Raw genomic sequence first — 72089 nt, forward strand, 5'->3', positions numbered from 1 at the left:
AAGCACCTGCTTGCCTGTGAGAGGTACCTGACCTGAGAAAGATGTTGGCAGCCCACTCAGCAAACCCCACATTTGAAAGAATGTAATCTCTACTGATGACGGTTAAGGAACCAGAAACACGTGTCTAGAGATCAGCACTATCTGCGCCAACTGTGGCGAAACACTAGAACACTCTCGAAGCAAGCAAGTAACTGAAACTGCATTTACCTTAATGCCAGGGGTGAACCTTGCTGGGAGGTGAAGCTGTGTGCTCCCACCCCTGTTCCTATTTAATAGTACTGCCGTGAGTCATTGAGCTGACGAGCTCGTGGATGAAGCACAAGCATGCCTGTGAGAGGTACCTGACTTGAGAAAGATGTTGGCAGCCTACTCAGCAAACCCCACATTTGAAAGACTGTAAACTCTACTGATAAGGGTTAAAGAACCAGAAACACATATCTAGTGATCAGCACTATCTGCGCCAACTGCGGCGAAACATTAGAACACTCTTGAAGCAAGCAAGTAACTGAAATTGCATTTACCACAATGCCAGGGGCGAACCTTGCTGGTAGATGAAGCGGTGTGCTCCCACCCCTGTTCCTGTTTAATAGTACTCCCGTGAGTCATTGAGCTGACAAGCTTGTGGATGAAGCACCCGCATGCCTTTGAGAGGTACCTGGACTGAGAAGGATGTTGACAGTCTACTTAGCAAACCCCACATTTGAAAGAATGTAATCTCTACTGATGACGGTTAAAGAACCATAAACACGTGTCTAGAGATCAGCACTATCTGCGCCAACTGTGGCAAAACACTCGAACACTCTTGAAGCAAGCAAGTAACCGAAACTGCATTTACCACAATGCCAGGGACAAACCTTGCTGGGAGGTGAAGCGGTTTGCTCCCACCCCTGTTCCTGTTTAATAGTACTCCCGTGAGTCATTGAGCTGACAAGCTAGTGGATGAAGCACCCGCATGCCCGTGAGAGGTACCTGTCCTGACAAAGATGTTGGCAGCCTACTCAGCAAAACCCCACATTTGAAAGACTGTAATCTCTACTGATGACGGTTAAAGAACCAGAAACACGTGTCTAGAGATCAGCACTATCTGCGCCAACTGTGGCGAAACACTAGAACACTCATGAAGCAAGCAAGTAACTGAAACTGCATTTACCACAATGCCAGGGGTGAACCTTGCTGGGAGGTGAAGCTGTGTGCTCCCACCCCTGTTCCTGTTTAATAGTACTGCCGTGAGTCATTGAGCTGACGAGCTCGTGGATGAAGCACAAGCATGCCTGTGAGAGGTACCTGACTTGAGAAAGATGTTGGCAGCCTACTCAGCAAACCCCACATTTGAAAGACTGTAAACTCTACTGATAAGAGTTATAGAACCAGAAACACATATCTAATGATCAGCACTATCTGCGCCAACTGTGGCGAAACATTAGAACACTCTTGAAGCAAGCAAGTAACTGAAACTGCATTTACCACAATGCCAGGGGCGAACCTTGCTGGGAGATGAAGCGGTGTGCTCCCACCCCTGTTCCTGTTTAATAGTACTCCCGTGAGTCATTGAGCTGACAAGCTCGTGGATGAAGCACCCGCATGCCTTTGAGAGGTACCTGGACTGAGAAGGATGTTGACAGTCTACTTAGCAAACCCCAAATTTGAAATACTGTAATCTCTACTGATGACGGTTAAAGAACCAGAAACACGTGTCTAGAGATCAGCACTATCTACACCAACTGTGGCGAAACACTCGAACACTCTTGAAACAAGCAAGTAACTGAAACTGCATTTACCACAATGCCAGGGGCGAACCTTGCTGGGAGGTGAAGCGGTGTGCTCCCACCCCTGTTCCTGTTTAATACTACTCCAGTGAATCATTGAGCTGACGAGCTCGTGGATGAAGCACCTGCATGCCCGTGAGAGGTACCTGACCTGACAAAGATGTTGGCAACCTACTCAGCAAATCCTACATTTGAAAGACTGTAATCTCTACTGATGACGGTTAAAGAACCAGAAACACGTGTCTGGAGATCAGCACTATCTGCGCCAACTGTAGCTAAACACTCGAACACTCTTGAAGCAAGCAAGTAACCGAAACTGCATTTACCACAATGCCAGGGGCGAACCTTGCTGGGAGGTGAAGCGGTGTGCTCCCACCCCTATTCCTGTTTAATAGTACTCCCGTGAGTCATTGAGCTGACAAGCTAGTGGATGAAGCACCCGCATGCCTGTGAGAGGTACCTGGCCTGAGAAAGATGTTGACAGCCTACTCAGCAAACCCCACATTTGAAAGACTGTAATCTCTACTGATGACGGTTAAAGAACCGGAAACACGTGTCTAGAGATCAGCACTATCTGCGTCAACTGTGGCGAAACACTCGAACACTCTTGAAGCAAGCAAGTAACTGAAACTGCATTTACCACAATACCAGGGGCGAACCTTGCTAGGAAATGAAGCGGTGTACTCCCACCCCTGTTCCTGTTTAATAGTACTCCCGTGAGTCATTCAGCTGACGAGCTCGTGGATGAAGCACCCACATGCCTGTGAGAGGTACCTGACCCGAGAAAGATGTTGGCAGCCTACTCAGCAAACCCCACATTTGAAAGACTGTAATCTCTACTGATGATGGTTAAAGAACCAGAAACACGTGTCTATAGATCAGCACTATCTGCGCCAACTGTGGCGAAACACTCGAACACTCTTGAAGCAAGCACGTAACTGAAACTGCATTTACCACAATACCAGGGTCGAACCTTGCTAGGAAATGAAGCGGTGTACTCCCACCCCTGTTCCTGTTTAATAGTACTGCCGTGAGTCATTGAGCTGACGAACTCGTGGATGAAGCACCTGCTTGCCTGTGAGAGGTACCTGACCTGAGAAAGATGTTGGCAGCCCACTCAGCAAACCCCACATTTGAAAGAATGTAATCTCTACTGATGACGGTTAAGGAACCAGAAACACGTGTCTAGAGATCAGCACTATCTGCGCCAACTGTGGCGAAACACTAGAACACTCTTGAAGCAAGCAAGTAACTGAAACTGCATTTACCTTAATGCCAGGGGTGAACCTTGCTGGGAGGTGAAGCTGTGTGCTCCCACCCCTGTTCCTATTTAATAGTACTGCCGTGAGTCATTGAGCTGACGAGCTCGTGGATGAAGCACAAGCATGCCTGTGAGAGGTACCTGACTTGAGAAAGATGTTGGCAGCCTACTCAGCAAACCCCACATTTGAAAGACTGTAAACTCTACTGATAAGGGTTAAAGAACCAGAAACACATATCTAGTGATCAGCACTATCTGCGCCAACTGCGGCGAAACATTAGAACACTCTTGAAGCAAGCAAGTAACTGAAATTGCATTTACCACAATGCCAGGGGCGAACCTTGCTGGGAGATGAAGCGGTGTGCTCCCACCCCTGTTCCTGTTTAATAGTACTCCCGTGAGTCATTGAGCTGACAAGCTTGTGGATGAAGCACCCGCATGCCTTTGAGAGGTACCTGGACTGAGAAGGATGTTGACAGTCTACTTAGCAAACCCCACATTTGAAAGAATGTAATCTCTACTGATGACGGTTAAAGAACCATAAACACGTGTCTAGAGATCAGCACTATCTGCGCCAACTGTGGCAAAACACTCGAACACTCTTGAAGCAAGCAAGTAACCGAAACTGCATTTACCACAATGCCAGGGACAAACCTTGCTGGGAGGTGAAGCGGTTTGCTCCCACCCCTGTTCCTGTTTAATAGTACTCCCGTGAGTCATTGAGCTGACAAGCTAGTGGATGAAGCACCCGCATGCCCGTGAGAGGTACCTGTCCTGACAAAGATGTTGGCAGCCTACTCAGCAAAACCCCACATTTGAAAGACTGTAATCTCTACTGATGACGGTTAAAGAACCAGAAACACGTGTCTAGAGATCAGCACTATCTGCGCCAACTGTGGCGAAACACTAGAAAACTCTTGAAGCAAGCAAATAACTGAAACTGCATTTACCACAATGCCAGGGGCGAACCTTGCTGGGAGGTGAAGCGGTGTGCTCCCACCCCTGTTCCTGTTTAATAGTACTGCCGTGAGTTATTGAGCTGACGAGCTCGTGGATGAAGCACAAGCATGCCTGTGAGAGGTACCTGACCTGAGAAAGATGTTGGCAGCCTACTCAGCAAACCCCACATTTGAAATGCTGTAAACTCTACTGATGAGGGTTAAAGAACCAGAAACACGTGTCTAGAGATCAGCAATATATGCGCCAACTGTGGCGAAACACTTGAACACTTTTGAAGCAAGCAAGTAAGCGAAACTACATTTACCAAAATGCCTGGGGCGAACCTTGCTGGGAGGTGAAGCGGTGTGCTCCCACTCCTGTTCCTGCTTAATAGTATAGCTGTGAGTCATTGAGCTGAAAAGCTCGTGGATGAAGCACCCACATGCCTGTTAGAGGTACCCGACCTGAGAAAGGTGTTGGCAGCCTACTCAGCAAACCCCAAATTTGAAAGACTGTAATCTCTACTGATGACAGTCAAAGAACCAGAAACACGTGTCTAGAGATCAGCACTATCTGCGCCAACTGTGGGGAAACATTTGAACACTCTTGAAGCAAGCAAGTAACTGAAACTGCATTTACCACAATGCCAGGGGCGATCCTTGCTGGGAGGTGAAGCGGTGTGCTCCCACCCCTGTTCCTGTTTAATAGTACTCCAGTGAAACATTGAGCTGACAAACTCGTGTATGAAGCACCCGCATGCCCGTGAGAGGTACCTGACCTGACAAAGATGTTGGCAGCCTACTCAGCAAACCTCACATATGAAAGACTGTAATCTCTACTGATGACGGTTAAAGAACCAGAAACACGTGTCTAGAGATCAGCACTATCAGCGTCAACTGTGGTGAAACACTCGAATACTCTTGAAGCAAGCATTTAACTGAAACTGCATTTACCACAATGCCAGGGGTGAACCTTGCTGGGAGGTGAAGCGGTATGCTCCCACTCCTGTTCCTGCTTAATAGTACTGCCGTGAGTCATTGAGCTGAAAAGCTCGTGGATGAAGCACCCACATGCCTGTTAGAGGTACCCGACCTGAGAAAGGTGTTGGCAGCCTACTCAGCAATCCCCAAATTTGAAAGACTGTAATCTCTACTGATGACGGTTAAAGAACCAGAAACACGTGTCTAGAGATCAGCACTATCTGCACCAACTGTGGCGAAACACTAGAACACTCTTGAAACAAGCAAGTAACTGAAACTGCATTTACCACAATGCCAGGGGCGAACCTTGCTGGGAGGTGAAGCGGTGTGCTCCCACTCCTGTTCCTGTTTAATAGTACGGCCGTGAGTTATTGAGCTGACGAGCTCGTGGATGAAGCACAAGCATGCCTGTGAGAGGTACCTGACCTGAGAAAGATGTTGGCAGCCTACTCAGCAAACCCCACATTTGAAAGACTGTAATCTCTACTGATGATGGTTAAAGAACCAGAAACACGTGTCTATAGATCAGCACTATCTGCGCCAACTGTGGCGAAACACTAGAACACTCTTGAAGCAAGCAAGTAACTGAAACTGCATTTACCACAATGCCAGGGGTGAACCTTGCTGGGAGGTGAAGCGGTGTGCTCCCACCACTGTTCCTGTTTAATAGTACTGCCGTGAGTCATTGAGCTGACGAGCTCGTGGATGAAGCACAAGCATGCCTGTGAGAGGTACCTGACCTGAGAAAGATTTTGGCAGCCTACTCAGCAAACCCCACATTTGAAAGACTGTAAACTCTACTGATGAGGGTTAAAGAACCAGAAACACATATCTAGTGATCAGCACTATCTGTGCCAACTGTGGCGAAACACTCGAAACTTTTGAAGGAAGGAAGTAACTGAAACTGCATTTACCACAATGCCAGGGGCGAACCTTGCTGGGAGGTGAAGCGGTGTGCTCCAAAACCTGTTCCTGTTTAATAGTACTCCTGTGAGTCATTGAGCTGACGAACTCGTGGATGAAGCACCTGCATGCCTGTGAGAGGTACCTGACCTGAGAAAGATGTTGGCAGCCCATTCAGCAAACCCCACTTTGAAAGAATGTAATCTCTACTAATGACGGTTAAAGAACCAGAAACACGTGTCTAGAGATCAGCACTATCTGCTCCAACTGTGGCGAAACACTAGAACACTCATGAAGCAAGCAAGTAACTGAAACTGCATTTACCACAATACCAGGGGTGAACCTTGCTGGGAGGTGAAGCTGTGTGCTCCCACCCCTGTTCCTGTTTAATAGTACTGCCGTGAGTCATTGAGCTGACGAGCTCGTGGATGAAGCACAAGCATGCCTGTGAGAGGTACCTGACTTGAGAAAGATGTTGGCAGCCTACTCAGCAAACCCCACATTTGAAAGACTGTAAACTCTACTGATAAGGGTTATAGAACCAGAAACACATATCTAATGATCAGCACTATCTGCGCCAACTGTGGCGAAACATTAGAACACTCTTGAAGCAAGCAAGTAACTGAAACTGCATTTACCACAATGCCAGGGGCGAACCTTGCTGGGAGATGAAGCGGTGTGCTCCCACCCCTGTTCCTGTTTATTGGTACTCCCGTGAGTCATTGAGCTGACAAGCTCGTGGATGAAGCACCCGCATGCCTTTGAGAGGTACCTGGACTGAGAAGGATGTTGACAGTCTACTTAGCAAACCCCAAATTTGAAATACTGTAATCTCTACTGATGACGGTTAAAGAACCAGAAACACGTGTCTAGAGATCAGCACTATCTACACCAACTGTGGCGAAACACTCGAACACTCTTGAAACAAGCAAGTAACTGAAACTGCATTTACCACAATGCCAGGGGCGAACCTTGCTGGGAGGTGAAGCGGTGTGCTCCCACCCCTGTTCCTGTTTAATACTACTCCAGTGAATCATTGAGCTGACGAGCTCGTGGATGAAGCACCTGCATGCCCGTGAGAGGTACCTGACCTGACAAAGATGTTGGCAACCTACTTAGCAAATCCTACATTTGAAAGACTGTAATCTCTATTGATGACGGTTAAAGAACCAGAAACACGTGTCTGGAGATCAGCACTATCTGCGCCAACTGTAGCTAAACACTCGAACACTCTTGAAGCAAGCAAGTAACCGAAACTGCATTTACCACAATGTCAGGGGCGAACCTTGCTGGGAGGTGAAGCGGTGTGCTCCCACCCCTATTTCTGTTTAATAGTACTCCCGTGAGTCATTGAGCTGACAAGCTAGTGGATGAAGCACCCGCATGCCTGTGAGAGGTACCTGGCCTGAGAAAGATGTTGACAGCCTACTCAGCAAACCCCACATTTGAAAGACTGTAATCTCTACTGATGACGGTTAAAGAACCGGAAACACGTGTCTAGAGATCAGCACTATCTGCGTCAACTGTGGCGAAACACTCGAACACTCTTGAAGCAAGCAAGTAACTGAAACTGCATTTACCACAATACCAGGGGCGAACCTTGCTAGGAAATGAAGCGGTGTACTCCCACCCCTGTTCCTGTTTAATAGTACTCCCGTGAGTCATTCAGCTGACGAGCTCGTGGATGAAGCGCCCACGTGCCTGTGAGAGGTACCTGACCCGAGAAAGATGTTGGCAGCCTACTCAGCAAACCCCACATTTGAAAGACTGTAATCTCTACTGATGATGGTTAAAGAACCAGAAACACGTGTCTATAGATCAGCACTATCTGCGCCAACTGTGGCGAAACACTAGAACACTCTTGAAGCAAGCAAGTAACTGAAACTGCATTTACCACAATGACAGGGGCGAACCTTGCTGGGAGGTGAAGCGGTGGGCTCCCACCACTGTTCCTGTTTAATAGTACTGCCGTGAGTCATTGAGCTGACGAACTCGTGGATGAAGCACCTGCTTGCCTGTGAGAGGTACCTGACCTGAGAAAGATGTTGGCAGCCCACTCAGCAAACCCCACATTTGAAAGAATGTAATCTCTACTGATGACGGTTAAGGAACCAGAAACACGTGTCTAGAGATCAGCACTATCTGCGCCAACTGTGGCGAAACACTAGAACACTCTTGAAGCAAGCAAGTAACTGAAACTGCATTTACCTTAATGCCAGGGGTGAACCTTGCTGGGAGGTGAAGCTGTGTGCTCCCACCCCTGTTCCTATTTAATAGTACTGCCGTGAGTCATTGTGCTGACGAGCTCGTGGATGAAGCACAAGCATGCCTGTGAGAGGTACCTGACTTGAGAAAGATGTTGGCAGCCTACTCAGCAAACCCCACATTTGAAAGACTGTAAACTCTACTGATAAGGGTTAAAGAACCAGAAACACATATCTAGTGATCAGCACTATCTGCGCCAACTGCGGCGAAACATTAGAACACTCTTGAAGCAAGCAAGTAACTGAAATTGCATTTACCACAATGCCAGGGGCGAACCTTGCTGGGAGATGAAGCGGTGTGCTCCCACCCCTGTTCCTGTTTAATAGTACTCCCGTGAGTCATTGAGCTGACAAGCTTGTGGATGAAGCACCCGCATGCCTTTGAGAGGTACCTGGACTGAGAAGGATGTTGACAGTCTACTTAGCAAACCCCACATTTGAAAGAATGTAATCTCTACTGATGACGGTTAAAGAACCATAAACACGTGTCTAGAGATCAGCACTATCTGCGCCAACTGTGGCAAAACACTCGAACACTCTTGAAGCAAGCAAGTAACCGAAACTGCATTTACCACAATGCCAGGGACGAACCTTGCTGGGAGGTGAAGCGGTGTGCTCCCACCCCTGTTCCTGTTTAATAGTACTCCCGTGAGTCATTGAGCTGACAAGCTAGTGGATGAAGCACCCGCATGCCCGTGAGAGGTACCTGACCTGACAAAGATGTTGGCAGCCTACTCAGCAAAACCCCACATTTGAAAGACTGTAATCTCTACTGATGACGGTTAAAGAACCAGAAACACGTGTCTAGAGATCAGCACTATCTGCGCCAACTGTGGCGAAACACTAGAAAACTCTTGAAGCAAGCAAGTAACTGAAACTGCATTTACCACAATGCCAGGGGCGAACCTTGCTGGGAGGTGAAGCGGTGTGCTCCCACCCCTGTTCCTGTTTAATAGTACTGCCGTGAGTTATTGAGCTGACGAGCTCGTGGATGAAGCACAAGCATGCCTGTGAGAGGTACCTGACCTGAGAAAGATGTTGGCAGCCTACTCAGCAAACCCCACATTTGAAATGCTGTAAACTCTACTGATGAGGGTTAAAGAACCAGAAACACGTGTCTAGAGATCAGCAATATCTGCGCCAACTGTGGCGAAACACTTGAACTCTTTTGAAGCAAGCAAGTAAGCGAAACTACATTTACCACAATGCCAGGGACGAACCTTGCTGGGAGGTGAAGCGGTGTGCTCCCACCCCTGTTCCTGCTTAATAGTTCTCTTGTGAGTCATTGAGCTGACGAGCTCGTGGATGAAGCACCCGCATGCCTGTGAGAGGTACCTGACCCGAGAAAGATGTTGACAGCCTACTCAGCAAACCCCACATTTGAAAGACTGTAATCTCTACTGATGACGGTTAAAGAACCAGAAACACGTGTCTAGAGATCAGCACTATCAGCGTCAACTGTGGCGAAACACTCGAACACTCTTGAAGCAAGCAATTAACTGAAACTGCATTTACCAAAATGCCAGGGGCGAACCTTGCTGGGAGGTGAAGCGGTGTGCTCCCACTCCTGTTCCTGCTTAATAGTATAGCTGTGAGTCATTGAGCTGAAAAGCTCGTGGATGAAGCACCCACATGCCTGTTAGAGGTACCCGACCTGAGAAAGGTGTTGGCAGCCTACTCAGCAAACCCCAAATTTGAAAGACTGTAATATCTACTGATGAAGGTTAAAGAACCAGAAACACGTGTCTAGAGATCAGCACTATCTGCTCCAACTGTGGCGAAACACTCGAACACTCTTGAATCAAGCAAGTAACTGAAACTGCATTTACCACAATGCCAGGGGCGATCCTTGCTGGGAGGTGAAGCGGTGTGCTCCCACCCCTGTTCCTGTTTAATAGTACTCCAGTGAAACATTGAGCTGACGAACTCGTGTATGAAGCACCCGCATGCCCGTGAGAGGTACCTGACCTGACAAAGATGTTGGCAGCCTACTCAGCAAACCCCACATATGAAAGACTGTAATCTCTACTGATGACGGTTAAAGAACCAGAAACACGTGTCTAGAGATCAGCACTATCAGCGTCAACTGTGGTGAAACACTCGAATACTCTTGAAGCAAGCATTTAACTTAAACTGCATTTACCACAATGCCAGGGGCGAACCTTGCTGGGAGGTGAAGCGGTATGCTCCCACTCCTGTTCCTGCTTAATAGTACTGCCGTGAGTCATTGAGCTGAAAAGCTCGTGGATGAAGCACCCACATGCCTGTTAGAGGTACCCGACCTGAGAAAGGTGTTGGCAGCCTACTCAGCAATCCCCAAATTTGAAAGACTGTAATCTCTACTGATGACGGTTAAAGAACCAGAAACACGTGTCTAGAGATCAGCACTATCTGCACCAACTGTGGCGAAACACTAGAACACTCTTGAAACAAGCAAGTAACTGAAACTGCATTTACCACAATGCCAGGGGCGAACCTTGCTGGGAGGTGAAGCGGTGTGCTCCCACTCCTGTTCCTGTTTAATAGTACTGCCGTGAGTTATTGAGCTGACGAGCTCGTGGATGAAGCACAAGCATGCCTGTGAGAGGTACCTGACCTGAGAAAGATGTTGGCAGCCTACTCAGCAAACCCCACATTTGAAAGACTGTAAACTCTACTGATGAGGGTTAAAGAACCAGAAACACATATCTAGTGATCAGCACTATCTGTGCCAACTGTGGTGAAACACTCGAAACTTTTGAAGGAAGGAAGTAACTGAAACTGCATTTACCACAATGCCAGGGGCGAACCTTGCTGGAAGGTGAAGCGGTGTGCTCCCAAACCTGTTCCTGTTTAATAGTACTCCTGTGAGTCATTGAGCGAAGCACCTGCATGCCTGTGAGAGGTACCTGACCTGAGAAAGATGTTGGCAGCCCATTCAGCAAACCCCACTTTGAAAGAATGTAATCTCTACTGATGACGGTTAAAGAACCAGAAACACATATCTAGTGATCAGCACTATCTGCGCCAACTGTGGCGAAACATTAGAACACTCTTGAAGCAAGCAAGTAACTGAAACTGCATTTACCACAATGCCAGGGGCGAACCTTGCTGGGAGATGAAGCGGTGTGCTCCCACCCCTGTTCCTGTTTTTTTTTTTTTTTTTTTTTTTTAAAGACCTTTATTCAGAGACACACAATACACGGCTGACAGCCTACAACCCAGTGGGCCGGCAGCGGAAGGAATCTTATATGTGTAACCAATAACACAGCCCTGTGCCGTCAACCCGGGGGTACGGCGGCGTTAATAAACAGTGCATCAAATTTGTAGGGAAGAAGGACGTATACCTTAGGTCTTATTTTCTCTTAGAACCACTTTGAACACAAGCATGTGCCCCAACAGGCGTAAACTTGTCTAACAATCAAAACTCCCCCCCCCCCCCCCACCCTTCCAAGTGACGGTCCACACTGCAAGCACCTTTGTCCACACTGCAAGCACCTTTGACCTTACTTCCCGGTGGTGCGACCTACGCATCACTGTCTTAACCTTCGGAGCGTACAGAACAGTGGTATATTACACATCCCCGGGGTCTGCCTGCTCGATAGAAGGAGGCACACAGATGCCCCCTCTGAAATCATTCCACTTGGTCCACACCTCGACCCACTTACGGGGGCACCCTCTTGCCACATAGACGGTTTTTTCCTGTAGCATGCACCAGTCCATGTCTCTGTTCCAGTCTGACAATGTGGGCGGAATGGGACTTCCCCAGAGTCTAGCTATGTTCCTCTTCGCCACCATTTGGCCGAGCGTCACCCAGAGCCTCCCTTTTGGTGGCAGGTCCGTTGGCTCCCATATATTCAGGAGGCATCTCTTAGCCTCCAGGCGAATCTCCACCTCCCACACCTCCTCCATACACTGCACCACCCTGCGCCAGTACCTCTGAACCTTCGGGCAGCCCCACAGCACATGGAAGAAGGTACCTGTGCCCCCACATCCCCTCCTACAGAGCGCTGTGTCAGCCCTCCCCATCGCATGAAGTCTCGTACAGGAGATGTATACTCTATGCAAAATCTTCAATTGGATAAGCCGCAGTCGGGATGATATAGCGGCCTCACGCGGGGAAGCCAAGGCAGAAAGCCACTCCTCATCATCTATCTCTAGGCCTTCTGCCACCCATTTGTCTCTGAGGGGGATAAGCATATCGGGGGGATTGTTAATGAGTTTTTTGTAAGTGATGGATATGGCGTGTTCCGGGAGGTGGCCGTCCAGCAGCCTGTCCTCAAGCGGGGAAGCTGACGGCAGTTTGGTCTCAGGAGGGATGTTCGACTGTAGGGAGTGACGCACCTGCAAATACCTAAAGTATTCAGTTTGCGCAAGTTCATATGCGTCTTGCATTTGCGCAAACGTACGGATCCCTGTAGGGCCCCAGATGTCCTTAATTTGAGAGATGCCGATGAGGTCCCAGTTTCGGAACCCCTTGGTGCGTCCCAGATTGCCCAATATTTCGGAAGCCCTTAGTGGCGTGGCCATTGTGAGGACACCCGACCAGCCGAGCTTCTTCTGCGCAGCGCGCCAAATCTGTACCGATTGGAGCGTGGGTCCGGTAAGGCCACGCAGACCCCTCCTCGAGTAAAGCGCTATTTCGTAGTTCCCTCCGGGAAGCAGCCATCTATCCATGCCGTAGGCTGGATCGTTCCCGTCCCCATACGTCCCTTGGTTTATTGCGGACAAATGGGACGCCCAATAATATTTACGGATGTCGGGAAGGGCTATACCGCCATCGTACCACCCCAAGGTGAGCTTAGCCAGCGAGATTCGGGGCGCCCCGGCCCAGAGGAGGTCACGGAGAGCGGCCTCGATGGCCGCGAAGTAGCTGCTCGGGACCAGGTCCGGGTAGTTTTGAAGCGCATACAGGAATCTAGGAAGCGCCAGCATCTTAAAAAGGGTTGCCCGGCCCAGCAAGGACAGTGGCAGGTGCTGCCAGGATTTAGCCTCTCTTTGGAGCCGCTGCAACGGCGGCTTGAGATTGTGCTCGTATAGTTTGGCCTTATCAGAGGTGATGTAGACACCCAGGTACTTAAACCCGTCCTCTGCCACCATGATAGGACATGTGTCCGGGAGCCTCGGAGGGTTCCCACGCAGGACGTATAGATGCGATTTGGCCCAATTAACCCGGAAGCCGGAGTTGCGACCGAAACTAGCCAGAATGTCGAGTGCCACTATTATCGACCCTCGCGGCCTGGAGAGGTAAAGGAGTATGTCATCGGCGTATAGGGATATTCTATCCTCCCACCCCTCCGTCCATGCTATGCCCTTTAATGCGGCATCCTGCCTTATCCAGGCCGCGAGTGGTTCGAGGGAGAGGGCGAAAAGAAGAGGCGAGAGGGGACAGCCCTGGCGTGTCCCCCGTTCCAGCGCGAAAACTTCGGACAGTTTGTTGTTCACCAGCACCCGCGCGAGGGGTTCAGCGTAGAGCAGCCGCACCCACGCTATGAATTGAGGCCCGAAGCCTAGTTTGCGCAGGACCGCGAACATGTACGGCCACTCCAGGGTGTCGAAAGCCATGGTGGCGTCCAAAGAGACCACCACCGCGTCCTCCTGCAGTCTGTGGCGCTGCCCCAATACCCCATGCAGTCGCCTGATATTAAGGGCCGTGTTGCGATGGGGCATGAACCCCGACTGGTCGGGATGGACCAGCGAAGGGAGCACCGACTTAAGCCTATTGGCCAGCGTCTTCGCCAATATCTTGGGCTCCGCGTTAAGGAGCGAAATCGGCCTGTAGGACGCACAGGAGTCTATGGGTTTGCCTTCTTTTGGTATTGCCACTATTGTGGCTATACGCTGATCCCGGGGCAGCTTTCCCACTGCCCTGCTGTGATCGAACATGCGTTTCAAGTGCTTACTAGTGACGTCCGGCTGGAGCTTATAAATCTCAATTGGGATCCCATTGGGGCCGAGCGCTTTACCCGGGCGGAGGTCCCCTATCGCTCGCTGCAGCTCGTTCTCGGTGAGCGGGCTATCCATGGCCTCGCGATCTGCCTCCGATAGGGTGGGCATGAGGATATCGGTAAGGAGGTCCACGGAGTCCTCCTCCGGCCGATCCGACTCACGCTGGTAGACCCGCTGGTAATGCGCGGCGAACTGGTGGACTATTTCCCGGGGCTCTGTAATCGCTCTCCCGGAGTCGGTGCATAGCTCAGGCACCACCCTGCCGGCCCGTTGTTTCCTTTCGAGCCAGGCAATAAGCTTCCCGGCTTTGTCGCCCTGGTCATAGATTCTGCCCAGCCGGTGCCTAGTCATGGTCTGAGCTTCTTGGGTCACCAACGCTTTGTATTCAGCCGCCTTTAATTGCATTGTGTGTCTGACCTCCCGGTCTCCGCTTACCGGCGCCTCCCGCTCCAGGACCTCCAACTCTGCCTCCAGTGTCGCGACCTGCTGGCGCTGTTCCCGCTGCCTGGCCGCTATGGCCGAGAGCGCCTCACCCCGCACCACAGGTTTAAATGCCTCCCAGAGGGTGACCGGGGAGTCGACCGACCCAGCGTTTTCCTCGAAGTAGCGTGAGATGGAGGTGGAGATGTGCTTCCTGGTGGCCTCATGTTTCAGATGCCAGGCATTTATTGGGGGTAAGAAGCCCACCCGACCGCTTCCAAATGTGATGTGGGCCCAGACCGGTGAATGATAAGAAATGCCTCTAGGGAGGAGCTCTGCCTCGAGTACCACCATATCCTGTTGCAGCAGGGTGAGGATGTAGTCCAGTCGCGAGAACGAGTGATGCGCCCCTGAGAAAAACGTAAATTTGCTATCAGTGGGATGGAGCAGGCGCCAGACCTCCGTGAGCCCGAAGGCCTCAAGAAAGTCCGCCAGCCACCCATGCCCCTGGGGCAGGTCTCTGGGGGGCTGCCTATCTCGGGAGCCTGAGGCCACTGCATTGAGGTCCCCGCCCAGTACCAGCTGACCCTCTGGAAGTGAAAGGAGGAGTGTGCCCAGGTCTGCGAAGGCCCGGGCCTGGAGGCCTGGCGGGACATACACTGAGAGTAGGTTAATCGTACGGCCTTCCCACCGCCCAGATATAGCCGTGAAGCGGCCCTGCGGGTCAGTCTTGATGAGGTCTATGTGGAGGGGCAATGATCGACGCAATAGTATCCCCACCCCCGCGAGCCGGAGGTGAAACCTGCGTGTGCTGCTAGAGTGTAACCACATCTGTTCAGGGCATGGCATACGTTCCCCATCAAGTGCGTTTCTTGCATGAACACCACATCTGGTTGGTGCCGTTTGATAAATTGGAGGACTATAGTGCGTTTGAGCCTGTCCCCCAAACCATTGACATTCCAACTAAGGACCTTTAAACTTTTCTCCCATCTCCTAGCCATAGCCATGCCTTGTCAGGGTGCTCCGTCCCACTACCCCGGCTGCGTGCTTGCTGACATAGTTCGTGTGACCGCAGATGATCCCCAATTCCCGCCCCTCCCTGGTTCCCTCCCCACAATCGCACCAAATAACAAATAGAACAACCCTGGAAAACAGTGCAATCCACCCCCTCCCCTTCAAATCCAGCCCCAACATCCCTACCCCCCGTACCTAAACAGACCCCCCCTCCCTGCCCCCTGCTTCGTGGGCTTTGAACTACCCACCACCCCAATTAGCAGAGCGCCTGTCGCCCAACCCTACCCCGGAGAACCCGGGGGAAACCCGACTAGGGAAGTTCGTGGGCCAGCCCCCTCCTAGCCGCCTGTCCATGGTGTCCCCGTGTGTGTCACCCCGCAGGCCTCAGCGCCCCACATAAACTGGAGCCAGCCCCGAAAGGGCCAGGCAGGCGTAATGTCTCGTGGCCCAACAACCCCACATGCAAATGAACCCCAAGATATACTTTACAGTCCGGCGTCCTCCTCCAGCCCTCGCGGTCTCATCGACCTGCACCGTCCCTGGGTGTGTCCCAACGGGGGCTGTTCGATCTGGAACGCCAGGACCGCTGACTCAGCTCACCTCCCTCCGCACGTTCTGCAGCTGACCCCGGGGAGGGGTGCCCGGTGCTCCGCCGTCGATCGTCGTCCCGCTGGGAAGCTTCCGCCGTCGCGTCCGCGTCCAGCCACTCCTGCACAGCAGCCGGGGAGGTGAAGAAGACGGATTTGCCACCAGAGATGATCTTCAATTTGGCGGGAAAGAACATCATGTACCGGATCCCACGATCCCGTAACGCCGCCTTGACCCCTTGAAAGGAACGCCTTTCTCGCTGGACCTGTAGCGTGAAGTCAGGAAAGAAGCGGACCGTGGCCCCCTCATACTGTAGATCACCGTGCTGTCTTGCCGCCTGGAGGATTGCATCCCGGTCTCGGAAATTCAGTATTTTGGCTATTATCGTCCGTGGTGGGGCCCCAGGTCTAGGCCGCGGGATCGGGGCCCTGTGCGCCCGCTCGATTGTGAAGAGCTTCGAGAGGCGTTTGGGTTTCAGGTGCCTAAGGATCAGGTCCTCTATGAAGAGCTCCATGCAGTCCCCTTCAAGGCCTTCCACCACCCCTACGACGCGGATGTTGCTTCTCCGGGCCCTCCCTTCCTGGTCGTCGAGCCGCTGGGCCATCAGCCGATGTTGATGCACAAGGTCGTTCACCCTGCCCTCGAGCCGCTTTTCCGAATCCTGCAGGGCCTTTATGTCCACCTCGTTAGCCTTGGACCGGTCCGCGGTTTTCCCCAGGTCGGCTCGGAGGAGGTTAACTTCTATCGTGATTTTGTCCATTTTGGTCTCCAAGTTGGCCCCCAGGGATTGGATTGCAGCCATTATGGACGTCAAGGATGGTTCTGCCGGTCCTGCGGCCTCCTTCGCGGCCCCCTCCAGCTGCGGCGGCGCCTTGGCTACGGTATATTGGTCCAGTTTGTTGGTCTGGGTCGTGGAGCCGCCTTTAGGCCGCATGGCGTAGCGGTTAGCTAGTGGGCCGGCTGCACCCCCGCCTGCCGCAGCCCTTGAATACCGTCTGATCCGTGCCAGCTCCAACCCGACTCGCGCGGCGCGTCCGCGGTCCCCAGGCCCCCTCCAGGGAACAGCACGGAGGCCCTCGCCGCCTACGAGCAGTCCAGTCACCGGGCGCGAGGCGCTTTGTCACACACCAAAAGGCAGCTAGTCCACAGCCACAGTTGCAGCCTCCGCCCGGCGAGCCATGCAGGGCCCCTCAGAGCCACGATCCACTCTGGCACTCACTGCGGTCCGTCGATGGCCAGGCACGATGCAGCCGCCTCTCTCCCGGCCCCGGGCGTCCTCTCAGCTGCAGCCCCCGCTGGGCGAGCGCACCCGCCCTCGGGGCGTCGGAATCCTGCCTCCAGTGTGCCAAGGGTCCAGCAGCGGGCCGCCGCCGCGGCAGGTTCACTCCCCTTCTCGCATGCACCCCTCCGGGCGCATCGCTGTATAGGCCCAAGCCGGGGCCTCGGGTGGCGCCAGGAGCGTAGACGGAGCTCCAGAGGAGAAACGCCGGACTGCCGCCGCCCGTCGCGGCCGTTTCCCAGCGCCGCGCGGCGTCCACAGGAGTCAGCTGAGCCACCAGGTGGGCACCGGGCCACGGGGAAGCCGGGGGGATCCCAAAGTCGATCTCCCAGCACGGATATCTAGCGGATGTTACAGGGGACACCAACGGCCCCGGCGGAGCTCCGGGATCAGGCGGCCATCACAGTCGGCGCCTGGCCACGCCCCCCCCCTGTTCCTGTTTAATAGTACTCCCGTGAGTCATTGAGCTGACAAGCTTGTGGATGAAGCACCCGCATGCCTTTGAGAGGTACCTGGACTGAGAAGGATGTTGACAGTCTACTTAGCAAACCCCAAATTTGAAAGACTGTAATCTCTACTGATGACGGTTAAAGAACCAGAAACACGTGTCTAGAGATCAGCACTATCTACACCAACTGTGGTGAAACACTCAAACACTCTTGAAACAAGCAAGTAACTGAAACTGCATTTACCACAATGCCAGGGGCGAACCTTGCTGGGAGGTGAAGCGGTGTGCTCCCACCCCTGTTCCTGTTTAATACTACTCCAGTGAATCATTGAGCTGACGAGCTCGTGGATGAAGCACATGCATGCCCGTGAGAGGTACCTGACCTGACAAAGATGTTGGCAACCTACTCAGCAAATCCTACATTTGAAAGACTGTAATCTCTACTGATGACGGTTAAAGAACCAGAAACACGTGTCTGGAGATCAGCACTATCTGCGCCAACTGTAGCTAAACACTAGAACACTCTTGAAGCAAGCAAGTAACTGAAACTGCATTTACCCCAATGCCAGGGGTGAGCCTTGCTGGGAGGTGAAGCGGTGTGGTCCCACCCCTGTTCCTGTTTAATAGTACTGTCGTGAGTCATTGAGCTGACAAGCTCGTGGATGAAGCACAAGCATGCCTGTGAGAGGTACCTGACCTGAGAAAGATGTTGGCTGCCTACTCATCAAACCCCAAATTTCACAGATTGTAAACTCTACTGATGAGGGTTAAAGAACCAGAAACACATGTCTAGTGATCAGCACTATCTGTGCCAACTGTGGTGAAACACTCGAACACTTTTGAAGGAAGCAAGTAACTGAAACTGCATTTACCACAATGCCAGGGGCGAACCTTGCTGGGAGGTGAAGCGGTGTGCTCCCACCCCTGTTCCTGTTTAATAGTACTGCCGTGAGTTATTGAGCTGACGAGCTCGTGGATGAAGCACAAGCATGCCTGTGAGAGGTACCTGACCTGAGAAAGATGTTGGCAGCCTACTCAGCAAACCCCACATTTGAAATGCTGTAAACTCTACTGATGAGGGTTAAAGAACCAGAAACACATATCTAGTGATCAGCACTATCTGCGTCAACTGTGGCGAAACACTCGAACACTCTTGAAGCAAGCAAGTAACTGAAACTGCATTTACCACAATGCCAGGGTCAAACCTTGCTAGGAGGTGAAGCGGTGTGCTCCCACCCCTGTTCCTGTTTAATAGTACTCCAGTGAAACATTGAGCTGACGAACTCGTGTATGAAGCACCCGCATGCCCGTGAGAGGTACCTGACCTGACAAAGATGTTGGCAGCCTACTCAGCAAACCCCACATATGAAAGACTGTAATCTCTACTGATGACGGTTAAAGAACCAGAAACACGTAACTAGAGATCTGCACTATCTGTGCCAACTGTGGCGAAACAGGAGAACACTCTTGGAGCAAGCAAGTAACTGAAACTGCATTTACCACAATGCCAGTGGTGAACCTTGCTGGGAGGTGAAGCGGTGTGCTCCCACCCCTGTTCCTGTTTAATAGTACTGTCGTGAGTCATTGAGCTGACGAGCTCGTGGATGAAGCACAAGCATGCCTTTGAGAGGTACCTGGACTGAGAAGGATGTTGACAGTCTACTTAGCAAACCCCAAATTTGAAAGACTGTAATCTCTACTGATGACGGTTAAAGAACCAGAAACACGTGTCTAGAGATCAGCACTATCTACACCAACTGTGGCGAAACACTCGAACACTCTTGAAACAAGCAAGTAACTGAAACTGCATTTACCACAATGCCAGGGGCGAACCTTGCTGGGAGGTGAAGCGGTGTGCTCCCACCACTGTTCCTGTTTAATAGTACTCCAGTGAATCATTGAGCTGACGTGATCGTGGGTGAAGCACCCGCATGCCCGTGAGAGGCACCTGACCTGACAAAGATGTTGGCAGCCTACTCAGCAAACCCCACATTTGAAAGACTGTAATCTCTACTAATGACGGTTAAAGAACCAGAAACACATGTCTATAGATCAGCACTATCTGCGCCAACTGTGGCGAAACACTAGAACACTCTTGAAGCAAGCAAGTAACTGAAACTGCATTTACCACAATGCCAGGGGTGAACCTTGCTGGGAGGTGAAGAGGTGTGCTCCCACCCCTGTTCCTGTTTAATAGTACTCCAGTGAATCATTGAGCTGACGAGCTCGTGGATGACGCACCAGCATGCCCGTGAGAGGTACCTGACCTGACAAAGATGTTGACAGCCTACTCAGCAAACCCCAAATTTGAAAGACTGTAATCTCTAATGATGACGGTTAAAGAACCAGAAACACGTGTCTAGAGATCAGCACTATCTGCTCCAACTGTGGCGAAACACTTGAACACTCTTGAAACAAGCAAGTAACTGAAACTGCATTTACCACAATGCCAGGGGCGAACCTTGCTGGGAGGTGAAGCGGTGTGGTCCCACCCCTGTTCCTGTTTAATAGTACTCCCGTGAGTCATTGAGCTGAAAAGCTCGTGGATGAAGCACCCGCATACCTGTATAAGGTACATGACATGAGAAAGATGTTGACAGCCTACTCAGCAAACCCCACATTTGAAAGACTGTAATCTCTACTGATGACGTTTAAAGAACCAGAAACACGTGTCTAGAGATCAGCACTATCTGCGCCAAATGTGGCGAAAAACTCGAACACTCTTGAAGCAAGCAAGTAACCGAAACTGCATTTACCACAATGCCAGGTGCGAACCTTGCTAGGAGATGAAGCGGTGTGCTCCCACCCCTGTTCCTGTTTAATAGTACTCCCGTGAGTCATTGAGCTGACAAGCTCGTGGATGAAGCACCCGCATGCCTGTGAGAGGTACCTGGCCTGAGAAGGATGTTGACAGTCTACTCAGCAAACCCCACATTTGAAAGACTGTAATCTCTACTGATGACGGTTAAAGAACCAGAAACACGTGTCTAGAGATCAGCAATATCTGCGCCAACTGTGGGGAAACACTTGAACACTTTTGAAGCAAGCAAGTAACAGAAACTGCATTTACCACAATGCGAGGGACGAACCTTGCTGGGAGCTGAAGCGGTGTGCTCCCACCCCTGTTCCTGCTTAATAGTACTCTTGTGAGTCATTGAGCTGACGAGCTTGTGGATGAAGCACCCGCATGCCTGTGAGAGGTACCTGACCCGAGAAAGATGTTGACAGCCTACTCATCAAACCCAACATTTGAAAGACTGTAATCTCTACTGATGAGGGTTAAAGAACCAGAAACACATGTCTAGTGATCAGCACTATCTGTGCCAACTGTGGTGAAACAGTAGAACACTCTTGAAGCAAGCAAGTAACTGAAACTGCATTTACCACAGTGCCAGGGGTGAACCTTGCTGGGAGGTGAAGCGGTGTGCTCCCACTCCTGTTCCTGCTTAATAGAACTACCGTGAGTCATTGAGCTGAAAAGCTCATGGATGAAGCACCTGCATGCCCGTGAGAGGTACCTGACCTGACAAAGATGTTGGCAACCTACTCAGCAAACCCTACATTTTAAAGACTGTAATCTCTACTGGTGACGGTTAAAGAACCAGAAACACGTGTCTAGAGATCAGCACTATCTGCGCCAACTGTAGCGAAACACTAGAACACTCTTGAAGCAAGCAAGTAACTGAAACTGCATTTACCCCAATGCCAGGGGTGAGCCTTGCTGGGAGGTGAAGCGGTGTGGTCCCACCCCTGTTCCTGTTTAATAGTACTGTCGTGAGTCATTGAGCTGACAAGCTCGTGGATGAAGCACAAGCATGCCTGTGAGAGGTACCTGACCTGAGAAAGATGTTGGCAGCCTACTCATCAAACCCCAAATTTCACAGATTGTAAACTCTACTGATGAGAGTTAAAGAACCAGAAACACATGTCTAGTGATCAGCACTATCTGTGCCAACTGTGGTGAAACACTCGAACACTTTTGAAGGAAGCAAGTAACTGAAACTGCATTTACCACAATGCCAGGGGCGAACCTTGCTGGGAGGTGAAGCGGTGTGCTCCCACCCCTGTTCCTGTTTAATAATACTCCTGTGAGTCATTGAGCTGAAAAGCTCGTGGATGAAGCACCCGCATGCCTGTGTAAGGTACATGACATGAGAAAGATGTTGACAGCCTACTCAGCAAACCCCACATTTGAAAGACTTAATCTCTACTGATGACGTTTAAAGAACCAGAAACACGTGTCTAGAGATCAGCACTATCTGCGCCAAATGTGGCGAAACACTCGAACACTCTTGAAGCAAGCAAGTAACCGAAACTGCATTTACCACAATGCCAGGGGCGAACCTTGCTAGGAGATGAAGCGGTGCGCTCCCACCCCTGTTCCTGTTTAATAGTACTCCCGTGAGTCATTGAGCTGACAAGCTCGTGGATGAAGCACCCGCGTGCCTGTGAGAGGTACCTGGCCTGAGAAGGATGTTGACAGTCTACTCAGCAAACCCCACATTTGAAAGACTGTAATCTCTACTGATGACGGTTAAAGAACCAGAAACACGTGTCTAGAGATCAGCAATATCTGCGCCAACTGTGGGGAAACACTTGAACACTTTTGAAGCAAGCAAGTAACTGAAACTGCATTTACCACAATGCCAGGGACGAACCTTGCTGGGAGGTGAAGCGGTGTGCTCCCACCCCTGTTTCTGCTTAATAGTACTCTTGTGAGTCATTGAGCTGACAAGCTTGTGGATGAAGCACCCGCATGCCTGTGAGAGGTACCTGACCCGAGAAAGATGTTGACAGCCTACTCAGCAAACCCAACATTTGAAAGACTGTAATCTCTACTGATGACGGTTAAAGAACCAGAAACACGTGTCTAGAGATCAGCACTATCAGCGTCAACTGTGGTGCAACACTCGAACACTCTTGAAGCAAGCAAGTAACTGAAACTGCATTTACCACAATGCCAGGGGCGAACCTTGCTGGGAGGGGAAGCGGTGTGCTCCCACTCCTGTTCCTGCTTAATAGAACTGCCGTGAGTCATTGAGCTGAAAGGCTCGTGGATGAAGCACTCACATGCCTGTTAGAGGTACCTGACCTGAGAAAGGTGTTGGCAGCCTACTCAGCAATCCCCAAATTTGAAAGACTGTAATCTCTACTGATGACGGTTAAAGAACCAGAAACACGTGTCTAGAGATCAGCACTATCTGCACCAACTGTGGTGAAACACTAGAACACTCTTGAAACAAGCAAGTAACTGAAACTGCATTTACCACAATGCCAGGGGCGAACCTTGCTGGGAGGTGAAGCGGTGTGCTCCCACTCCTGTTCCTGTTTAATAGTACTGCCGTGAGTTATTGAGCTGACGAGCTCGTGGATGAAGCGCAAGCATGCCTGTGAGAGGTACCTGACCTGAGAAAGATGTTGGCAGCCTACTCAGCAAACCCCACATTTGAAATGCTGTAACTCTACTGATGAGGGTTAAAGATCCAGAAATACATATCTAGTGATCAGCACTATCTGTGCCAACTGTGGCAAAACACTCGAACACTTTTGAAGGAAGCAAGTAACTGAAACTGCATTTACCACAATGCCAGGGGCGAACCTTGCTGGGAGGTGAAGCGGTGTGCTCCCAACCCTGTTCCTGTTTAATAGTACTCCTGTGAGTCATTGAGCTGACGAACTCGTGGATGAAGCACCCGCGTGCCTGTGAGAGGTACCTGACCCGAGAAAGATGTTGGCAGCCCACTCAGCAAACCCCACATTTGAAAGAATGTAATCTCTACTGATGACGGTTAAAGAACCATAAACACGTGTCTAGAGATCAGCACTATCTGCGCCAACTGTGGCAAAACACTCGAACACTCTTGAAGCAAGCAAGTAACCGAAACTGCATTTACCACAATGCCAGGGGTGAACCTTGCTGGGAGGTGAAGCGTTGTGCTCCCACCCCTATTCCTGTTTAATAGTACTCCCGTGAGTCATTGAGCTGACAAGCTAGTGGATGAAGCACCCGCATGCCTGTGAGAGGTACCTGGCCTGAGAAAGATGTTGACAGCCTACTCAGCAAACCCCACATTTGAAAGACTGTAATCTCTACTGATGACGGTTAAAGAACCGGAAACACGTGTCTAGAGATCAGCACTATCTGCGTCAACTGTGGCGAAACACTCGAACACTCTTGAAGCAAGCAAGTAACTGAAACTGCATTTACCACAATACCAGGGGCGAAACTTGCTAGGAAATGAAGCGGTGTGCTCCCACCCCTGTTCCTGTTTAATAGTACTCCCGTGAGTCATTCAGCTGACAAGCTCGTGGATGAAGCACCCGCATGCCTGTGAGAGGTACCTGGCCTGAGAAGGATGATGACAGTCTACTTAGCAAACCCCACATTTGAAAGACTGTAATCTCTACTGATGACGGTTAAAGAACCAGAAACACGTGTCTAGAGATCAGCAATATCTGCGCCAACTGTGGCAAAACACTTGAACACTTTTGAAGCAAGCAAGTAAGCGAAACTGCATTTACCACAATGCCAGGGACGAACCTTGCTGGGAGGTGAAGCGGTGTGCTCCCACCCCTGTTCCTGCTTAATAGTACTCTTGTGAGTCATTGAGCTGACGAGCTCGTGGATGAAGCACCCGCATGCCTGTGAGAGGTACCTGACCCGAGAAAGATGTTGACAGCCTACTCAGCAAACCCCACATTTGAAAGACTGTAATCTCTACTGATGACGGTTAAATAACCAGAAACACGTGTCTAGAGATCAGCACTATCAGCGTCAACTGTGGCGAAACACTTGAACACTCTTGAAGTAAGCAATTAACTGAAACTGCATTTACCACAATGCCAGGGGCGAACCTTGCTAGGAAATGAAGCGGTGTGCTCCCACCCCTGTTCCTGTTTAATAGTACTCCCGTGAGTCATTCAGCTGACAAGCTCGTGGATGAAGCACCCGCATGCCTGTGAGAGATACCTGGCCTGAGAAGGATGATGACAGTCTACTTAGCAAACCCCACATTTGAAAGACTGTAATCTCTACTGATGATGGTTAAAGAACCAGAAACACGTGTCTATAGATCAGCACTATCTGTGCCAACTGTGGCGAAACACTAGAACTCTCTTGAAGCAAGCAAGTAACTGAAACTGCATTTACCACAATGCCAGGGGTGAACCTTGCTGGGAGGTGAAGCGGTGTGCTCCCACCACTGTTCCTGTTTAATAGTACTGCCGTGAGTCATTGAGCTGACGAGCTCGTGGATGAAGCACAAGCATGCCTGTGAGAGGTACCTGACCTGAGAAAGATTTTGGCAGCCTACTCAGCAAACCCCACATTTGAAAGACTGTAAACTCTACTGATGAGGGTTAAAGAACCAGAAACACATATCTAGTGATCAGCACTATCTGTGCCAACTGTGGCAAACATTCGAACACTCTTGAAGCAAGCAAGTAACGGAAACTGCATTTACCACAATGCCAGGGGTGAACCTTGCTGGGAGGTGAAGCGGTGTGCTCCCACTCCTGTTCCTGCTTAATAGAACTGCCGTGAGTCATTGAGCTGAAAAGCTCATGGATGAAGCATCTGCATGCCCGTGAGAGGTACCTGACCTGACAAAGATGTTGGCAACCTACTCAGCAAACCCTACATTTTAAAGACTGTAATCTCTACTGATGACGGTTAAAGAACCAGAAACATGTGTCTAGAGATCAGCACTATCTGGGGAACTGTAGCGAAACACTAGAACACTCTTGAAGCAAGCAAGTAACTGAAACTGCATTTACCCCAATGCCAGGGGTGAGCCTTGCTGGGAGGTGAAGCGGTGTGGTCCCACCCCTGTCCCTGTTTAATAGTACTGTCGTGAGTCATTGAGCTGACAAGCTCGTGGATGAAGCACAAGCATGCCTGTGAGAGGTACCTGACCTGAGAAAGATGTTGGCAGCCTACTCATCAAACCCCAAATTTCACAGATTGTAAACTCTACTGATGAGGGTTAAAGAACCAGAAACACATGTCTAGTGATCAGCACTATCTGTGCCAACTGTGGTGAAACACTCGAACACTTTTGAAGGAAGCAAGTAACTGAAACTGCATTTACCACAATGCCAGGGGCGAACCTTGCTGGGAGGTGAAGCGGTGTGCTCCCACCCCTGTTCCTGTTTAATAATACTCCTGTGAGTCATTGAGCTGAAAAGCTCGTGGATGAAGCACCCGCATGCCTGTGTAAGGTACATGACATGAGAAGGATGTTGACAGCCTACTCAGCAAACCCCACATTTGAAAGACTGTAATCTCTACTGATGACGTTTAAAGAACCAGAAACACGTGTCTAGAGATCAGCACTATCTGCGCCAAATGCGGCGAAACACTCGAACACTCTTGAAGCAAGCAAGTAACCGAAACTGCATTTACCACAATGCCAGGGGCGAACCTTGCTAGGAGATGAAGCGGTGTGCTCCCACCCCTGTTCCTGTTTAATAGTACTCCCGTGAGTCATTGAGCTGACAAGCTCGTGGATGAAGCACCCGCGTGCCTGTGAGAGGTACCTGGCCTGAGAAGGATGTTGACAGTCTACTCAGCAAACCCCACATTTGAAAGACTGTAATCTCTACTGATGACGGTTAAAGAACCAGAAACACGTGTCTAGAGATCAGCAATATCTGCGCCAACTGTGGGGAAACACTTGAACACTTTTGAAGCAAGCAAGTAACTGAAACTGCATTTACCACAATGCCAGGGACGAACCTTGCTGGGAGGTGAAGCGGTGTGCTCCCACCCCTGTTCCTGCTTAATAGTACTCTTGTGAGTCATTGAGCTGACAAGCTTGTGGATGAAGCACCCGCATGCCTGTGAGAGGTACCTGACCCGAGAAAGATGTTGACAGCCTACTCAGCAAACCCAACATTTGAAAGACTGTAATCTCTACTGATGACGGTTAAAGAACCAGAAACACGTGTCTAGAGATCAGCACTATCAGCGTCAACTGTGGTGCAACACTCGAACACTCTTGAAGCAAGCAAGTAACTGAAACTCCATTTACCACAATGCTAGGGGCGAAGCTTGCTGGGAGGGGAAGCGGTGTGCTCCCACTCCTGTTCCTGCTTAATAGAACTGCCGTGAGTCATTGAGCTGAAAAGCTCGTGGATGAAGCACTCACATGCCTGTTAGAGGTACCTGACCTGAGAAAGGTGTTGGCAGCCTACTCAGCAATCCCCAAATTTGAAAGACTGTAATCTCTACTGATGACGGTTAAAGAACCAGAAACACGTGTCTAGAGATCAGCATTATCTGCACCAACTGTGGCGAAACACTAGAACACTCTTCAAACAAGCAAGTAACTGAAACTGCATTTACCACAATGCCAGGGGCGAACCTTGCTGGGAGGTGAAGCGGTGTGCTCCCACTCCTGTTCCTGTTTAATAGTACTGCCGTGAGTTATTGAGCTGACGAGCTCGTGGATGAAGCACAAGCATGCCTGTGAGAGGTACCTGACCTGAGAAAGATGTTGGCAGCCTACTCAGCAAACCCCACATTTGAAATGCTGTAAACTCTACTGATGAGGGTTAAAGAACCAGAAATACATATCTAGTGATCAGCACTATCTGTGCCAACTGTGGCGAAACACTCGTACACTTTTGAAGGAAGCAAGTAACTGAAACTGCATTTACCACAATGCCAGGGGCGAACCTTGCTGGGAGGTGAAGCGGTGTGCTCCCAACCCTGTTCCTGTTTAATAGTACTCCTGTGAGTCATTGAGCTGACGAACTCGTGGATGAAGCACCCGCGTGCCTGTGAGAGGTACCTGACCTGAGAAAGATGTTGGCAGCCCACTCAGCAAACCCCACATTTGAAAGAATGTAATCTCTACTGATGACGGTTAAAGAACCATAAACACGTGTCTAGAGATCAGCACTATCTGCGCCAACTGTGGCAAAACACTCGAACACTCTTGAAGCAAGCAAGTAACCGAAACTGCATTTACCACAATGCCAGGGGCGAACCTTGCTGGGAGGTGAAGCGTTGTGCTCCCACCCCTATTCCTGTTTAATAGTACTCCCGTGAGTCATTGAGCTGACAAGCTAGTGGATGAAGCACCCGCATGCCTGTGAGAGGTACCTGGCCTGAGAAAGATGTTGACAGCCTACTCAGCAAACCCCACATTTGAAAGACTGTAATCTCTACTGATGACGGTTAAAGAACCGGAAACACGTGTCTAGAGATCAGCACTATCTGCGTCAACTGTGGCGAAACACTCGAACACTCTTGAAGCAAGCAAGTAACTGAAACTGCATTTACCACAATACCAGGGTCGAAACTTGCTAGGAAATGAAGCGGTGTGCTCCCACCCCTGTTCCTGTTTAATAGTACTCCCGTGAGTCATTCAGCTGACAAGCTCGTGGATGAAGCACCCGCATGCCTGTGAGAGGTACCTGGCCTGAGAAGGATGATGACAGTCTACTTAGCAAACCCCACATTTGAAAGACTGTAATCTCTACTGATGACGGTTAAAGAACCAGAAACACGTGTCTAGAGATCAGCAATATCTGCGCCAACTGTGGCAAAACACTTGAACACTTTTGAAGCAAGCAAGTAAGCGAAACTGCATTTACCACAATGCCAGGGACGAACCTTGCTGGGAGGTGAAGCGGTGTGCTCCCACCCCTGTTCCTGCTTAATAGTACTCTTGTGAGTCATTGAGCTGACGAGCTCGTGGATGAAGCACCCGCATGCCTGTGAGAGGTACCTGACCCGAGAAAGATGTTGACAGCCTACTCAGCAAACCCCACATTTGAAAGACTGTAATCTCTACTGATGACGGTTAAAGAACCAGAAACACGTGTCTAGAGATCAGCACTATCAGCGTCAACTGTGGCGAAACACTCGAACACTCTTGAAGTAAGCAATTAACTGAAACTGCATTTACCACAATGCCAGGGGCGAACCTTGCTAGGAAATGAAGCGGTGTGCTCCCACCCCTGTTCCTGTTTAATAGTACTCCCGTGAGTCATTCAGCTGACAAGCTCGTGGATGAAGCACCCGCATGCCTGTGAGAGGTACCTGGCCTGAGAAGGATGATGACAGTCTACTTAGCAAACCCCACATTTGAAAGACTGTAATCTCTACTGATGATGGTTAAAGAACCAGAAACACGTGTCTATAGATCAGCACTATCTGTGCCAACTGTGGCGAAACACTAGAACTCTCTTGAAGCAAGCAAGTAACTGAAACTGCATTTACCACAATGCCAGGGGTGAACCTTGCTGGGAGGTGAAGCGGTGTGCTCCCACCACTGTTCCTGTTTAATAGTACTGCCGTGAGTCATTGAGCTGACGAGCTCGTGGATGAAGCACAAGCATGCCTGTGAGAGGTACCTGACCTGAGAAAGATTTTGGCAGCCTACTCAGCAAACCCCACATTTGAAAGACTGTAAACTCTACTGATGAGGGTTAAAGAACCAGAAACACATATCTAGTGATCAGCACTATCTGTGCCAACTGTGGCAAACACTCGAACACTCTTGAAGCAAGCAAGTAACTGAAACTGCATTTACCACAATGCCAGGGGTGAACCTTGCTGGGAGGTGAAGCGGTGTGCTCCCACTCCTGTTCCTGCTTAATAGAACTGCCGTGAGTCATTGAGCTGAAAAGCTCATGGATGAAGCATCTGCATGCCCGTGAGAGGTACCTGACCTGACAAAGATGTTGGCAACCTACTCAGCAAACCCTACATTTTAAAGACTGTAATCTCTACTGATGACGGTTAAAGAACCAGAAACACGTGTCTAGAGATCAGCACTATCTGCGGCAACTGTAGCGAAACACTAGAACACTCTTGAAGCAAGCAAGTAACTGAAACTGCATTTACCCCAATGCCAGGGGTGAGCCTTGCTGGGAGGTGAAGCGGTGTGGTCCCACCCCTGTCCCTGTTTAATAGTACTGTCGTGAGTCATTGAGCTGACAAGCTCGTGGATGAAGCACAAGCATGCCTGTGAGAGGTACCTGACCTGAGAAAGATGTTGGCAGCCTACTCATCAAACCCCAAATTTCACAGATTGTAAACTCTACTGATGAGGGTTAAAGAACCAGAAACACATGTCTAGTGATCAGCACTATCTGTGCCAACTGTGGTGAAACACTCGAACACTTTTGAAGGAAGCAAGTAACTGAAACTGCATTCACCACAATGCCAGGGGCGAACCTTGCTGGGAGGTGAAGCGGTGTGCTCCCACCCCTGTTCCTGTTTAATAATACTCCTGTGAGTCATTGAGCTGAAAAGCTCGTGGATGAAGCACCCGCATGCCTGTGTAAGGTACATGACATGAGAAAGATGTTGACAGCCTACTCAGCAAACCCCACATTTGAAAGACTGTAATCTCTACTGATGACGTTTAAAGAACCAGAAACACGTGTCTAGAGATCAGCACTATCTGCGCCAAATGCGGCGAAACACTCGAACACTCTTGAAGCAAGCAAGTAACCGAAACTGCATTTACCACAATGCCAGGGGCGAACCTTGCTAGGAGATGAAGCGGTGTGCTCCCACCCCTGTTCCTGTTTAATAGTACTCCCGTGAGTCATTGAGCTGACAAGCTCGTGGATGAAGCACCCGCGTGCCTGTGAGAGGTACCTGGCCTGAGAAGGATGTTGACAGTCTACTCAGCAAACCCCACATTTGAAAGACTGTAATCTCTACTGATGACGGTTAAAGAACCAGAAACACGTGTCTAGAGATCAGCAATATCTGCGCCAACTGTGGGGAAACACTTGAACACTTTTGAAGCAAGCAAGTAACTGAAACTGCATTTACCACAATGCCAGGGACGAACCTTGCTGGGAGGTGAAGCGGTGTGCTCCCACCCCTGTTCCTGCTTAATAGTACTCTTGTGAGTCATTGAGCTGACAAGCTTGTGGATGAAGCACCCGCATGCCTGTGAGAGGTACCTGACCCGAGAAAGATGTTGACAGCCTACTCAGCAAACCCAACATTTGAAAGACTGTAATCTCTACTGATGACGGTTAAAGAACCAGAAACACGTGTCTAGAGATCAGCACTATCAGCGTCAACTGTGGTGCAACACTCGAACACTCTTGAAGCAAGCAAGTAACTGAAACTGCATTTACCACAATGCTAGGGGCGAACCTTGCTGGGAGGGGAAGCGGTGTGCTCCCACTCCTGTTCCTGCTTAATAGAACTGCCGTGAGTCATTGAGCTGAAAAGCTCGTGGATGAAGCACTCACATGCCTGTTAGAGGTACCTGACCTGAGAAAGGTGTTGGCAGCCTACTCAGCAATCCCCAAATTTGAAAGACTGTAATCTCTACTGATGACGGTTAAAGAACCAGAAACACGTGTCTAGAGATCAGCACTATCTGCACCAACTGTGGCGAAACACTAGAACACTCTTGAAACAAGCAAGTAACTGAAACTGCATTTACCACAATGCCAGGGGCGAACCTTGCTGGGAGGTGAAGCGGTGTGCTCCCACTCCTGTTCCTGTTTAATAGTACTGCCGTGAGTTATTGAGCTGACGAGCTCGTGGATGAAGCACAAGCATGCCTGTGAGAGGTACCTGACCTGAGAAAGATGTTGGCAGCCTACTCAGCAAACCCCACATTTGAAATGCTGTAAACTCTACTGATGAGGGTTAAAGAACCAGAAACACATATCTAGTGATCAGCACTATCTGCGCCAACTGCGGCGAAACATTAGAACACTCTTGAAGCAAGCAAGTAACTGAAATTGCATTTACCACAATGCCAGGGGCGAACCTTGCTGGGAGATGAAGCGGTGTGCTCCCACCCCTGTTCCTGTTTAATAGTACTCCCGTGAGTCATTGAGCTGACAAGTTGTGGATGAAGCACCCGCATGCCTTTGAGAGGTACCTGGACTGAGAAGGATGTTGACAGTCTACTTAGCAAACCCCACATTTGAAAGAATGTAATCTCTACTGATGACGGTTAAAGAACCATAAACACGTGTCTAGAGATCAGCACTATCTGCGCCAACTGTGGCAAAACACTCGAACACTCTTGAAGCAAGCAAGTAACCGAAACTGCATTTACCACAATGCCAGGGGCGAACCTTGCTGGGAGGTGAAGCGGTGTGCTCCCACCCCTGTTCCTGTTTAATAGTACTGCCGTGAGTTATTGAGCTGACGAGCTCGTGGATGAAGCACAAGCATGCCTGTGAGAGGTACCTGACCTGAGAAAGATGTTGGCAGCCTACTCAGCAAACCCCACATTTGAAATGCTGTAAACTCTACTGATGAGGGTTAAAGAACCAGAAACACGTGTCTAGAGATCAGCAATATCTGCGCCAACTGTGGCGAAACACTTGAACTCTTTTGAAGCAAGCAAGTAAGCGAAACTACATTTACCACAATGCCAGGGACGAACCTTGCTGGGAGGTGAAGAGGTGTGCTCCCACCCCTGTTCCTGCTTAATAGTACTCTTGTGAGTCATTGAGCTGACGAGCTCGTGGATGAAGCACCCGCATGCCTGTGAGAGGTACCTGACCCGAGAAAGATGTTGACAGCCTACTCAGCAAACCCCACATTTGAAAGACTGTAATCTCTACTGATGACGGTTAAAGAACCAGAAACACGTGTCTAGAGATCAGCACTATCAGCGTCAACTGTGGCGAAACACTCGAACACTCTTGAAGCAAGCAATTAACTGAAACTGCATTTACCAAAATGCCAGGGGCGAACCTTGCTGGGAGGTGAAGCGGTGTGCTCCCACTCCTGTTCCTGCTTAATAGTATAGCTGTGAGTCATTGAGCTGAAAAGCTCGTGGATGAAGCACCCACATGCCTGTTAGAGGTACCCGACCTGAGAAAGGTGTTGGCAGCCTACTCAGCAAACCCCAAATTTGAAAGACTGTAATATCTACTGATGAAGGTTAAAGAACCAGAAACACGTGTCTAGAGATCAGCACTATCTGCTCCAACTGTGGCGAAACACTCGAACACTCTTGAATCAAGCAAGTAACTGAAACTGCATTTACCACAATGCCAGGGGCGATCCTTGCTGGGAGGTGAAGCGGTGTGCTCCCACCCCTGTTCCTGTTTAATAGTACTCCAGTGAAACATTGAGCTGACGAACTCGTGTATGAAGCACCCGCATGCCCGTGAGAGGTACCTGACCTGACAAAGATGTTGGCAGCCTACTCAGCAAACCCCACATATGAAAGACTGTAATCTCTACTGATGACGGTTAAAGAACCAGAAACACGTGTCTAGAGATCAGCACTATCAGCGTCAACTGTGGTGAAACACTCGAATACTCTTGAAGCAAGCATTTAACTGAAACTGCATTTACCACAATGCCAGGGGCGAACCTTGCTGGGAGGTGAAGCGGTATGCTCCCACTCCTGTTCCTGCTTAATAGTACTGCCGTGAGTCATTGAGCTGAAAATCTCGTGGATGAAGCACCCACATGCCTGTTAGAGGTACCCGACCTGAGAAAGGTGTTGGCAGCCTACTCAGCAATCCCCAAATTTGAAAGACTGTAATCTCTACTGATGTCGGTTAAAGAACCAGAAACACGTGTCTAGAGATCAGCACTATCTGCACCAACTGTGGCGAAACACTAGAACACTCTTGAAACAAGCAAGTAACTGAAACTGCATTTACCACAATGCCAGGGGCGAACCTTGCTGGGAGGTGAAGCGGTATGCTCCCACTCCTGTTCCTGTTTAATAGTACTGCCGTGAGTTATTGAGCTGACGAGCTCGTGGATGAAGCACAAGCATGCCTGTGAGAGGTACCTGACCTGAGAAAGATGTTGGCAGCCTACTCAGCAAACCCCACATTTGAAAGACTGTAATCTCTACTGATGATGGTTAAAGAACCAGAAACACGTGTCTATAGATCAGCACTATCTGCGCCAACTGTGGCGAAACACTAGAACACTCTTGAAGCAAGCAAGTAACTGAAACTGCATTTACCACAATGCCAGGGTTGAACCTTGCTGGGAGGTGAAGCGGTGTGCTCCCACCACTGTTCCTGTTTAATAGTACTGCCGTGAGTCATTGAGCTGACGAGCTCGTGGATGAAGCACAAGCATGCCTGCGAGAGGTACCTGACCTGAGAAAGATTTTGGCAGCCTACTCAGCAAACCCCACATTTGAAAGACTGTAAACTCTACTGATGAGGGTTAAAGAACCAGAAACACATATCTAGTGATCAGCACTATCTGTGCCAACTGTGGCGAAACACTCGAAACTTTTGAAGGAAGGAAGTAACTGAAACTGCATTTACCACAATGCCAGGGGCGAACCTTGCTGGAAGGTGAAGCGGTGTGCTCCCAAACCTGTTCCTGTTTAATAGTACTCCTGTGAGTCATTGAGCTGACGAACTCGTGGATGAAGCACCTGCATGCCTGTGAGAGGTACCTGACCTGAGAAAGATGTTGGCAGCCCATTCAGCAAACCCCACTTTGAAAGAATGTAATCTCTACTGATGACGGTTAAAGAACCAGAAACACATATCTAGTGATCAGCACTATCTGCGCCAACTGTGGCGAAACATTAGAACACTCTTGAAGCAAGCAAGTAACTGAAACTGCATTTACCACAATGCCAGGGGCGAACCTTGCTGGGAGATGAAGCGGTGTGCTCCCACCCCTGTTCCTGTTTTTTTTTTTTTTTTTTTTTTAAAGACCTTTATTCAGAGACACACAATACACGGCTGACAGCCTACAACCCAGTGGGCCGGCAGCGGAAGGAATCTTATATGTGTAACCAATAACACAACCCTGTGCCGTCAACCCGGGGGTACGGCGGCGTTAATAAACAGTGCATCAAATTTGTAGGGAAGAAGGACGTATACCTTAGGTCTTATTTTCTCTTAGAACCACTTTGAACACAAGCATGTGCCCCAACAGGCGTAAACTTGTCTAACAATCAAAACTCCCCCCCCCCCACCCTTCCAAGTGACGGTCCACACTGCAAGCACCTTTGTCCACACTGCAAGCACCTTTGACCTTACTTCCCGGTGGTGCGACCTACGCATCACTGTCTTAACCTTCGGAGCGTACAGAACAGTGGTATATTACACATCCCCGGGGTCTGCCTGCTCGATAGAAGGAGGCACACAGATGCCCCCTCTGAAATCATTCCACTTGGTCCACACCTCGACCCACTTACGGGGGCACCCTCTTGCCACATAGACGGTTTTTTCCTGTAGCATGCACCAGTCCATGTCTCTGTTCCAGTCTGACAATGTGGGCGGAATGGGACTTCCCCAGAGTCTAGCTATGTTCCTCTTCGCCACCATTTGGCCGAGCGTCACCCAGAGCCTCCCTTTTGGTGGCAGGTCCGTTGGCTCCCATATATTCAGGAGGCATCTCTTAGCCTCCAGGCGAATCTCCACCTCCCACACCTCCTCCATACACTGCACCACCCTGCGCCAGTACCTCTGAACCTTCGGGCAGCCCCACAGCACATGGAAGAAGGTACCTGTGCCCCCACATCCCCTCCTACAGAGCGCTGTGTCAGCCCTCCCCATCGCATGAAGTCTCGTACAGGAGATGTATACTCTATGCAAAATCTTCAATTGGATAAGCCGCAGTCGGGATGATATAGCGACCTCACGCGGGGAAGCCAAGGCAGAAAGCCACTCCTCATCATCTATCTCTAGGCCTTCTGCCACCCATTTGTCTCTGAGGGGGATAAGCATATCGGGGGGATTGTTAATGAGTTTTTTGTATGTGAGGGATATGGCGTGTTCCGGGAGGTGGCCGTCCAGCAGCCTGTCCTCAAGCGGGGAAGCTGACGGCAGTTTGGTCTCAGGAGGGATGTTCGACTGTAGGGAGTGACGCACCTGCAAATACCTAAAGTATTCAGTTTGCGCAAGTTCATATGCATCTTGCATTTGCGCAAACGTACGGATCCCTGTAGGGCCCCAGATGTCCTTAATTTGAGAGATGCCGATGAGGTCCCAGTTTCGGAACCCCTTGGTGCGTCCCAGATTGCCCAATATTTCGGAGGCCCATAGTGGAGTGGCCATTGTGAGGACACCCGACCAGCCGAGCTTCTTCTGCGCAGCGCGCCAAATCTGTACCGAATGGCCACGCAGACCCCTCCTCGAGTAAAGCGCTATTTCGTAGCTCCCTCCGGGAAGCAGCCATCTATCCATGCCGTAGGCTGGATTGTTCCCGTCCCCATACGTCCCTTGGTTTATTGCGGACAAATGGGACGCCCAATAATATTTACGGATGTCGGGAAGGGCTATACCGCCATCGTACCACCCCAAGGTGAGCTTAGCCAGCGAGATTCGGGGCGCCCCGGCCCAGAGGAGGTCACGGAGAGCGGCCTCGATGGCCGCGAAGTAGCTGCTCGGGACCAGGTCCGGGTAGTTTTGAAGCGCATACACGAATCTAGGAAGCGCCAGCATCTTAAAAAGGGTTGCCCGGCCCAGCAAGGACAGTGGCAGGTGCTGCCAGGATTTAGCCTCTCTTTGGAGCCGCTGCAACGGCGGCTTGAGATTGTGCTCGTATAGTTTGGCCTTATCAGAGGTGATGTAGACACCCAGGTACTTAAACCCGTCCTCTGCCACCATGATAGGACATGTGTCCGGGAGCCTCGGAGGGTTCCCACGCAGGACGTATAGATGCGATTTGGCCCAATTAACCCGGAAGCCGGAGTTGCGACCGAAACTAGCCAGAATGTCGAGTGCCACTATTATCGACCCTCGCGGCCTGGAGAGGTAAAGGAGTATGTCATCGGCGTATAGGGATATTCTATCCTCCCACCCCTCCGTCCATGCTATGCCCTTTAATGCGGCATCCTGCCTTATCCAGGCCGCGAGTGGTTCGAGGGAGAGGGCGAAAAGAAGAGGCGAGAGGGGACAGCCCTGGCGTGTCCCCCGTTCCAGCGCGAAAACTTCGGACAGTTTGTTGTTCACCAGCACCCGCGCGAGGGGTTCAGCGTAGAGCAGCCGCACCCACGCTATGAATTGAGGCCCGAAGCCTAGTTTGCGCAGGACCGCGAACATGTACGGCCACTCCAGGGTGTCGAAAGCCATGGTGGCGTCCAAAGAGACCACCACCGCGTCCTCCTGCAGTCTGTGGCGCTGCCCCAATACCCCATGCAGTCGCCTGATATTAAGGGCCGTGTTGCGATGGGGCATGAACCCCGACTGGTCGGGATGGACCAGCGAAGGGAGCACCGACTTAAGCCTATTGGCCAGCGTCTTCGCCAATATCTTGGGCTCCGCGTTAAGGAGCGAAATCGGCCTGTAGGACGCACAGGAGTCTATGGGTTTGCCTTCTTTTGGTATTGCCACTATCGTGGCTATACGCTGATCCCGGGGCAGCTTTCCCACTGCCCTGCTGTGATCGAACATGCGTTTCAAGTGCTTACTAGTGACGTCCGGCTGGAGCTTATAAATCTCAATTGGGATCCCATTGGGGCCGAGCGCTTTACCCGGGCGGAGGTCCCCTATCGCTCGCTGCAGCTCGTTCTCGGTGAGCGGGCTATCCAAGGCCTCGCGATCTGCCTCCGATAGGGTGGGCATGAGGATATCGGTAAGGAGGTCCACGGAGTCCTCCTCCGGCCGATCCGACTCACGCTGGTAGACCCGCTGGTAATGCGCGGCGAACTGGTGGACTATTTCCCGGGGCTCTGTAATCGCTCTCCCGGAGTCGGTGCATAGCTCAGGCACCACCCTGCCGGCCCGTTGTTTCCTTTCGAGCCAGGCAATAAGCTTCCCGGCTTTGTCGCCCTGGTCATAGATTCTGCCCAGCCGGTGCCTAGTCATGGTCTGAGCTTCTTGGGTCACCAACGCTTTGTATTCAGCCGCCTTTAATTGCATTGTGTGTCTGACCTCCCGGTCTCCGCTTACCGGCGCCTCCCGCTCCAGGACCTCCAACTCTGCCTCCAGTGTCGCGACCTGCTGGCGCTGTTCCCGCTGCCTGGCCGCTATGGCCGAGAGCGCCTCACCCCGCACCACAGGTTTAAATGCCTCCCAGAGGGTGACCGGGGAGTCGACCGACCCAGCGTTTTCCTCGAAGTAGCGTGAGATGGAGGTGGAGATGTGCTTCCTGGTGGCCTCATGTTTCAGATGCCAGGCATTTATTGGGGGTAAGAAGCCCACCCGACCGCTTCCAAATGTGATGTGGGCCCAGACCGGTGAATGATAAGAAATGCCTCTAGGGAGGAGCTCTGCCTCGAGTACCACCATATCCTGTTGCAGCAGGGTGAGGATGTAGTCCAGTCGCGAGAACGAGTGATGCGCCCCTGAGAAAAACGTAAATTTGCTATCAGTGGGATGGAGCAGGCGCCAGACCTCCGTGAGCCCGAAGGCCTCAAGAAAGTCCGCCAGCCACCCATGCCCCTGGGGCAGGTCTCTGGGGGGCTGCCTATCTCGGGAGCCTGAGGCCACTGCATTGAGGTCCCCGCCCAGTACCAGCTGACCCTCTGGAAGTGAAAGGAGGAGTGTGCCCAGGTCTGCGAAGGCCCGGGCCTGGAGGCCTGGCGGGACATACACTGAGAGTAGGTTAATCGTACGGCCTTCCCACCGCCCAGATATAGCCGTGAAGCGGCCCTGCGGGTCAGTCTTGATGAGGTCTATGTGGAGGGGCAATGATCGACGCAATAGTATCCCCACCCCCCGCGAGCCGGAGGTGAAACCTGCGTGTGCTGCTAGAGTGTAACCACATCTGTTCAGGGCATGGCATACGTTCCCCATCAAGTGCGTTTCTTGCATGAACACCACATCTGGTTGGTGCCGTTTGATAAATTGTAGGACTATAGTGCGTTTGAGCCTGTCCTCCAAACCACTGACATTCCAACTAAGGACCTTTAAACTTTTCTCCCATCTCCTAGCCATAGCCATGCCTTGTCAGGGTGCTCCGTCCCACTACCCCGGCTGCGTGCTTGCTGACATAGTTCGTGTGACCGCAGATGATCCCCAATTCCCGCCCCTCCCTGGTTCCCTCCCCACAATCGCACCAAATAACAAATACAACAACCCTGGAAAACAGTGCAATCCACCCCCTCCCCTTCAAATCCAGCCCCAACATCCCTACCCCCCGTACCTAAACAGACCCCCCCTCCCTGCCCCCTGCTCCGTGGGCTTTGAACTACCCACCACCCCAATTAGCAGAGCGCCTGTCGCCCAACCCTACCCCGGAGAACCCGGGGGAAACCCGACTAGGGAAGTTCGTGGGCCAGCCCCCTCCTAGCCGCCTGTCCATGGTGTCCCCGTGTGTGTCACCCCGCAGGCCTCAGCGCCCCACATAAACTGGAGCCAGCCCCGAAAGGGCCAGGCAGGCGTAATGTCTCGTGGCCCAACAACCCCACATGCAAATGAACCCCAAGATATACTTTACAGTCCGGCGTCCTCCTCCAGCCCTCGCGGTCTCATCGACCTGCACCGTCCCTGGGTGTGTCCCAACGGGGGCTGTTCGATCTGGAACGCCAGGACCGCTGACTCAGCTCACCTCCCTCCGCACGTTCTGCAGCTGACCCCGGGGAGGGGTGCCCGGTGCGCCGCCGTCGATCGTCGTCCCGCTGGGAAGCTTCCGCCGTCGCGTCCGCGTCCAGCCACTCCTGCACAGCAGCCGGGGAGGTGAAGAAGACGGATTTGCCACCAGAGATGATCTTCAATTTGGCGGGAAAGAACATCATGTACCGGATCCCACGATCCCGTAACGCCGCCTTGACCCCTTGAAAGGAACGCCTTTCTCGCTGGACCTGTAGCGTGAAGTCAGGAAAGAAGCGGACCGTGGCCCCCTCATACTGTAGATCACCGTGCTGTCTTGCCGCCTGGAGGATTGCATCCCGGTCTCGGAAATTCAGTATTTTGGCTATAATCGTCCGTGGTGGGGCCCCAGGTCTAGGCCGCGGGATCGGGGCCCTGTGCGCCCGCTCGATTGTGAAGAGCTTCGAGAGGCGTTTGGGTTTCAGGTGCCTAAGGATCAGGTCCTCTATGAAGAGCTCCATGCAGTCCCCTTCAAGGCCTTCCACCACCCCTACGACGCGGATGTTGCTTCTCCGGGCCCTCCCTTCCTGGTCGTCGAGCCGCTGGGCCATCAGCCGATGTTGATGCACAAGGTCGTTCACCCTGCCCTCGAGCCGCTTTTCCGAATCCTGCAGGGCCTTTATGTCCACCTCGTTAGCCTTGGACCGGTCCGCGGTTTTCCCCAGGTCGGCTCGGAGGAGGTTAACTTCTATCGTGATTTTGTCCATTTTGGTCTCCAAGTTGGCCCCCAGGGATTGGATTGCAGCCATTATGGACGTCAAGGATGGTTCTGCCGGTCCTGCAGCCTCCTTCGCGGCCCCCTCCAGCTGCGGCGGCGCCTTGGCTACGGTATATTGGTCCAGTTTGTTGGTCTGGGTCGTGGAGCCGCCTTTAGGCCGCATGGCGTAGCGGTTAGCTAGTGGGCCGGCTGCACCCCCGCCTGCCGCAGCCCTTGAATACCGTCTGATCCGTGCCAGCTCCAACCCGACTCGCGCGGCGCGTCCGCGGTCCCCAGGCCCCCTCCAGGGAACAGCACGGAGGCCCTCGCCGCCTACGAGCAGTCCAGTCACCGGGCGCGAGGCGCTTTGTCACACACCAAAAGGCAGCTAGTCCAGAGCCACAGTTGCGGCCTCCGCCCGGCGAGCCATGCAGGGCCCCTCAGAGCCACGATCCACTCTGGCACTCACTGCGGTCCGTCGATGGCCAGGCACGATGCAGCCGCCTCTCTCCCGGCCCCGGGCGTCCTCTCAGCTGCAGCCCCCGCTGGGCGAGCGCACCCGCCCTCGGGGCGTCGGAATCCTGCCTCCAGTGTGCCAAGGGTCCAGCAGCGGGCCGCCGCCGCGGCGGGTTCACTCCCCTTCTCGCATGCACCCCTCCGGGCGCATCGCTGTATAGGCCCAAGCCGGGGCCTCGGGTGGCGCCAGGAGCGTAGACGGAGCTCCAGAGGAGAAACGCCGGACTGCCGCCGCCCGTCGCGGCCGTTTCCCAGCGCCGCGCGGCGTCCACAGGAGTCAGCTGAGCCACCAGGTGGGCACCGGGCCACGGGGAAGCCGGGGGGATCCCAAAGTCGATCTCCCAGCACGGATATCTAGCGGATGTTACAGGGGACGCCAACGGCCCCGGCGGAGCTCCGGGATCAGGCGGCCATCACAGTCGGCGCCTGGCCACGCCCCCCCCTGTTCCTGTTTAATAGTACTCCCGTGAGTCATTGAGCTGACAAGCTCGTGGATGAAGCACCCGCATGCCTTTGAGAGGTACCTGGACTGAGAAGGATGTTGACAGTCTACTTAGCAAACCCCAAATTTGAAAGACTGTAATCTCTACTGATGACGGTTAAAGAACCAGAAACACGTGTCTAGAGATCAGCACTATCTACACCAACTGTGGCGAAACACTCGAACACTCTTGAAACAAGCAAGTAACTGAAACTGCATTTACCACAATGCCAGGGGCGAACCTTGCTGGGAGGTGAAGCGGTGTGCTCCCACCCCTGTTCCTGTTTAATACTACTCCAGTGAATCATTGAGCTGACGAGCTCGTGGATGAAGCACATGCATGCCCGTGAGAGGTACCTGACCTGACAAAGATGTTGGCAACCTACTCAGCAAATCCTACATTTGAAAGACTGTAATCTCTACTGATGACGGTTAAAGAACCAGAAACACGTGTCTGGAGATCAGCACTATCTGCGCCAACTGTAGCTAAACACTAGAACACTCTTGAAGCAAGCAAGTAACTGAAACTGCATTTACCCCAATGCCAGGGGTGAGCCTTGCTGGGAGGTGAAGCGGTGTGGTCCCACCCCTGTTCCTGTTTAATAGTACTGTCGTGAGTCATTGAGCTGACAAGCTCGTGGATGAAGCACAAGCATGCCTGTGAGAGGTACCTGACCTGAGAAAGATGTTGGCTGCCTACTCATCAAACCCCAAATTTCACAGATTGTAAACTCTACTGATGAGGGTTAAAGAACCAGAAACACATGTCTAGTGATCAGCACTATCTGTGCCAACTGTGGTGAAACACTCGAACACTTTTGAAGGAAGCAAGTAACTGAAACTGCATTTACCACAATGCCAGGGGTGAACCTTGCTGGGAGGTGAAGCGGTGTGCTCCCACTCCTGTTCCTGCTTAATAGTACTCTTGTGAGTCATTGAGCTGACAAGCTTGTGGATGAAGCACCCGCATGCCTTTGAGAGGTACCTGGACTGAGAAGGATGTTGACAGTCTACTTAGCAAACCCCAAATTTGAAAGACTGTAATCTCTACTGATGACGGTTAAAGAACCAGAAACACGTGTCTAGAGATCAGCACTATCTACACCAACTGTGGCGAAACAGTAGAACACTCTTGGAGCAAGCAAGTAACTGAAACTGCATTTACCACAATGCCAGTGGTGAACCTTGCTGGGAGGTGAAGCGGTGTGCTCCCACCCCTGTTCCTGTTTAATAGTACTGTCGTGAGTCATTGAGCTGACGAGCTCGTGGATGAAGCACAAGCATGCCTTTGAGAGGTACCTGGACTGAGAAGGATGTTGACAGTCTACTTAGCAAACCCCAAATTTGAAAGACTGTAATCTCTACTGATGACGGTTAAAGAACCAGAAACACGTGTCTAGAGATCAGCACTATCTACACCAACTGTGGCGAAACACTCGAACACTCTTGAAACAAGCAAGTAACTGAAACTGCATTTACCACAATGCCAGGGGCGAACCTTGCTGGGAGGTGAAGCGGTGTGCTCCCACCACTGTTCCTGTTTAATAGTACTCCAGTGAATCATTGAGCTGACGTGATCGTGGGTGAAGCACCCGCATGCCCGTGAGAGGCACCTGACCTGACAAAGATGTTGGCAGCCTACTCAGCAAACCCCACATTTGAAAGACTGTAATCTCTACTAATGACGGTTAAAGAACCAGAAACACATGTCTATAGATCAGCACTATCTGCGCCAACTGTGGCGAAACACTAGAACACTCTTGAAGCAAGCAAGTAACTGAAACTGCATTTACCACAATGCCAGGGGTGAACCTTGCTGGGAGGTGAAGAGGTGTGCTCCCCCCCCTGTTCCTGTTTAATAGTACTCCAGTGAATCATTGAGCTGACGAGCTCGTGGATGACGCACCAGCATGCCCGTGAGAGGTACCTGACCTGACAAAGATGTTGACAGCCTACTCAGCAAACCCCAAATTTGAAAGACTGTAATCTCTAATGATGACGGTTAAAGAACCAGAAACACGTGTCTAGAGATCAGCACTATCTGCACCAACTGTGGCGAAACACTAGAACACTCTTGAAACAAGCAAGTAACTGAAACTGCATTTACCACAATGCCAGGGGCGAACCTTGCTGGGAGGTGAAGCAGTGTGGTCCCACCCCTGTTCCTGTTTAATAGTACTCCCGTGAGTCATTGAGCTGAAAAGCTCGTGGATGAAGCACCCGCATGCCTGTGTAAGGTACATGACATGAGAAAGATGTTGACAGCCTACTCAGCAAACCCCACATTTGAAAGACTGTAATCTCTACTGATGACGTTTAAAGAACCAGAAACACGTGTCTAGAGATCAGCACTATCTGCGCCAAATGTGGCGAAACACTCGAACACTCTTGAAGCAAGCAAGTAACCGAAACTGCATTTACCACAATGCGAGGGATGAACCTTGCTGGGAGCTGAAGCGGTGTGCTCCCACCCCTGTTCCTGCTTAATAGTACTCTTGTGAGTCATTGAGCTGACGAGCTTGTGGATGAAGCACCCGCATGCCTGTGAGAGGTACCTGACCCGAGAAAGATGTTGACAGCCTACTCATCAAACCCAACATTTGAAAGACTGTAATCTCTACTGATGAGGGTTAAAGAACCAGAAACACATGTCTAGTGATCAGCACTATCTGTGCCAACTGTGGTGAAACAGTAGAACACTCTTGAAGCAAGCAAGTAACTGAAACTGCATTTACCACAATGCCAGGGGTGAACCTTGCTGGGAGGTGAAGCGGTGTGCTCCCACTCCTGTTCCTGCTTAATAGAACTACCGTGAGTCATTGAGCTGAAAAGCTCATGGATGAAGCACCTGCATGCCCGTGAGAGGTACCTGACCTGACAAAGATGTTGGCAACCTACTCAGCAAACCCTACATTTTAAAGACTGTAATCTCTACTGATGACGGTTAAAGAACCAGAAACACGTGTCTAGAGATCAGCACTATCTGCGCCAACTGTAGCGAAACACTAGAACACTCTTGAAGCAAGCAAGTAACTGAAACTGCATTTACCCCAATGCCAGGGGTGAGCCTTGCTGGGAGGTGAAGCGGTGTGGTCCCACCCCTGTTCCTGTTTAATAGTACTGTCGTGAGTCATTGAGCTGACAAGCTCGTGGATGAAGCACAAGCATGCCTGTGAGAGGTACCTGACCTGAGAAAGATGTTGGCAGCCTACTCATCAAACCCCAAATTTCACAGATTGTAAACTCTACTGATGAGAGTTAAAGAACCAGAAACACATGTCTAGTGATCAGCACTATCTGTGCCAACTGTGGTGAAACACTCGAACACTTTTGAAGGAAGCAAGTAACTGAAACTGCATTTACCACAATGCCAGGGGCGAACCTTTCTGGGAGGTGAAGCGGTGTGCTCCCACCCCTGTTCCTGTTTAATAATACTCCTGTGAGTCATTGAGCTGAAAAGCTCGTGGATGAAGCACCCGCATGCCTGTGTAAGGTACATGACATGAGAAAGATGTTGACAGCCTACTCAGCAAACCCCACATTTGAAAGACTGTAATCTCTACTGATGACGTTTAAAGAACCAGAAACACGTGTCTAGAGATCAGCACTATCTGCGCCAAATGTGGCGAAACACTCGAACACTCTTGAAGCAAGCAAGTAACCGAAACTGCATTTACCACAATGCCAGGGGCGAACCTTGCTAGGAGATGAAGCGGTGCGCTCCCACCCCTGTTCCTGTTTAATAGTACTCCCGTGAGTCATTGAGCTGACAAGCTCGTGGATGAAGCACCCGCGTGCCTGTGAGAGGTACCTGGCCTGAGAAGGATGTTGACAGTCTACTCAGCAAACCCCACATTTGAAAGACTGTAATCTCTACTGATGAAGGTTAAAGAACCAGAAACACGTGTCTAGAGATCAGCAATATCTGCGCCAACTGTGGGGAAACACTTGAACACTTTTGAAGCAAGCAAGTAACTGAAACTGCATTTACCACAATGCCAGGGACGAACCTTGCTGGGAGGTGAAGCGGTGTGCTCCCACCCCTGTTTCTGCTTAATAGTACTCTTGTGAGTCATTGAGCTGACAAGCTTGTGGATGAAGCACCCGCATGCCTGTGAGAGGTACCTGACCCGAGAAAGATGTTGACAGCCTACTCAGCAAACCCAACATTTGAAAGACTGTAATCTCTACTGATGACGGTTAAAGAACCAGAAACACGTGTCTAGAGATCAGCACTATCAGCGTCAACTGTGGTGCAACACTCGAACACTCTTGAAGCAAGCAAGTAACTGAAACTGCATTTACCACAATGCCAGGGGCGAACCTTGCTGGGAGGGGAAGCGGTGTGCTCCCACTCCTGTTCCTGCTTAATAGAACTGCCGTGAGTCATTGAGCTGAAAGGCTCGTGGATGAAGCACTCACATGCCTGTTAGAGGTACCTGACCTGAGAAAGGTGTTGGCAGCCTACTCAGCAATCCCCAAATTTGAAAGACTGTAATCTCTACTGATGACGGTTAAAGAACCAGAAACACGTGTCTAGAGATCAGCACTATCTGCACCAACTGTGGCGAAACACTAGAACACTCTTGAAACAAGCAAGTAACTGAAACTGCATTTACCACAATGCCAGGGGCGAACCTTGCTGGGAGGTGAAGCGGTGTGCTCCCACCCCTATTCCTGTTTAATAGTACTCCCGTGAGTCATTGAGCTGACAAGCTAGTGGATGAAGCACCCGCATGCCTGTGAGAGGTACCTGGCCTGAGAAAGATGTTGACAGCCTACTCAGCAAACCCCACATTTGAAAGACTGTAATCTCTACTGATGACGGTTGAAGAACCGGAAACACGTGTCTAGAGATCAGCACTATCTGCGTCAACTGTGGCGAAACACTCGAACACTCTTGAAGCAAGCAAGTAACTGAAACTGCATTTGCCACAATACCAGGGGCGAAACTTGCTAGGAAATGAAGCGGTGTGCTCCCACCCCTGTTCCTGTTTAATAGTACTCCCGTGAGTCATTCAGCTGACAAGCTCGTGGATGAAGCACCCGCATGCCTGTGAGAGGTACCTGGCCTGAGAAGGATGATGACAGTCTACTTAGCAAACCCCACATTTGAAAGACTGTAATCTCTACTGATGACGGTTAAAGAACCAGAAACACGTGTGTAGAGATCAGCAATATCTGCGCCAACTGTGGCAAAACACTTGAACACTTTTGAAGCAAGCAAGTAAGCGAAACTGCATTTACCACAATGCCAGGGACGAACCTTGCTGGGAGGTGAAGCGGTGTGCTCCCACCCCTGTTCCTGCTTAATAGTACTCTTGTGAGTCATTGAGCTGACGAGCTCGTGGATGAAGCACCCGCATGCCTGTGAGAGGTACCTGACCCGAGAAAGATGTTGACAGCCTACTCAGCAAACCCCACATTTGAAAGACTGTAATCTCTACTGATGACGGTTAAAGAACCAGAAACACGTGTCTAGAGATCAGCACTATCAGCGTCAACTGTGGCGAAACACTTGAACACTCTTGAAGTAAGCAATTAACTGAAACTGCATTTACCACAATGCCAGGGGCGAACCTTGCTAGGAAAGGAAGCGGTGTGCTCCCACCCCTGTTCCTGTTTAATAGTACTCCCGTGAGTCATTCAGCTGACAAGCTCGTGGATGAAGCACCCGCATGCCTGTGAGAGGTACCTGGCCTGAGAAGGATGATGACAGTCTACTTAGCAAACCCCACATTTGAAAGACTGTAATCTCTACTGATGATGGTTAAAGAACCAGAAACACGTGTCTATAGATCAGCACTATCTGTGCCAACTGTGGCGAAACACTAGAACTCTCTTGAAGCAAGCAAGTAACTGAAACTGCATTTACCACAATGCCAGGGGTGAACCTTGCTGGGAGGTGAAGCGGTGTGCTCCCACCACTGTTCCTGTTTAATAGTACTGCCGTGAGTCATTGAGCTGACGAGCTCGTGGATGAAGCACAAGCATGCCTGTGAGAGGTACCGGACCTGAGAAAGATTTTGGCAGCCTACTCAGCAAACCCCACATTTGAAAGACTGTAAACTCTACTGATGAGGGTTAAAGAACCAGAAACACATATCTAGTGATCAGCACTATCTGTGCCAACTGTGGCAAACACTCGAACACTCTTGAAGCAAGCAAGTAACTGAAACTGCATTTACCACAATGCCAGGGGTGAACCTTGCTGGGAGGTGAAGCGGTGTGCTCCCACTCCTGTTCCTGCTTAATAGAACTGCCGTGAGTCATTGAGCTGAAAAGCTCATGGATGAAGCATCTGCATGCCCGTGAGAGGTACCTGACCTGACAAAGATGTTGGCAACCTACTCAGCAAACCCTACATTTTAAAGACTGTAATCTCTACTGATGACGGTTAAAGAACCAGAAACATGTGTCTAGAGATCAGCACTATCTGCGGCAACTGTAGCGAAACACTAGAACACTCTTGAAGCAAGCAAGTAACTGAAACTGCATTTACCCCAATGCCAGGGGTGAGCCTTGCTGGGAGGTGAAGCGGTGTGGTCCCACCCCTGTCCCTGTTTAATAGTACTGTCGTGAGTCATTGAGCTGACAAGCTCGTGGATGAAGCACAAGCATGCCTGTGAGAGGTACCTGACCTGAGAAAGATGTTGGCAGCCTACTCATCAAACCCCAAATTTCACAGATTGTAAACTCTACTGATGAGGGTTAAAGAACCAGAAACACATGTCTAGTGATCAGCACTATCTGTGCCAACTGTGGTGAAACACTCGAACACTTTTGAAGGAAGCAAGTAACTGAAACTGCATTTACCACAATGCCAGGGGCGAACCTTGCTGGGAGGTGAAGCGGTGTGCTCCCACCCCTGTTCCTGTTTAATAATACTCCTGTGAGTCATTGAGCTGAAAAGCTCGTGGATGAAGCACCCGCATGCCTGTGTAAGGTACATGACATGAGAAAGATGTTGACAGCCTACTCAGCAAACCCCACATTTGAAAGACTGTAATCTCTACTGATGACGTTTAAAGAACCAGAAACACGTGTCTAGAGATCAGCACTATCTGCGCCAAATGCGGCGAAACACTCGAACACTCTTGAAGCAAGCAAGTAACCGAAACTGCATTTACCACAATGCCAGGGGCGAACCTTGCTAGGAGATGAAGCGGTGTGCTCCCACCCCTGTTCCTGTTTAATAGTACTCCCGTGAGTCATTGAGCTGACAAGCTCGTGGATGAAGCACCCGCGTGCCTGTGAGAGGTACCTGGCCTGAGAAGGATGTTGACAGTCTACTCAGCAAACCCCACATTTGAAAGACTGTTATCTCTACTGATGACGGTTAAAGAACCAGAAACACGTGTCTAGAGATCAGCAATATCTGCGCCAACTGTGGGGAAACACTTGAACACTTTTGAAGCAAGCAAGTAACTGATACTGCATTGACCACAATGCCAGGGACGAACCTTGCTGGGAGGTGAAGCGGTGTGCTCCCACCCCTGTTCCTGCTTAATAGTACTCTTGTGAGTCATGGAGCTGACAAGCTTGTGGATGAAGCACCCGCATGCCTGTGAGAGGTACCTGACCCGAGAAAGATGTTGACAGCCTACTCAGCAAACCCAACATTTGAAAGACTGTAATCTCTACTGATGACGGTTAAAGAACCAGAAACACGTGTCTAGAGATCAGCACTATCAGCGTCAACTGTGGTGCAACACTCGAACACTCTTGAAGCAAGCAAGTAACTGAAACTGCATTTACCACAATGCTAGGGGCGAACCTTGCTGGGAGGGGAAGCGGTGTGCTCCCACTCCTGTTCCTGCTTAATAGAACTGCCGTGAGTCATTGAGCTGAAAAGCTCGTGGATGAAGCACTCACATGCCTGTTAGAGGTACCTGACCTGAGAAAGGTGTTGGCAGCCTACTCAGCAATCCCCAAATTTGAAAGACTGTAATCTCTACTGATGACGGTTAAAGAACCAGAAACACGTGTCTAGAGATCAGCACTATCTGCACCAACTGTGGCGAAACACTAGAACACTCTTGAAACAAGCAAGTAACTGAAACTGCATTTACCACAATGCCAGGGGCGAACCTTGCTGGGAGGTGAAGCGGTGTGCTCCCACTCCTGTTCCTGTTTAATAGAACTGCCGTGAGTTATTGAGCTGACGAGCTCGTGGATGAAGCACAAGCATGCCTGTGAGAGGTACCTGACCTGAGAAAGATGTTGGCAGCCTACTCAGCAAACCCCACATTTGAAATGCTGTAAACTCTACTGATGAGGGTTAAAGAACCAGAAATACATATCTAGTGATCAGCACTATCTGTGCCAACTGTGGCGAAACACTCGAACACTTTTGAAGGAAGCAAGTAACTGAAACTGCATTTACCACAATGCCAGGGGCGAACCTTGCTGGGAGGTGAAGCGGTGTGCTCCCAACCCTGTTCCTGTTTAATAGTACTCCTGTGAGTCATTGAGCTGACGAACTCGTGGATGAAGCACCCGCGTGCCTGTGAGAGGTACCTGACCTGAGAAAGATGTTGGCAGCCCACTCAGCAAACCCCACATTTGAAAGAATGTAATCTCTACTGATGACGGTTAAAGAACCATAAACACGTGTCTAGAGATCAGCACTATCTGCGCCAACTGTGGCAAAACACTCGAACACTCTTGAAGCAAGCAAGTAACCGAAACTGCATTTACCACAATGCCAGGGGCGAACCTTGCTGGGAGGTGAAGCGTTGTGCTCCCACCCCTATTCCTGTTTAATAGTACTCCCGTGAGTCATTGAGCTGACAAGCTAGTGGATGAAGCACCCGCATGCCTGTGAGAGGTACCTGTCCTGAGAAAGATGTTGACAGCCTACTCAGCAAACCCCACATTTGAAAGACTGTGATCTCTACTGATGACGGTTAAAGAACCGGAAACACGTGTCTAGAGAACAGCACTATCTGCGTCAACTGTGGCGAAACACTCGAACACTCTTGAAGCAAGCAAGTAACTGAAACTGCATTTACCACAATACCAGGGGCGAAACTTGCTAGGAAATGAAGCGGTGTGCTCCCACCCCTGTTCCTGTTTAATAGTACTCCCGTGAGTCATTCAGCTGACAAGCTCGTGGATGAAGCACCCGCATGCCTGTGAGAGGTACCTGGCCTGAGAAGGATGATGACAGTCTACTTAGCAAACCCCACATTTGAAAGACTGTAATCTCTACTGATGATGGTTAAAGAACCAGAAACACGTGTCTAGAGATCAGCAATATCTGCGCCAACTGTGGCAAAACACTTGAACACTTTTGAAGCAAGCAAGTAAGCGAAACTGCATTTACCACAATGCCAGGGACGAACCTTGCTGGGAGGTGAAGCGGTGTGCTCCCACCCCTGTTCCTGCTTAATAGTACTCTTGTGAGTCATTGAGCTGACGAGCTCGTGGATGAAGCACCCGCATGCCTGTGAGAGGTACCTGACCCGAGAAAGATGTTGACAGCCTACTCAGCAAACCCCACATTTGAAAGACTGTAATCTCTACTGATGACGGTTAAAGAACCAGAAACACGTGTCTAGAGATCAGCACTATCAGCGTCAACTGTGGCGAAACACTCGAACACTCTTGAAGTAAGCAATTAACTGAAACTGCATTTACCACAATGCCAGGGGCGAACCTTGCTAGGAAATGAAGCGGTGTGCTCCCACCCCTGTTCCTGTTTAATAGTACTCCCGTGAGTCATTCAGCTGACAAGCTCGTGGATGAAGCACCCGCATGCCTGTGAGAGGTACCTGGCCTGAGAAGGATGATGACAGTCTACTTAGCAAACCCCACATTTGAAAGACTGTAATCTCTACTGATGATGGTTAAAGAACCAGAAACACGTGTCTATAGATCAGCACTATCTGTGCCAACTGTGGCGAAACACTAGAACTCTCTTGAAGCAAGCAAGTAACTGAAACTGCATTTACCACAATGCCAGGGGTGAACCTTGCTGGGAGGTGAAGCGGTGTGCTCCCACCACTGTTCCTGTTTAATAGTACTGCCGTGAGTCATTGAGCTGACGAGCTCGTGGATGAAGCACAAGCATGCCTGTGAGAGGTACCTGACCTGAGAAAGATCTTGGCAGCCTACTCAGCAAACCCCACATTTGAAAGACTGTAAACTCTACTGATGAGGGTTAAAGAACCAGAAACACATATCTAGTGATCAGCACTATCTGTGCCAACTGTGGCAAACACTCGAACACTCTTGAAGCAAGCAAGTAACTGAAACTGCATTTACCACAATGCCAGGGGTGAACCTTGCTGGGAGGTGAAGCGGTGTGCTCCCACTCCTGTTCCTGCTTAATAGAACTGCCGTGAGTCATTGAGCTGAAAAGCTCATGGATGAAGCATCTGCATGCCCGTGAGAGGTACCTGACCTGACAAAGATGTTGGCAACCTACTCAGCAAACCCTACATTTTAAAGACTGTAATCTCTACTGATGACGGTTAAAGAACCAGAAACACGTGTCTAGAGATCAGCACTATCTGCGGCAACTGTAGCGAAACACTAGAACACTCTTGAAGCAAGCAAGTAACTGAAACTGCATTTACCCCAATGCCAGGGGTGAGCCTTGCTGGGAGGTGAAGCGGTGTGGTCCCACCCCTGTCCCTGTTTAATAGTACTGTCGTGAGTCATTGAGCTGACAAGCTCGTGGATGAAGCACAAGCATGCCTGTGAGAGGTACCTGACCTGAGAAAGATGTTGGCAGCCTACTCATCAAACCCCAAATTTCACAGATTGTAAACTCTACTGATGAGGGTTAAAGAACCAGAAACACATGTCTAGTGATCAGCACTATCTGTGCCAACTGTGGTGAAACACTCGAACACTTTTGAAGGAAGCAAGTAACTGAAACTGCATTTACCACAATGCCAGGGGTGAACCTTGCTGGGAGGTGAAGCGGTGTGCTCCCACTCCTGTTCCTGCTTAATAGTACTCTTGTGAGTCATTGAGCTGACAAGCTTGTGGATGAAGCACCCGCATGCCTGTGAGAGGTACCTGACCCGAGAAAGATGTTGACAGCCTACTCAGCAAACCCAACATTTGAAAGACTGTAATCTCTACTGATGACGGTTAAAGAACCAGAAACACGTGTCTAGAGATCAGCACTATCAGCGTCAACTGTGGTGCAACACTCGAACACTCTTGAAGCAAGCAAGTAACTGAAACTGCATTTACCACAATGCTAGGGGCAAACCTTGCTGGGAGGGGAAGCGGTGTGCTCCCACTCCTGTTCCTGCTTAATAGAACTGCCGTGAGTCATTGAGCTGAAAAGCTCGTGGATGAAGCACTCACATGCCTGTTAGAGGTACCTGACCTGAGAAAGGTGTTGGCAGCCTACTCAGCAATCCCCAAATTTGAAAGACTGTAATCTCTACTGATGACGGTTAAAGAACCAGAAACACGTGTCTAGAGATCAGCACTATCTGCACCAACTGTGGCGAAACACTAGAACACTCTTGAAACAAGCAAGTAACTGAAACTGCATTTACCACAATGCCAGGGGCGAACCTTGCTGGGAGGTGAAGCGGTGTGCTCCCACTCCTGTTCCTGTTTAATAGTACTGCCGTGAGTTACTGAGCTGACGAGCTCGTGGATGAAGCACAAGCATGCCTGTGAGAGGTACCTGGCCTGAGAAAGATGTTGACAGCCTACTCAGCAAACCCCACATTTGAAATGCTGTAAACTCTACTGATGAGGGTTAAAGAACCAGAAATACATATCTAGTGATCAGCACTATCTGTGCCAACTGTGGCGAAACACTCGAACACTCTTGAAGCAAGCAAGTAACTGAAACTGCATTTACCACAATACCAGGGGCGAAACTTGCTAGGAAATGAAGCGGTGTGCTCCCACCCCTGTTCCTGTTTAATAGTACTCCCGTGAGTCATTCAGCTGATAAGCTCGTGGATGAAGCACCCGCATGCCTGTGAGAGGTACCTGGCCTGAGAAGGATGATGACAGTCTACTTAGCAAACCCCACATTTGAAAGACTGTAATCTCTACTGATGACGGTTAAAGAACCAGAAACACGTGTCTAGAGATCAGCAATATCTGCGCCAACTGTGGCAAAACACTTGAACACTTTTGAAGCAAGCAAGTAAGCGAAACTGCATTTACCACAATGCCAGGGACGAACCTTGCTGGGAGGTGAAGCGGTGTGCTCCCACCCCTGTTCCTGCTTAATAGTACTCTTGTGAGTCATTGAGCTGACGAGCTCGTGGATGAAGCACCCGCATGCCTGTGAGAGGTACCTGACCCGAGAAAGATGTTGACAGCCTACTCAGCAAACCCCACATTTGAAAGACTGTAATCTCTACTGATGACGGTTAAAGAACCAGAAACACGTGTCTAGAGATCAGCACTATCAGCGTCAACTGTGGCGAAACACTCGAACACTCTTGAAGTAAGCAATTAACTGAAACTGCATTTACCACAATGCCAGGGGCGAACCTTGCTAGGAAATGAAGCGGTGTGCTCCCACCCCTGTTCCTGTTTAATAGTACTCCCGTGAGTCATTCAGCTGACAAGCTCGTGGATGAAGTACCCGCATGCCTGTGAGAGGTACCTGGCCTGAGAAGGATGATGACAGTCTACTTAGCAAACCCCACATTTGAAAGACTGTAATCTCTACTGATGATGGTTAAAGAACCAGAAACACGTGTCTATAGATCAGCACTATCTGTGCCAACTGTGGCGAAACACTAGAACTCTCTTGAAGCAAGCAAGTAACTGAAACTGCATTTACCACAATGCCAGGGGTGAACCTTGCTGGGAGGTGAAGCGGTGTGCTCCCACCACTGTTCCTGTTTAATAGTACTGCCGTGAGTCATTGAGCTGACGAGCTCGTGGATGAAGCACAAGCATGCCTGTGAGAGGTACCTGACCTGAGAAAGATTTTGGCAGCCTACTCAGCAAACCCCACATTTGAAAGACTGTAAACTCTACTGATGAGGGTTAAAGAACCAGAAACACATATCTAGTGATCAGCACTATCTGTGCCAACTGTGGCAAACACTCGAACACTCTTGAAGCAAGCAAGTAACTGAAACTGCATTTACCACAATGCCAGGGGTGAACCTTGCTGGGAGGTGAAGCGGTGTGCTCCCACTCCTGTTCCTGCTTAATAGAACTGCCGTGAGTCATTGAGCTGAAAAGCTCATGGATGAAGCATCTGCATGCCCGTGAGAGGTACCTGACCTGACAAAGATGTTGGCAACCTACTCAGCAAACCCTACATTTTAAAGACTGTAATCTCTACTGATGACGGTTAAAGAACCAGAAACACGTGTCTAGAGATCAGCACTATCTGCGGCAACTGTAGCGAAACACTAGAACACTCTTGAAGCAAGCAAGTAACTGAAACTGCATTTACCCCTATGCCAGGGGTGAGCCTTGCTGGGAGGTGAAGCGGTGTGGTCCCACCCCTGTCCCTGTTTAATAGTACTGTCGTGAGTCATTGAGCTGACAAGCTCGTGGATGAAGCACAAGCATGCCTGTGAGAGGTACCTGACCTGAGAAAGATGTTGGCAGCCTACTCATCAAACCCCAAATTTCACAGATTGTAAACTCTGCTGATGAGGGTTAAAGAACCAGAAACACATGTCTAGTGATCAGCACTATCTGTGCCAACTGTGGTGAAACACTCGAACACTTTTGAAGGAAGCAAGTAACTGAAACTGCATTTACCACAATGCCAGGGGTGAACCTTGCTGGGAGGTGAAGCGGTGTGCTCCCACTCCTGTTCCTGCTTAATAGTACTCTTGTGAGTCATTGAGCTGACAAGCTTGTGGATGAAGCACCCGCATGCCTGTGAGAGGTACCTGACCCGAGAAAGATGTTGACAGCCTACTCAGCAAACCCAACATTTGAAAGACTGTAATCTCTACTGATGACGGTTAAAGAACCAGAAACACGTGTCTAGAGATCAGCACTATCAGCGTCAACTGTGGTGCAACACTCGAACACTCTTGAAGCAAGCAAGTAACTGAAACTGCATTTACCACAATGCTAGGGGCGAACCTTGCTGGGAGGGGAAGCGGTGTGCTCCCACTCCTGTTCCTGCTTAATAGAACTGCCGTGAGTCATTGAGCTGAAAAGCTCGTGGATGAAGCACTCACATGCCTGTTAGAGGTACCTGACCTGAGAAAGGTGTTGGCAGCCTACTCAGCAATCCCCAAATTTGAAAGACTGTAATCTCTACTGATGACGGTTAAAGAACCAGAAACACGTGTCTAGAGATCAGCACTATCTGCACCAACTGTGGCGAAACACTAGAACACTCTTGAAACAAGCAAGTAACTGAAACTGCATTTACCACAATGCCAGGGGCGAACCTTGCTGGGAGGTGAAGCGGTGTGCTCCCACTCCTGTTCCTGTTTAATAGTACTGCCGTGAGTTATTGAGCTGACGAGCTCGTGGATGAAGCACAAGCATGCCTGTGAGAGGTACCTGACCTGAGAAAGATGTTGGCAGCCTACTCAGCAAACCCCACATTTGAAATGCTGTAAACTCTACTGATGAGGGTTAAAGAACCAGAAATACATATCTAGTGATCAGCACTATCTGTGCCAACTGTGGCGAAACACTCGAACACTCTTGAAGCAAGCAAGTAACCGAAACTGCATTTACCACAATGCCAGGGGCGAACCTTGCTGGGAGGTGAAGCGTTGTGCTCCCACCCCTATTCCTGTTTAATAGTACTCCCGTGAGTCATTGAGCTGACAAGCTAGTGGATGAAGCACCTGCATGCCTGTGAGAGGTACCTGGCCTGAGAAAGATGTTGACAGCCTACTCAGCAAACCCCTCATTTGAAAGACTGTAATCTCTACTGATGACGGTTAAAGAACCGGAAACACGTGTCTAGAGATCAGCACTATCTGCGTCAACTGTGGCGAAACACTCGAACACTCTTGAAGCAAGCAAGTAACTGAAACTGCATTTACCACAATACCAGGGGCGAAACTTGCTAGGAAATGAAGCGGTGTGCTCCCACCCCTGTTCCTGTTTAATAGTACTCCCGTGAGTCATTCAGCTGACAAGCTCGTGGATGAAGCACCCGCATGCCTGTGAGAGGTACCTGGCCTGAGAAGGATGATGACAGTCTACTTAGCAAACCCCACATTTGAAAGACTGTAATCTCTACTGATGACGGTTAAAGAACCAGAAACACGTGTCTAGAGATCAGCAATATCTGCGCCAACTGTGGCAAAACACTTGAACACTTTTGAAGCAAGCAAGTAAGCGAAACTGCATTTACCACAATGCCAGGGACGAACCTTGCTGGGAGGTGAAGCGGTGTGCTCCCACCCCTGTTCCTGCTTAATAGTACTCTTGTGAGTCATTGAGCTGACGAGCTCGTGGATGAAGCACCCGCATGCCTGTGAGAGGTACCTGACCCGAGAAAGATGTTGACAGCCTACTCAGCAAACCCCACATTTGAAAGACTGTAATCTCTACTGATGACGGTTAAAGAACCAGAAACACGTGTCTAGAGATCAGCACTATCAGCGTCAACTGTGGCGAAACACTCGAACACTCTTGAAGTAAGCAATTAACTGAAACTGCATTTACCACAATGCCAGGGGCGAACCTTGCTAGGAAATGAAGCGGTGTGCTCCCACCCCTGTTCCTGCTTAATAGTACTCTTGTGAGTCATTGAGCTGACAAGCTTGTGGATGAAGCACCCGCATGCCTGTGAGAGGTACCTGACCCGAGAAAGATGTTGACAGCCTACTCAGCAAACCCAACATTTGAAAGACTGTAATCTCTACTGATGACGGTTAAAGAACCAGAAACACGTGTCTAGAGATCAGCACTATCAGCGTCAACTGTGGTGCAACACTCGAACACTCTTGAAGCAAGCAAGTAACTGAAACTGCATTTACCACAATGCTAGGGGCGAACCTTGCTGGGAGGGGAAGCGGTGTGCTCCCACTCCTGTTCCTGCTTAATAGAACTGCCGTGAGTCATTGAGCTGAAAAGCTCGTGGATGAAGCACTCACATGCCTGTTAGAGGTACCTGACCTGAGAAAGGTGTTGGCAGCCTACTCAGCAATCCCCAAATTTGAAAGACTGTAATCTCTACTGATGACGGTTAAAGAACCAGAAACACGTGTCTAGAGATCAGCACTATCTGCACCAACTGTGGCGAAACACTAGAACACTCTTGAAACAAGCAAGTAACTGAAACTGCATTTACCACAATGCCAGGGGCGAACCTTGCTGGGAGGTGAAGCGGTGTGCTCCCACTCCTGTTCCTGTTTAATAGTACTGCCGTGAGTTATTGAGCTGACGAGCTCGTGGATGAAGCACAAGCATGCCTGTGAGAGGTACCTGACCTGAGAAAGATGTTGGCAGCCTACTCAGCAAACCCCACATTTGAAATGCTGTAAACTCTACTGATGAGGGTTAAAGAACCAGAAATACATATCTAGTGATCAGCACTATCTGTGCCAACTGTGGCGAAACACTCGAACACTCTTGAAGCAAGCAAGTAACCGAAACTGCATTTACCACAATGCCAGGGGCGAACCTTGCTGGGAGGTGAAGCGTTGTGCTCCCACCCCTATTCCTGTTTAATAGTACTCCCGTGAGTCATTGAGCTGACAAGCTAGTGGATGAAGCACCTGCATGCCTGTGAGAGGTACCTGGCCTGAGAAAGATGTTGACAGCCTACTCAGCAAACCCCACATTTGAAAGACTGTAATCTCTACTGATGACGGTTAAAGAACCGGAAACACGTGTCTAGAGATCAGCACTATCTGCGTCAACTGTGGCGAAACACTCGAACACTCTTGAAGCAAGCAAGTAACTGAAACTGCATTTACCACAATACCAGGGGCGAAACTTGCTAGGAAATGAAGCGGTGTGCTCCCACCCCTGTTCCTGTTTAATAGTACTCCCGTGAGTCATTCAGCTGACAAGCTCGTGGATGAAGCACCCGCATGCCTGTGAGAGGTACCTGGCCTGAGAAGGATGATGACAGTCTACTTAGCAAACCCCACATTTGAAAGACTGTAATCTCTACTGATGACGGTTAAAGAACCAGAAACACGTGTCTAGAGATCAGCAATATCTGCGCCAACTGTGGCAAAACACTTGAACACTTTTGAAGCAAGCAAGTAAGCGAAACTGCATTTACCACAATGCCAGGGACGAACCTTGCTGGGAGGTGAAGCGGTGTGCTCCCACCCCTGTTCCTGCTTAATAGTACTCTTGTGAGTCATTGAGCTGACGAGCTCGTGGATGAAGCACCCGCATGCCTGTGAGAGGTACCTGACCCGAGAAAGATGTTGACAGCCTACTCAGCAAACCCCACATTTGAAAGACTGTAATCTCTACTGATGACGGTTAAAGAACCAGAAACACGTGTCTAGAGATCAGCACTATCAGCGTCAACTGTGGCGAAACACTCGAACACTCTTGAAGTAAGCAATTAACTGAAACTGCATTTACCACAATGCCAGGGGCGAACCTTGCTAGGAAATGAAGCGGTGTGCTCCCACCCCTGTTCCTGTTTAATAGTACTCCTGTGAGTCATTCAGCTGACAAGCTCGTGGATGAAGCACCCGCATGCCTGTGAGAGGTACCTGGCCTGAGAAGGATGATGACAGTCTACTTAGCAAACCCCACATTTGAAAGACTGTAATCTCTACTGATGATGGTTAAAGAACCAGAAACACGTGTCTATAGATCAGCACTATCTGTGCCAACTGTGGCGAAACACTAGAACTCTCTTGAAGCAAGCAAGTAACTGAAACTGCATTTACCACAATGCCAGGGGTGAACCTTGCTGGGAGGTGAAGCGGTGTGCTCCCACCACTGTTCCTGTTTAATAGTACTGCCGTGAGTCATTGAGCTGACGAGCTCGTGGATGAAGCACAAGCATGCCTGTGAGAGGTACCTGACCTGAGAAAGATTTTGGCAGCCTACTCAGCAAACCCCACATTTGAAAGACTGTAAACTCTACTGATGAGGGTTAAAGAACCAGAAACACATATCTAGTGATCAGCACTATCTGTGCCAACTGTGGCAAACACTCGAACACTCTTGAAGCAAGCAAGTAACTGAAACTGCATTTACCACAATGCCAGGGGTGAACCTTGCTGGGAGGTGAAGCGGTGTGCTCCCACTCCTGTTCCTGCTTAATAGAACTGCCGTGAGTCATTGAGCTGAAAAGCTCATGGATGAAGCATCTGCATGCCCGTGAGAGGTACCTGACCTGACAAAGATGTTGGCAACCTACTCAGCAAACCCTACATTTTAAAGACTGTAATCTCTACTGATGACGGTTAAAGAACCAGAAACACGTGTCTAGAGATCAGCACTATCTGAGGCAACTGTAGCGAAACACTAGAACACTCTTGAAGCAAGCAAGTAACTGAAACTGCATTTACCCCAATGCCAGGGGTGAGCCTTGCTGGGAGGTGAAGCGGTGTGGTCCCACCCCTGTCCCTGTTTAATAGTACTGTCGTGAGTCATTGAGCTGACAAGCTCGTGGATGAAGCACAAGCATGCCTGTGAGAGGTACCTGACCTGAGAAAGATGTTGGCAGCCTACTCATCAAACCCCAAATTTCACAGATTGTAAACTCTACTGATGAGGGTTAAAGAACCAGAAACACATGTCTAGTGATCAGCACTATCTGTGCCAACTGTGGTGAAACACTCGAACACTTTTGAAGGAAGCAAGTAACTGAAACTGCATTCACCACAATGCCAGGGGCGAACCTTGCTGGGAGGTGAAGCGGTGTGCTCCCACCCCTGTTCCTGTTTAATAATACTCCTGTGAGTCATTGAGCTGAAATGCTCGTGGATGAAGCACCCGCATGCCTGTGTAAGGTACATGACATGAGAAAGATGTTGACAGCCCACTCAGCAAACCCCACATTTGAAAGACTGTAATCTCTACTGATGACGTTTAAAGAACCAGAAACACGTGTCTAGAGATCAGCACTATCTGCGCCAAATGCGGCGAAACACTCGAACACTCTTGAAGCAAGCAAGTAACCGAAACTGCATTTACCACAATGCCAGGGGCGAACCTTGCTAGGAGATGAAGCGGTGTGCTCCCACCCCTGTTCCTGTTTAATAGTACTCCCGTGAGTCATTGAGCTGACAAGCTCGTGGATGAAGCACCCGCGTGCCTGTGAGAGGTACCTGGCCTGAGAAGGATGTTGACAGTCTACTCAGCAAACCCCACATTTGAAAGACTGTAATCTCTACTGATGACGGTTAAAGAACCAGAAACACGTGTCTAGAGATCAGCAATATCTGCGCCAACTGTGGGGAAACACTTGAACACTTTTGAAGCAAGCAAGTAACTGAAACTGCATTTACCACAATGCCAGGGACGAACCTTGCTGGGAGGTGAAGCGGTGTGCTCCCACCCCTGTTCCTGCTTAATAGTACTCTTGTGAGTCATTGAGCTGACAAGAATGTGGATGAAGCACCCGCATGCCTGTGAGAGGTACCTGACCCGAGAAAGATGTTGACAGCCTACTCAGCAAACCCAACATTTGAAAGACTGTAATCTCTACTGATGACGGTTAAAGAACCATAAACACGTGTCTAGAGATCAGCACTATCAGCGTCAACTGTGGTGCAACACTCGAACACTCTTGAAGCAAGCAAGTAACTGAAACTGCATTTACCACAATGCCAGGGGCGAACCTTGCTGGGAGGTGAAGCGGTGTGCTCCCACTCCTGTTCCTGTTTAATAGTACTGCCGTGAGTTATTGAGCTGACGAGCTCGTGGATGAAGCACAAGCATGCCTGTGAGAGGTACCTGACCTGAGAAAGATGTTGGCAGCCTACTCAGCAAACCCCACATTTGAAATGCTGTAAACTCTACTGATGAGGGTTAAAGAACCAGAAATACATATCTAGTGATCAGCACTATCTGTGCCAACTGTGGCGAAACACTCGAACACTTTTGAAGGAAGCAAGTAACTGAAACTGCATTTACCACAATGCCAGGGGGGAACCTTGCTGGGAGGTGAAGCGGTGTGCTCCCAACCCTGTTCCTGTTTAATAGTACTCCTGTGAGTCATTGAGCTGACGAACTCGTGGATGAAGCACCCGCGTGCCTGTGAGAGGTACCTGACCTGAGAAAGATGTTGGCAGCCCACTCAGCAAACCCCACATTTGAAAGAATGTAATCTCTACTGATGACGGTTAAAGAACCATAAACACGTGTCTAGAGATCAGCACTATCTGCGCCAACTTTGTCAAAACACTCTTGAAGCAAGCAAGTAACCGAAACTGCATTTACCACAATGCCAGGGGCGAACCTTGCTGGGAGGTGAAGCGTTGTGCTCCCACCCCTATTCCTGTTTAATAGTACTCCCGTGAGTCATTGAGCTGACAAGCTAGTGGATGAAGCACCCACATGCCTGTGAGAGGTACCTGGCCTGAGAAAGATGTTGACAGCCTACTCAGCAAACCCCACATTTGAAAGACTGTAATCTCTACTGATGACGGTTAAAGAACCGGAAACACATGTCTAGAGATCAGCACTATCTGCGTCAACTGTGGCGAAACACTCGAACACTCTTGAAGCAAGCAAGTAACTGAAACTGCATTTACCACAATACCAGGGGCGAAACTTGCTAGGAAATGAAGCGGTGTGCTCCCACCCCTGTTCCTGTTTAATAGTACTCCCGTGAGTCATTCAGCTGACAAGCTCGTGGATGAAGCACCCGCATGCCTGTGAGAGGTACCTGGCCTGAGAAGGATGATGACAGTCTACTTAGCAAACCCCACATTTGAAAGACTGTAATCTCTACTGATGACGGTTAAAGAACCAGAAACACGTGTCTAGAGATCAGCAATATCTGCGCCAACTGTGGCAAAACACTTGAACACTTTTGAAGCAAGCAAGTAAGTGAAACTGCATTTACCACAATGCCAGGGACGAACCTTGCTGGGAGGTGAAGCGGTGTGCTCCCACCCCTGTTCCTGCTTAATAGTACTCTTGTGAGTCATTGAGCTGACGAGCTCGTGGATGAAGCACCCGCATGCCTGTGAGAGGTACCTGACCCGAGAAAGATGTTGACAGCCTACTCAGCAAACCCCACATTTGAAAGACTGTAATCTCTACTGATGACCGTTAAAGAACCAGAAACACGTGTCTAGAGATCAGCACTATCAGCGTCAACTGTGGCGAAACACTCGAACACTCTTGAAGTAAGCAATTAACTGAAACTGCATTTACCACAATGCCAGGGGCGAACCTTGCTGGGAGGTGAAGCGGTGTGCTCCCACCCCTGTTCCTGTTTAATAGTACTGTCGTGAGTCATTGAGCTGACGAGCTCGTGGATGAAGCACAAGCATGCCTATGAGAGGTACCTGATCTGAGAAAGATGTTGGCAGCCTACTCAGCAACCCCACATTTGAAAGACTGTAATCTCTACTGATGATGGTTAAAGAACCAGAAACACGTGTCTATAGATCAGCACTATCTGTGCCAACTGTGGCGAAACACTAGAACACTCTTGAAGCAAGCAAGTAACTGAAACTGCATTTACCACAATGCCAGGGGTGAACCTTGCTGGGAGGTGAAGCGGTGTGCTACCACCACTGTTCCTGTTTAATAGTACTGCCGTGAGTCATTGAGCTGACGAGCTCGTGGATGAAGCACAAGCATGCCTGTGAGAGGTACCTGACCTGAGAAAGATTTTGGCAGCCTACTCAGCAAACCCCACATTTGAAAGACTGTAAACTCTACTGATGAGGGTTAAAGAACCAGAAACACATATCTAGTGATCAGCACTATCTGTGCCAACTGTGGCAAACACTCGAACACTTTTGAAGGAAGGAAGTAACTGAAACTGCATTTACCACAATGCTAGGGGCGAACCTTGCTGGGAGGTGAAGCGGTGTGCTCCCAACCCTGTTCCTGTTTAATAGTACTCCTGTGAGTCATTGAGCTGACGAACTCGTGGATGAAGCACCTGCATGCCTGTGAGAGGTACCTGACCTGAGAAAGATGTTGGCAGCCCACTCAGCAAACCCCACATTTGAAAGAATGTAATCTCTACTGATGACGGTTAAAGAACCAGAAAAACATGTCTAGAGATCAGCACTATCTGTGCCAACTGTGGCGAAACACTAGAACACTCTTGAGTCAAGCAAGTAACTGAAACTGCATTTACCACAATGCCAGGGGTGAACCTTGCTGGGAGGTGAAGCTGTGTGCTCCCACCCCTGTTCCTGTTTAATAGTACTGCCGTGAGTCATTGAGCTGACGAGCTCGTGGATGAAGCACAACCATGCCTGTGAGAGGTACCTGACTTGAGAAAGATGTTGGCAGCCTACTCAGCAAACCCCACATTTGAAAGACTGTAAACTCTACTGATAAGGGTTAAAGAACCAGAAAAACATGTCTAGAGATCAGCACTATCTGTGCCAACTGTGGCGAAACACTAGAACACTCTTGAAGCAAGCAAGTAACTGAAAATGCATTTACCACAATGCCAGGGGCGAACCTTGCTGGGAGATGAAGCGGTGTGCTCCCACCCCTGTTCCTGTTTAATAGTACTCCCGTGAGTCATTGAGCTGACAAGCTCGTGGATGAAGCACCCGCATGCCTGTGAGAGGTACCTGGCCTGAGAAGGATGTTGACAGTCTACTTAGCAAACCCCACATTTGAAAGACTGTAATCTCTACTGATGACGGTTAAAGAACCAGAAACACGTGTCTAGAGATCAGCAATATCTGCGCCAACTGTGGCGAAACACTTGAACACTTTTGAAACAATCAAGTAAGCGAAACTGCATTTACCAGAATGCCAGTGGCGAACCTTGCTGGGAGGTGAAGCGGTGTGCTCCCACTCCTGTTCCTGCTTAATAGTACTGCCGTGAGTCATTGAGCTGAAAAGCTCGTGGATTAAGCACCCACATGCCTGTTAGAGGTACCCGACCTGAGAAAGGTGTTGGCAGCCTACTCAGCAAACCCCAAATTTGAAAAACTGGAATCTCTACTGATGACGATTAAAGAACCAGAAACACGTGTCTAGAGATTAGCACTATCTGCGCCAACTGTGGCGAAACACTCGAACACTCTTGAAACAAGCAAGTAACTGAAACTGAATTTACCACAATGCCAGGGGCGAACCTTGCTGGGAGGTGAAGCGGTGTGCTCCCACCCCTGTTCCTGTTTAATAGTACTCCAGTGAAACATTGAGCTGATGACCTCGTCTATGAAGCACCCGCATGCCCGTGAGAGGTACCTGACCTGACAAAGATGTTGGCAGCCTACTCAGCAAACCCCACATTTGAAAGACTGTAATCTCTACTGATGACGGTTAAAGAACCAGAAACACGTGTCTAGAGATCAGCACTATCTGCGCCAACTGTGGCGAAACACTAGAACACTTTTGAAGCAAGCAAGTAACTGAAACTGCATTTACCACAATGCCAGGGGTGAACCTTGCTGGGAGGTGAAGCTTTATGCTCCCACCCCTGTTCCTGTTTAATAGTACTGCCGTGAGTCATTGAGCTGACGAGCTCGTAGATGAAGCACAAGCTTTCCTGTGAGTGGTACCTGACCTGAGAAAGATGTTGGCAGCCTACTCATCAAACCCCAAATTTCAAAGACTGTAAACTCTACTGATAAGGGTTAAAGAACCAGAAACACATGTCTATTGATCAGCACTATCTGCGCCACCTGTGGCAAAACACTCGAACACTTTTGAAGGAAGCAAGTAACTGAAACTGCATTTACCACAATGCCAGTGGTGAACCTTGTTGGGAGGTGAAGCGGTGTGCTCCCAACCCTGTTCCTGTTTAATAGTACTCCTGTGAGTCATTGAGCTGACGAGCTCATGGATGAAGCACCCGCATGCCTGTGAGAGGTACCCGACCTGGGAAAGATGTTGGCAGCCCACTCAGCAAACCCCACATTTGAAAGACTGTAATCTCTACTGATGACGGTTAAAGAACCATAAACACGTGTCTAGAGATCAGCACTATCTGCTCCAACTGTGGCAAAACACTCGAACACTCTTGAATCAAGCAAGTAACCTAAACTGCATTTACCACAATGCCAGGGGTGAACCTTGCTGGGAGGTGAAGCGGTGTGCTCCCAACCCTGTTCCTGTTTAATAGTACTCCTGTGAGTCATTGAGCTGACGAGCTCGTGGATGAGGCACCCGCATGCCTGTGAGAGGTACCTGGCCTGAGAAAGATGTTGACAGCCTACTCAGCAAACTCCGCATTTGAAAGACTGTAATCTCTACTGATGACGGTTAAAGAACCAGAAACACGTGTCTAGAGATAAGCACTATCTGCATCAACTGTGGCAAAACACTCGAACACTCTTGAAGCAAGCAAGTAACTGAAACTGCATTTCCCACAATGCCAGGGGCGAACCTTGCTGGGAAGTGAAGCGGTGTGCTCCCACCCCTGTTCCTGTTTAATAGTATTGCCGTGAGTCATTGAGCTGACGAGCTTGTAGATGAAGCACAAGCATGCCTGTGAGAGGTTCCTGACCTGAGAAAGATGTTGGGAGCCTACTCATCAAACCCCAAATTTCAAAGACTGTAAACTCTACTGAGGAGGGTTAAAGAACCAGAAACACATGTCTAGAGATCAGCACTATCAGCGTCAACTGTGGTGAAACACTCGAACACTCTTGAGGAAAGCAAGTAACTGAAACTGCATTTACCACAATGCCAGGGGCGAACCTTGCTGGGAAGTGAAGCAGTGTGCTCCCACCCCTGTTCCTGTTTAATAGTATTGCCGTGAGTCATTGAGCTGACGAGCTCGTAGATGAAGCACAAGCATGCCCGTGAGAGGTTCCTGACCTGAGAAAGATGTTGGGAGCCTACTCATCAAACCCCAAATTTCAAAGACTGTAAACTCTACTGAGGAGGGTTAAAGAACCAGAAACACATGTCTAGAGATCAGCACTATCTGCCTCAACTGTGGCGAAACACTCAAACACTTTTGAAGGAAGCAAGTAACTGAAACTGCATTTACCACAATGCCAGGGACAAACCTTGCTGGGAGGTGATGCGGTGTGCTCCCACCCCTGTTCCTGCTTAATAGTACTCTTGTGAGTCATTGAGCTGACGAGCTTGTGGATGAATCACCCGCATGCCTGTGAGAGGTACCTGACCCGAGAAAGATGTTGACAGCCACTCAGCAAACCCCACATTTGAAAGACTGTAATCTCTACTGATGACGATTAAAGAACCAGAAACACGTGTCTAGAGATCAGCACTATCAGCGTCAACTGTGGTGAAACACTCGAACACTCTTGAAGAAAGCAAGTAACTGAAACTGCATTTACCACAATGCCAGGGGCGAACCTTGCTGGGAAGTGAAGCGGTGTGCTCCCACTCCTGTTCCTGCTTAATAGTACTGCCGTGAGTCATTGAGCTGAAAAGCTCATGGATGAAGCACCCACATGCCTGTTAGAGGTACCTGACCTGAGAAAGGTGTTGGCAGCCTACTCAGCAAACCCCAAATTTGAATAGACTGTAATCTCTACTGATGACGGTTAAAGAACCAGAAACACATGTCTAGAGATCAGCACTATCTGCGCCAACTGTGGCGAAACACTAGAACACTCTTGAAACAAGCAAGTAACTGAAACTGCATTTACCACAATGCCAGGGGCGAACCTTGCTGGGAGGTGAAGCGGTGTGCTCCCAACCCTGTTCCTGTTTAATAGTACTCCTGTGAGTCATTGAGCTGACGAACTCGTGGATGAAGCACCCGCGTGCCTGTGAGAGGTACCTGACCTGAGAAAGATGTTGGCAGCCCACTCAGCAAACCCCACATTTGAAAGAATGTAATCTCTACTGATGACGGTTAAAGAACCATAAACACGTGTCTAGAGATCAGCACTATCTACGCCAACTGTGTCAAAACACTCGAACACTCTTGAAGCAAGCAAGTAACCGAAACTGCATTTACCACAATGCCAGGGGCGAACCTTGCTGGGAGGTGAAGCGTTGTGCTCCCACCCCTATTCCTGTTTAATAGTACTCCCGTGAGTCATTGAGCTGACAAGCTAGTGGATGAAGCACCCGCATGCCTGTGAGAGGTACCTGGCCTGAGAAAGATGTTGACAGCCTACTCAGCAAACCCCACATTTGAAAGACTGTAATCTCTACTGATGACGGTTAAAGAACCGGAAACACGTGTCTAGAGATCTGCACTATCTGCGTCAACTGTGGCGAAACACTCGAACACTCTTGAAGCAAGCAAGTAACTGAAACTGCATTTACCACAATACCAGGGGCGAACCTTGCTGGGAGGGGAAGCGGTGTGCTCCCACTCCTGTTCCTGCTTAATAGAACTGCCGTGAGTCATTGAGCTGAAAAGCTCGTGGATGAAGCACTCACATGCCTGTTAGAGGTACCTGACTTGAGAAAGGTGTTGGTAGCCTACTCAGCAATCCCCAACTTTGAAAGACTGTAATCTCTACTGATGATGGTTAAAGAACCAGAAACACGTGTCTAGAGATCAGCACTATCTGCACCAACTGTGGCGAAACACTAGAACACTCTTGAAACAAGCAAGTGACTGAAACTGCATTTACCACAATGCCAGGGGCGAACCTTGCTGGGAGGTGAAGCGGTGTGCTCCCACTCCTGTTCCTGTTTAATAGTACTGCCGTGAGTTATTGAGCTGACGAGCTCGTGGATGAAGCACAAGCATGCCTGTGAGAGGTACCTGACCTGAGAAAGATGTTGGCAGCCTACTCAGCAAACCCCACATTTGAAATGCTGTAAACTCTACTGATGAGGGTTAAAGAACCAGAAATACATATCTAGTGATCAGCACTATCTGTGCCAACTGTGGCGAAACACTCAAACACTTTTGAAGGAAGCAAGTAACTGAAACTGCATTTACCACAATGCCAGGGGCGAACCTTGCTGGGAGGTGAAGCGGTGTGCTCCCAACCCTGTTCCTGTTTAATAGTACTCCTGTGAGTCATTGAGCTGACGAACTCGTGGATGAAGCACCCGCGTGCCTGTGAGAGGTACCTGACCTGAGAAAGATGTTGGCAGCCCACTCAGCAAACCCCACATTTGAAAGAATGTAATCTCTACTGATGACGGTTAAAGAACCATAAACACGTGTCTAGAGATCAGCACTATCTGCGCCAACTGTGTCAAAACACTCGAACACTCTTGAAGCAAGCAAGTAACCGAAACTGCATTTACCACAATGCCAGGGGCGAACCTTGCTGGGAGGTGAAGCCTTGTGCTCCCACCCCTATTCCTGTTTAATAGTACTCCCGTGAGTCATTGAGCTGACAAGCTAGTGGATGAAGCACCCGCATGCCTGTGAGAGGTACCTGGCCTGAGAAAGATGTTGACAGCCTACTCAGCAAACCCCACATTTGAAAGACTGTAATCTCTACTGATGACGGTTAAAGAACCGGAAACACGTGTCTAGAGATCAGCACTATCTGCGTCAACTGTGGCGAAACACTCGAACACTCTTGAAGCAAGCAAGTAACTGAAACTGCATTTACCACAATACCAGGGGCGAAACTTGCTAAGAAATGAAGCGGTGTGCTCCCACCCCTGTTCCTGTTTAATAGTACTCCCGTGAGTCATTCAGCTGACAAGCTCGTGGATGAAGCACCCTCATGCCTGTGAGAGGTACCTGGCCTGAGAAGGATGATGACAGTCTACTTAGCAAACCCCACATTTGAAAGACTGTAATCTCTACTGATGACGGTTAAAGAACCAGAAACACGTGTCTAGAGATCAGCAATATCTGCGCCAACTGTGGCAAAACACTTGAACACTTTTGAAGCAAGCAAGTAAGCGAAACTGCATTTACCACAATGCCAGGGACGAACCTTGCTGGGAGGTGAAGCGGTGTGCTCCCACCCCTGTTCCTGCTTAATAGTACTCTTGTGAGTCATTGAGCTGACGAGCTCGTGGATGAAGCACCCGCATGCCTGTGAGAGGTACCTGACCCGAGAAAGATGTTGATAGCCTACTCAGCAAACCCCACATTTGAAAGACTGTAATCTCTACTGATGACGGTTAAAGAACCAGAAACACGTGTCTAGAGATCAGCACTATCAGCGTCAACTGTGGCGAAACACTCGAACACTCTTGAAGTAAGCAATTAACTGAAACTGCATTTACCACAATGCCAGGGGCGAACCTTGCTGGGAGGTGAAGCGGTGTGCTCCCACCCCTGTTCCTGTTTAATAGTACTGTCGTGAGTCATTGAGCTGACGAGCTCGTGGATGAAGCACAAGCATGCCTGTAAGAGGTACCTGATCTGAGAAAGATGTTGGCAGCCTACTCAGCAAACCCCACATTTGAAAGACTGTAATCTCTACTGATGATGGTTAAAGAACCAGAAACACGTGTCTATAGATCAGCACTATCTGTGCCAACTGTGGCGAAACACTAGAACACTCTTGAAGCAAGCAAGTAACTGAAACTGCATTTACCACAATGCCAGGGGTGAACCTTGCTGGGAGGTGAAGCGGTGTGCTACCACCACTGTTCCTGTTTAATAGTACTGCCGTGAGTCATTGAGCTGACGAGCTTGTGGATGAAGCACAAGCATGCCTGTGAGAGGTACCTCACCTGAGAAAGATTTTGGCAGCCTACTCAGCAAACCCCACATTTGAAAGACTGTAAACTCTACTGATGAGCGTTAAAGAACCAGAAACACATATCTAGTGATCAGCACTATCTGTGCCAACTGTGGCAAACACTCGAACACTTTTGAAGGAAGGAAGTAACTGAAACTGCATTTACCACAATGCCAGGGGCGAACCTTGCTGGGAGGTGAAGCGGTGTGCTCCCAACCCTGTTCCTGTTTAATAGTACTCCTGTGAGTCATTGAGCTGACGAACTCGTGGATGAAGCACCTGCATGCCTGTGAGAGGTACCTGACCTGATTAAGATGTTGGCAGCCCACTCAGCAAACCCCACATTTGAAAGAATGTAATCTCTACTGATGACGGTTAAAGAACCAGAAAAACATGTCTAGAGATCAGCACTATCTGTGCCAACTGTGGCGAAACACTAGAACACTCTTGAGTCAAGGAAGTAACTGAAACTGCATTTACCACAATGCCAGGGGTGAACCTTGCTGGGAGGTGAAGCTGTGTGCTCCCACCCCTGTTCCTGTTTAATAGTACTGCCGTGAGTCATTGAGCTGACGAGCTCGTGGATGAAGCACAACCATGCCTGTGAGAGGTACCTGACTTGAGAAAGATGTTGGCAGCCTACTCAGCAAACCCCACATTTGAAAGACTGTAAACTCTACTGATAAGGGTTAAAGAACCAGAAAAACATGTCTAGAGATCAGCACTATCTGTGCCAACTGTGGCGAAACACTGGAACACTCTTGAAGCAAGCAAGTAACTGAAAATGCATTTACCACAATGCCAGGGGCGAACCTTGCTGGGAGATGAAGCGGTGTGCTCCCACCCCTGTTCCTGTTTAATAGTACTCCCGTGAGTCATTGAGCTGACAAGCTCGTGGATGAAGCACCCGCATGCCTGTGAGAGGTACCTGGCCTGAGAAGGATGTTGACAGTCTACTTAGCAAACCCCACATTTGAAAGACTGTAATCTCTACTGATGACGGTTAAAGAACCAGAAACACGTGTCTAGAGATCAGCAATATCTGCGCCAACTGTGGCGAAACACTTGAACACTTTTGAAACAATGAAGTAAGCGAAACTGCATTTACCAGAATGCCAGGGGCGAACCTTGCTGGGAGGTGAAGCGGTGTGCTCCCACTCCTGTTCCTGCTTAATAGTACTGCCGTGAGTCATTGAGCTGAAAAGCTCGTGGATTAAGCACCCACATGCCTGTTAGAGGTACCCGACCTGAGAAAGGTGTTGGCAGCCTACTCAGCAAACCCCAAATTTGAAAAACTGTAATCTCTACTGATGACGATTAAAGAACCAGAAACACGTGTCTAGAGATCAGCACTATCTGCGCCAACTGTGGCGAAACACTCGAACACTCTTGAAACAAGCAAGTAACTGAAACTGAATTTACCACAATGCCAGGGGCGAACCTTGCTGGGAGGTGAAGCGGTGTGCTCCCACCCCTGTTCCTGTTTAATAGTACTCTAGTGAAACATTGAGCTGATGACCTCGTCTATGAAGCACCCGCATGCCCGTGAGAGGTACCTGACCTGACAAAGATGTTGGCAGCCTACTCAGCAAACCCCACATTTGAAAGACTGTAATCTCTACTGATGACGGTTAAAGAACCAGAAACACGTGTCTAGAGATCAGCACTATCTGCGCCAACTGTGGCGAAACACTAGAACACTTTTGAAGCAAGCAAGTAACTGAAACTGCATTTACCACAATGCCAGGGGTGAACCTTGCTGGGAGGTGAAGCTGTGTGCTCCCACCCCTGTTCCTGTTTAATAGTACTGCCGTGAGTCATTGAGCTGACGAGCTCGTAGATGAAGCACAAGCATTCCTGTGAGTGGTACCTGACCTGACAAAGATGTTGGCAGCCTACTCATCAAACCCCAAATTTCAAAGACTGTAAACTCTACTGATAAGGGTTAAAGAACCAGAAACACATGTCTATTGATCAGCCTTATCTGCGCCACCTGTGGCAAAACACTCGAACACTTTTGAAGGAAGCAAGTAACTGAAACTGCATTTACCACAATGCCAGTGGTGAACCTTGCTGGGAGGTGAAGCGGTGTGCTCCCAACCCTGTTCCTGTTTAATAGTACTCCTGTGAGTCATTGAGCTGACGAGCTCATGGATGAAGCACCCGCATGCCTGTGAGAGGTACCCGACCTGGGAAAGATGTTGGCAGCCCACTCAGCAAACCCCACATTTGAAAGACTGTAATCTCTACTGATGACGGTTAAAGAACCATAAACACGTGTCTAGAGATCAGCACTATCTGCGCCAACTGTGGCAAAACACTCGAACACTCTTGAATCAAGCAAGTAACCTAAACTGCATTTACCACAATGCCAGGGGTGAACCTTGCTGGGAGGTGAAGCGGTGTGCTCCCAACCCTGTTCCTGTTTAATAGTACTCCTGTGAGTCATTGAGCTGACGAGCTCGTGGATGAGGCACCCGCATGCCTGTGAGAGGTACCTGGCCTGAGAAAG

Source organism: Triturus cristatus, chromosome 1_1 (assembly GCF_964204655.1).
Source record: "Triturus cristatus chromosome 1_1, aTriCri1.1, whole genome shotgun sequence".
NCBI lineage: Eukaryota > Metazoa > Chordata > Amphibia > Caudata > Salamandridae > Triturus > Triturus cristatus.